The 60,250-nt window shown below is 36.4% G+C and overlaps 4 protein-coding genes across 5 annotated transcripts; all 4 read right to left on the reverse strand.

Moving 5' to 3' along the window:
* Positions 1-5,386: 5,386 nt before the first annotated feature.
* On the reverse strand, positions 5,387-18,474 carry znfx1 (zinc finger, NFX1-type containing 1). 2 transcript variants are annotated; one of them, XM_079377812.1, is made up of 15 exons: positions 18,381-18,474; positions 17,243-17,335; positions 15,661-17,132; positions 14,954-15,240; positions 14,494-14,732; positions 14,168-14,290; positions 13,670-13,818; positions 12,802-12,945; positions 11,500-11,611; positions 10,589-10,836; positions 9,923-10,062; positions 9,440-9,740; positions 9,197-9,307; positions 8,710-8,805; positions 5,387-8,571 (listed from the first exon to the last, which is right to left on the reverse strand). In XM_079377812.1, exons 2-15 carry the CDS (start codon positions 17,307-17,309, stop codon positions 6,121-6,123), a joined length of 5,940 nt encoding a protein of 1,979 aa, XP_079233938.1. In that variant the 5' UTR covers positions 17,310-17,335; positions 18,381-18,474; the 3' UTR covers positions 5,387-6,120. The 2 variants fall into 2 exon arrangements, with proteins under 2 accessions (XP_079233938.1, XP_079233939.1); XM_079377813.1 differs by having other exon boundaries at positions 17,243-17,319; positions 18,381-18,470.
* A 1,240-nt stretch (positions 18,475-19,714) lies between these two features.
* ddx27 (DEAD (Asp-Glu-Ala-Asp) box polypeptide 27) lies at positions 19,715-32,264 on the reverse strand. Its single transcript, XM_079376791.1, has 21 exons — positions 31,953-32,264; positions 31,177-31,326; positions 31,032-31,091; positions 30,381-30,555; positions 30,256-30,302; positions 30,086-30,169; positions 29,277-29,382; positions 29,002-29,175; positions 28,041-28,191; positions 27,863-27,962; positions 26,758-26,899; positions 25,160-25,313; positions 25,001-25,082; positions 24,742-24,919; positions 23,247-23,353; positions 23,047-23,143; positions 22,772-22,863; positions 22,442-22,562; positions 21,452-21,542; positions 21,306-21,377; positions 19,715-20,299 (listed from the first exon to the last, which is right to left on the reverse strand). The coding sequence occupies exons 1-21, from the start codon at positions 32,040-32,042 to the stop codon at positions 20,284-20,286; spliced, it is 2,289 nt and encodes a 762-aa protein (XP_079232917.1). The 5' UTR covers positions 32,043-32,264; the 3' UTR covers positions 19,715-20,283.
* Positions 32,265-32,888: 624 nt separating this feature from the next.
* On the reverse strand, positions 32,889-39,182 carry snrpb (small nuclear ribonucleoprotein polypeptides B and B1). The gene is made up of 7 exons (XM_079378334.1): positions 39,055-39,182; positions 38,212-38,363; positions 37,244-37,355; positions 37,015-37,167; positions 34,779-34,911; positions 34,454-34,579; positions 32,889-33,514 (listed from the first exon to the last, which is right to left on the reverse strand). The coding sequence occupies exons 1-7, from the start codon at positions 39,055-39,057 to the stop codon at positions 33,477-33,479; spliced, it is 717 nt and encodes a 238-aa protein (XP_079234460.1). The 5' UTR covers positions 39,058-39,182; the 3' UTR covers positions 32,889-33,476.
* Positions 39,183-39,443: 261 nt separating this feature from the next.
* Positions 39,444-58,598, reverse strand: itcha (itchy E3 ubiquitin protein ligase a). The gene is made up of 24 exons (XM_079376654.1): positions 58,448-58,598; positions 54,625-54,685; positions 54,349-54,490; positions 53,633-53,757; positions 52,855-52,986; positions 52,670-52,718; positions 51,384-51,556; positions 48,971-49,160; positions 48,629-48,724; positions 47,737-47,911; positions 47,545-47,614; positions 47,340-47,424; positions 46,659-46,787; positions 46,373-46,445; positions 45,568-45,639; positions 45,400-45,488; positions 45,166-45,325; positions 44,939-45,072; positions 44,663-44,803; positions 43,727-43,847; positions 43,450-43,554; positions 43,227-43,323; positions 41,674-41,746; positions 39,444-41,090 (listed from the first exon to the last, which is right to left on the reverse strand). The coding sequence occupies exons 2-24, from the start codon at positions 54,647-54,649 to the stop codon at positions 40,991-40,993; spliced, it is 2,556 nt and encodes an 851-aa protein (XP_079232780.1). The 5' UTR covers positions 54,650-54,685; positions 58,448-58,598; the 3' UTR covers positions 39,444-40,990.
* Between the last annotated feature and the right edge of the window lie 1,652 nt (positions 58,599-60,250).

Genomic DNA, 60,250 nt, shown 5'->3' on the forward strand with positions numbered 1-60,250 from the left:
AACAAACTAGAACAGCCTAGGAAACCTATAAATTAGCCTAATATATAAATATTAAGAAAGTCATTAATGCATATGTAATGCAAAATAATGTATGCATGTATGTGTGTGCATGCGCATCATATTAAATATAAATACCTATGCATCCTATATTATATAGATTGTATCACATATATATGTATGTGTGTGTGTGTGTGGCGCGCGTTTTTGTGTAATGACACTAGGTATTACAAGGTGAAGGTGACTTTTCAGGACATTGACCCATGTCCCCACTTTTCAAAATGCTTATAAATCATACAGAGTGAGTTTTTTTGGGGAAAGTAGAAATGCACAGTCTCCTGTGAGGGCTAAGTTTAGGTGTAGGGCAATAGCACATACAGTTTGTACAGTATAAAAACCATTACGCCTATGGGATGTCCCCACTTTTCACAAAAACAAACGTGTGTGTGTAAAATAAAAAATACTTCATTTTTGAATATCAGTTTGGATATTTGGAGAAATACTTGTTTATTTACTCAAATTGCCATACTGTTACATGAGCCGTTACGCACTCCAGTAAATTGACGCTGTCTGAAATTATAAAGAAGAGAATTGCTTCTCATTAGCTCCAGTTTCTTGGCTATGTTTCATTAAATGTGAAGTGCCCGCACACATAATTGCCTATTTCAAAAAAGCACATATGGTGTCATATTGAAAATGCTGAATTGAATCCAGAGTTATGAAGCATTTCTCAGCCCAGCGCAGCAAAACGACTTAATGTCACTCACTAACTCAACCGCAGGTGCTCGAACAGTGAGCCGCCATTAGGTGAAATTGAGTTTCTTACATTTATTCAAATCAGTTTAGAATCACACCTGAGTAAATATGCTTACCTGAGCAAAAAGATGCTGGATTTTATTTACATGTCAAGAGAGAGGCATGCATCGTATGATGAACAAAACTGAATTTACTTTCAAAATGGCCTGTTAAATCACATTTGGGCCCTTGTTTCTGAATGACCAGAGAGGAACAATGCAAAGCCCATGCACTGAGTAAAGCGTGCATCTCTAGAGACTTAAAAAAGACAATTATCTGTACAATACACCACTTTTCATCATTATTATGTGAAAAGATTCATGCACCTGTGTGAGTCTCAGTCTCAGATTATCTGTGTGTAATTCACAATGTTCAGGTCTGATGGATTCCATGTACCTGAGGGTTTCCCTTGTTGCAAATGAAGCTCAACTGGTCGTGTCAAACCTGTCAAGCTTCTAACATCTTAGGAAGAGAGTCATTCTGGTTAAAGAAATGCAAAGTAATGATTAAACAGAGCATGATTTACAGTTGAACAGAAACAAAGACTTCCGCAAATACAGCCAGTTTGTCAAACATACTATCAATCACAATCATCTCTGTCAAGCTTTTGAAAGACAAAAAGCAGAGATTTTACACTTAATTAGTTGCATTTTCTAAGACGAGTATCCTCATTAGTTTTCTAAGTGACTAGACTAATGATTTCTCACCTGCTGGATAATTAAAACGTAAAAAATATATACCATATATACAAACAAGATGGTCCAGGACAAGTAATAATGCACTAAAACCCATACAGAACACCTTACAATTGAATAGCAATGGCCACTATACCTACAAGACTCATGTTTTGCATCTTAAGAAGATACTTTATTTTCTCCCAAAAAATAAAAAATAAACAAAATGAAAGATCTACGTTTAAACTTGCAATTACTGGTCCTTGTCCCTGCATCCCTTGTCCTTTGAGGGACCAAAAAAATATTAGTCTTATTAAACTTGATTCTCATACTTTCTCATCTTACAGCTTTGCCAGATTTTAATTGCAACTTTCAAATTCGCTCCTCTCACAAAAAACATGTTGATGCATGTTTTCCTTTCACATAGCAAACAAGGCTTATTAAAAGCATGCTTTGCTGAGTCTGTAATTGGCAGTGGTTTTACAAAATACACTGGCAGAACCGGTGCCAAGAAGGAGGGGAGGCACCAGAGAACTGGTCTAGATAAAAGACACAAACGTGAGCCAAAGTGAAATCGGTTCAACAGGGAGTGAGGAATTAAGAAGTGTATCGTCTCAGTGGAACAAAATAGTGTTTAACTTTTGACAGGTATATTTTTACACCCAGAATGCATTGCACCAAGCTCATGCGGAAAAACAAACTCAAGATGGTGGAGAAAATTCATTAAATGCTGAGTATAGTATTGAAAATTATTGCATGCTACAGATTTTACATAACATCTATTCTGGTCAACTAGCAGTAAATAAAGGATTCAAAGTATTCATCTGCCATCAAAACGAAACCGCAGTGAAATTATACAAATGCCAAACCACATTTTTCATCAACAATCTCAGACATTATCCGGAAATGAACGGAAATTCTTGTTGCAACAAGCGGGTTTCGTAACGGATGCATAACTGGAGTAGATTAGGTAAATTATTGGTGTCGTTTCTCATTAGGTTTGGAATGACAGAACCTATTAAGCAGGTTAATCTTTTAGCCACAGTTGTTTCTCCCTATACTGTTCCCATTGGTAATTACATGATTAAAAGTTTAGACATTTTTCCATGTTTCATAAGACACTCCAAGACTCGACTTACGATCACACCTCGTTACATGACAAACCTCCTTTTGAACATGAATCTGTGACTGTTCAAAGGACGTATAATCCAACATTAATTAAAGCAGCCGTACTGCAGGACACAAAAGTAGCTGAGCCGGTCGAGCACACATACAGAACGAGCCGAGAATGAATAAGGCTTTTTTTATGGCGAAGCTGTAACCTTGCCGGATCTGCATTTACACATCCACATGCACATTATTTCATGAAAGCATATAGCTGGTCACCACAGGGCCCAATGAAATTTTAATCAGTTCGTTCCAACCAGGCGGGTTTGATAAATGTAACGCGGAAAACAGCCACAGATATCATAATGGCGTGCACATCTACTGATGCTAACAGTGAGAACAATTTGCAGTCATTGAACAGATAAACCACTACTTCACAGAGAATCACAGATTGCAAATGAGAGCTATTTTTATCCAATAGTTTCTCCTACAAAGCAGTGAGGTTAACTGGAGAACAAATCGAGACTTCAGGCCTTGAAATTTCAAGCATTTCTGATGTTTCTCCTGAGAAAAGACGCCAGGAACATCAGGTGTCTCTTCTAGAATTTCAAAGTCAATGTCTGCATTAAAAAAAAATAATAAATTAACAAGCATTTCTTTTCAAATTCTCCAATTGATCTAATCAAAATAGAACTGGTATATACCATGGTATACGTCATAAATATACCTTGGTACTGAATGATTACCCGCAGGGTTTCCCAGCTTTTTTGTTTTACTCAAATAATATAATAAACAATACATAATTAACTAAACTTATTTTGGAATATTACATTCAAATGTCTGTAGCTCAAGCAAGTAAACCTAGTAATTCCAGTGTCAAGTGTTTGATGCAGAGAATGCATAAATGTAAAAAGATTTGTATTTGATTTTTTGGTCCCACTTTATATTAGGTGGCCTTAACTACTATGTACTTACATTTAAATTAATCATTTGATACAATGCACTTATTGTGTACATACATGTTCTTACATTGGACTTACATTTTTAAAAATACCTATATGTAGTTACATCTGTAATTAATTTCTGTAATTACATTTATAATTACACTGTTGACCCATCCCTAACACCTTAACCCACCCTTAAACCCACCCATACCACCAACCCTGTCCCTAACCTTACCCATATCCCACCTCAATGGCAGCAAAAGTGTGTTGCAATACAATATGACCACAATAAGTACATTGTACTTATTTTATGTAAGTACATAGAAGTTAAGGCCACCTAATATAAAGTGTGACCGATTTTTTTTTTATGTTTTGCATAATTAGTTTAAAATGGTTAATAACTACATTTCATTTGGTTTAAATATATATATATATTATATATATATTTTTTTTATTATTATTTTGTATTCACATTATTACAAGAATCTAACAAACCCATGTCTGGCAAACCCTGTTATACCATGGCATTACTGTCCACAAAAACAAAACATCATAGTACCATGATATTTTTTGTTCTCAGCACCTGGAATCATATTCAATATGTCCCAAATTCAACCAGAACCCTACTTTTCTTCCATCTACAGTGCTGTAATTTGTTTTTCGCCATTTGCATACTGAGGTACTTGAACCCTAATTACATTAGTGCTCAGGGTGGACGGCAGGAGTTAGCGTGTGCTCATCTGTATCTCTGTGAACTCCACCGTCCAATCTGTGTGACACTTAAACGATTCTCTCCATTAAACACAATGACTCATTGTGACGAACAATCATGCATAGATGCTCGATCCCTCCCCCAATCATGCGTCAGACTCTGGTCCTGTCCCAATCTGTCCTTGAATTCAAACAGAAAATAAAAGTCACATCCATAATGAGCAGATGAGTGTGAAGCCATTGAAAAATCGACTCCTGGAAACCGTAACCTCTCGCCAATTATGCATAAAGCTGACAAAATGCTGTGTTGATCTGTGGCAACAGTAAATGCTGTACAGCTAAATGAATAAATATTAATTAGCAAAACAACTTTTGTCATCATCGCTCAGTGATTTATCGAACATTGCAGTCTTTTAGCGTATTGCTTACACAAAAGCAATAAAGCACTGAAAGATTGATTCTTTTACCACAGTTAAGGGATAGGCACTCATGAAGCATTAAACTAACGCAAAAAATATGACAAGAAATTGTTGCGTTTTGCTTCACTTGCTTTTTTCGGGCCTATAAAATCACCGGCTGTAAATACTGTCCCTCAGAAATGCACTTTAACTTCTGCTTGCTTTTCCTTCGCATCCTGACACAACAGTTTTTGTCGTTGTTGTCGCTTCTCCACTCCACCCTTAGTTCCTGTGCAGAAAGTGCCGACTTTGCATTCGGGTTTATGTTATGACAGGACGACATTCATCACATAATGAACTGATGTAAGGTGCTGGGAAGCCTAAATGGAAGCCGTCCCAGCCGCTCACAGACTAGCCTCTGGACTCTGTAATTTACGCTGAGCGCTCAGGTGATGCTTTATTATTAGGCAGATATCAGCAGAGAATAAACCTGCTGAAGTTGACAGAGACCAGTGCGTTTCTTGATGCAGGTCAGAGTCTGACCGTACATGAGAGAAAGCACAGCTTGGGTTATGGAAAGCACACATATATACTGACTTCCTTGCTGAGAGTTGTTGACGTTACACTGCTGCCACCTAGTGAAATCAAGCCAAAGACGAACGTTAGTATATACTTGAAACCAAAAGCATTCGCTATATAGGCCTCAAGTTGCTTTTATGAAATAGTTACCATCTAATAAAACATTAACGACACACATTTTCATTAAAACATGATTTTATTAAGCATATTTTGAATTAAGTGCTATTTTTCTATGAGCATAAACATTTTATAACATGTGGGCTACTGTTAATCATTGGTGTTTTCATATGTGTATGTTAGCACATCTGGATCAAGGACATTTAAGTACATCAGCCATATTGACCAATCAGGATCCAGCATTCAGGACCACAACTATATATCTATTTTATAAGACTGATCTCGATAATATATCCTATACGTTATAAAAACCACCACAAAGTGCTTATTTTATCACTGTTATAATAATTCCAGAATGTTTTTAAAAGCTAATGAACTGAAATGTGTGGAGCATAATATTTGTAACTAGGCTCCACTCAGAAAGCATGAAATGTGAGTAAGATGCAGTTACTGGTCATTTAGCAGGCAGTAGCAACGATTTTGAAAATTTGCAAGGAAGCTAAAATTCCAGAATTTATGAGGATCAGAATCCAAGTGAGAGGAGCATTTCATCTAGAGATTGACTAGTTATGCAATTTCCTCATCATGGGCACAAAAAAAGACAATGCAAAGTACAGCTTATTTCTCCCATCAAGTGGCAAGTGTGGAGAAAAAGTTCATTTGGAAAGCTCTTGCTAACTGTTAAATTACAACTTGCTCTGCTAAAGGTGCAACTACTGCCTGTCCTGATTAAAAACAGCATTTCATGATTTGTGTTTAGCAGATTAAAACCCTTTCAGCAGACAGAAGCTAAGAATTTCATTCTTCCATGTTTTGCAGGTCAAAGTTTGCCAAGTTGGCAGCATCTGACCAGACGGCATGCTCTGCGCCATCCATCTCAGTCGCCACAGCATTTCCCTGAATGAGAGTGTGATGAGTGCCTCCAATAGCAGCGTCGCATTCAGGACATTTGCTTTCTTGCATCGCACCCCCACATTCACCGATTGCATATACGTGCCCATTGGGACATTTGTACCAATGGCCTTTATTCAAACCGATGGCTTTGAGTATCATCACTCTCTCCTCATCAGTGATGCCCAGGCCACTGCGAGGCAGTTTGGTGTCCAGGTCGGTAAACATCTGCTTGACTGTACGTTCTAGACCCTCGGAGAAAGGCAAAGTGTCCTCCAGGATCTCTCTTAACTGCTGGATCTCGGTGCTATAAATACGACTTCTCATCAGTGACATGCCACAACGCACGTTGAGCTCAGCCAAATAGGAGAGTCTCTTCAATTCACGTTCGAGATCTGCAATCTGCTGGTCTGAAAACCTCTGAGCCGGATCTACGAGGAATCTCAAGACTTCATCAACTTTGCTAGAGAACGGCGAAACTTTGTCCAGAAGGAGAGACATATGCTCTTCTTGCATTGCTTTCAGTTTCCCAACTCTCTCGAGGTAGGTCATCAAGTTCTCGAGATGCCAAAGTTGTAGGAGTGAGAAGCTTGTTTTGAGCTTCTCTTTGAGGAGGGCAAACTTGTCAGGAAGGTGCTTCTTCAAGTTCTCCTTCTTACGCAGTTGCAAGCTAAGGACTTCTTGCTTTTGCTTGATCACATCCGGCACACCATTGATCTTCTCCTTGACCATCTCAATGGCTGCCAGGCTGCGGTTGATGTGAGTGCCATACCGAAGGTTTCTACGGATGGGAGTACGACACCTTGGACAATCCTTGAGTCGGATTGCCCTTTGATCCAATTCAGCGTCATGGTCTTCGTCAAGATTCATATATTGATCCATTCCTGTAGTCTCGAACAGGTGCTTGCAATCTTCAAGCTGAATGAAACAAGCACTGGGGTTGTCTTCATTGCCAAAGAAGATCTCCGTCACCTCTTCCTTATGGCAAATGCGACACTTACTGGGACAAGGGTCTCCACATAGACCTATGCAGCGGTGTCCACAGGGCAAGGAGTTGTTACAGGGAACAGAACAAGGTGGACGGTCGCATGGTTCGTGGCATAGCTTGGTACAGCTGTGGTGAGGGCACTGCCATTCGCAGGGTTCGTTGCAAGGTGCGCAAGGCTGACCGCAAGTCTTCATGCAGGAGCTGTGGATGCAACGGTTCTCGCAGCGAACCGAACATGGTGGGCAATCTCTTACACAAGGCTCCAGACACTGATGAGAACACACAAGGGTTTCCTGGCATTTGTGGGTGCATGGCTTGTGCAGGCGACCTTGACAGCACCTATAGCAAGTTCCCGGGCAAGGATGGTCACATTTCAAGGTGGTGCCACATTTAGATCTACAGTTTGGCTCTCTTTTGTGGTCCCTAGAAATGTAGCATGGTGCTTCCTGTGTATGTCCACATTTCAACTGCATTTCAACTTTTACCATGCATTGAGAGGTGCAGGGCTCTCCACAAGTTGCCTTGCAGGGATGGCCGCATGGGAGGGTCTTTTGGCAAGGCTCTTGACAGACAAATGTTTCAGGGTCTTGGTGGCAAGGCACCTTCTGGATGTGCTGACATGATGGAATTGTCTTGTCTAGGAGTACCCGGCATTTACCGCATTCTTGGTAACAGCGACGTGTACATTTGTGACCCAGCTCACACAGCACCTTCGGGCAGTCCTTCATGCACTTGTATTTCTTGTGCTCAGCATCGTATGGGTGGCACATACGGGTGCAGACATGGCCACAATCCAAGCGAAACTGGCAGGGCTGATCACAACCACCCTCAGGGGCACCTTTGAAGTCATTACTGCAGGATGCCAGGATTTGTTTATCCGGATGGTTCTGACAACTCAGCGTCAAAGCACGACCAACTTGATCTTGGTCTCTCAGAGTGTGAAGGATGTTGCTCCACAGCTTAACGGAGCTGAGCATGTCCATATTTCCGATACAATAGAGACCCATCTTAGCACGGGAAAGAGCAACGCAGACACGGTTTGATATGTTCAGGAAGCCCACTCTCCTCTGTAGATTGCTGCGCACCAGAGACAATATGATAATGTCGTTCTCCTCCCCTTGATATTTGTCAACAACATGGACTTTGACGCCAGAGAACTCCGTAGACGGCATGAGCTTACGCAGACAGTGAAGCTGTCCAGTGTAGGTCGTCAGAATGGTGATCTGGGAAGGCTTGTATTCCTGGTGCATCAAGTAGCGGCAAAGCGCAACAACAAACTGAGCCTCATGAGGGTTCTGGTGGCTCCGTCCATCCTTAATCTCTTCCTCAAGTTGACAATGATCCACGAAAAAGAGATTTGTCAAAAGCCCCTGTTGACCGCAAGATACAGGTGTCAAGTAGATGATGGTACCCGAATTATTTTTAAGCAAACTGTGATAAGAATATGCCAGGACTGATGTAATATTATAATAAAAGGTTTTGTAATTGTATTTGCTTAAATGACTTACCTTAACATTGTCATACTCAAGCACAGAAGGGTGGTTTTCCAGAGTTTCATAGATATGAGGAGTCAACAGTCGAGCGATGCTTGGCCTCATGCGATGCTACAAATGCATTGCAAAAGATATAAACAGAACAGGATTGTTGTTAACATTGTTTTAGCACACTGACATTAGTAAATATGTAATCAAATGGGTTAACCTTTATTTTACAGTATGTGCATTTACCTGTACTTACAGTGTTAGAAAGTATTGATAATATAAGGTAACTCCATGGGTTAGGGGTTACACTTTATTTTACAGTATGTGTACTTACAGTGTACTCTCAGAACTTACTGGGTATTGTAAGGTACCTACATGTGTTAAGGTTAGGTTCAGGGTTAGTACCTAGTTATTACCCAGTTATTGTATCAAGTACATAGCATGTACATGTGGAACAGGACTGTAAAATAAAGTGCTACCCTTAAATGGCTGATGTAATATTACAGAAACTAACCTGGTAGTTAAGTCGCACAAATGGAAAGTTCACTCGGACAAGCCTCTCAAACATCGACACTTCCAGATTGAAATTCTTGGCAAGGTCATACACTGTTGCACTAGGCCTCAACTGTGCAGGTTGAAATGCATAAAGACATGCGTTAACACATGGAAGCATCATGGTTGCTTACGCAGTATACTAGTTATTTATTTAATAAATATTGCATATTATTATATTTATAATACTTGAAGTGCTTTCTACCTGTTGGTGATCTCCGATCAGAATGAGGTGCTGGCAGGCTTTGCTGAGGGTGGTGATGGTGTGCGCCTCCAACACCTCTGCCGCCTCCTCCACGATCACCAGTCTGGGCTGCAGCTCCTGCAGAGCCTGTCTGTATTTAGCCGCTCCTGTGGTGGTCATACCCACGACCCGAGCCTGTTGCAGCACACACAGATCCTCACGACGGCGGATTTCATTTAGCTGCTCCGCTGCGTCCTGATACACCTGCTCAGAGGCGAGGGCCTTAGTGCGAAGATCAGTCCGGTAGCGCAAAAGCCAAAGACTGAAGAAGAAAAAGATGTTTATAGCATGAATCTAATCTAGCTGGTTTATATTTTACAATTTGAATCTTGTTAGTACACTGGAGTGGCATAAAGAAGTTTGTAGGTAAATGCTGCCATCTAGTGCTGGGAATATGTATGTGTGTGTGTGTGTGTGTGTGTGTGTGTGTGTGTGTGGTCTTACCGATACAGTCTCCATCTGTCTTTCAGACTGAGGCTCCACACATCCCTGATTTGTCTTTCTTCTAGCTCACTCATGGCTGAAGTCTTCCTCAGCTCTTTTTTAGCCATTTGTTTAATTTTTTTCTTCTGGTGGCCTTGAATCTAAGCACAAATCAAGCAGAACAGTAGCAATGAGCTCATCACAACAACACACACATGGTGCACAGCAATACCTTACAATCAACATGAAACGACATTCACAAGCCATTTTTCTTTTCGCAGTGTAACATATTTCCAAGTAAAACAGGTTATTTAAATCCTTGCATAACCCTGGCTTGTACGATGCTTTTTTTGCATTTTGAGTTTGACAACCTTAGGAAACCATTAATTTTCATTGCATGCAAAAAAGCAGGATGAAGTTTATGCTGAACAACATTTTTTATGTTCCACATTAGAAAGAAAAGTGCTCAGAACAAGTGATATTCCTTTAAGAACTTAAAGTTCATACTTTACATTTTAAATATAAATACAATGTTATATATATATATTTTTTTTTAAAATGCAAATATAAACAAAGGTCTGAGATTTACATCAAAAGAATAATTATAACATTCATTTTTAAATCAATTAAAAAAACTGTTTTCAATCCAATAATATACATGATTAAATAATGCATGACTTCTCATACCTGCCATTCGTTTTCTTCAGCCTGATTCTGAGCCTGACTCTGGGCTGGTTCAGTATCATTCAGGTTTATAGCCAGCATCAAATCAGCCATTTCAGCGATGTTTCTCTCTTCGCTTTGCAGCTTTTTCCAGTCTTTATCCCCGTGCTCCGCATCCAACACCATCCTCTCGGCCTGGATCAGATCCGCCTCTTCATCGATATCTATCAGTTCCTCATCCTCCAGCTGTGCCCCGTCTTCATCTGCCGCTTCTGAGAAAGAAAGCGAGAAAGGATTGCAATGCTGAATTTGCCCTTTATTCTTCTGGTTCATTGTCCAGACCAGATTTGTAATGCAAGCCTTTATATGTCCTAATTTCAAACACTGAAAAACCACCTTCTCAGCTTGCACAAAACTTAAGAAAATCTCTCTAGTTTGCTTAAAATCAACATATCGTAACACAGATGTGAAGCACATCCAACTTTTGTTTTGTTGTTTTGTGCTTTATCAACATGCAGTAATAAAAGAGTTTATTTTAATGATGTGCTTGGTCATGAAAACGGATTACAAATTGAGGCACAGATAGACTAGGCCTCAACCAGCAGGGGGCCTCAATGAGCTGCAGAAAAAAAATAGATAACTGGCACTGTATTTATGCCGATAACTAAGTAATGCAGAATACTTCGTCTTATGAATAGTTTGGCAGTTGTTGCATTAATTACTAAATGATGATAAATACTGCATCTCAGTGGTGAGAGAAAATCATTGTGCATTAAAGAATGAAGGAAACCCCATAAAACAGCCATTCCTTTCTTTAATGAGCATGCGCTGAAAGAACTGAACTTTAATGATGTTGTGGATTTTTTTTCAATCCACAGTTTATTTTACCACATACAGAACATAAAAATGAATGTTGTAATCTACTAGTCTCTCACCCGCTCCACCTGTTAGTTGTGGCCCCTGCAAAAAACCACAGAATCCGATGCCGAGCCACTCCACTATTATTGAAGGCTTCTTTTTCCCCACAATCTCAAATCCCTCAAACACCTAACACAGAAGGAAAGAATATTTAGCAAATTGTTGAGTAAAATAATATGTACATATTTCATGTCTGAAAAACATTTTTTATAGAACAGTTAGTGGATCTTTAGACAAAATATAAAAAAAATACTTGCGTATCATATTTGATACAGGCTTTTATTGTTCATATATGTGTCCCTGGAGCACAGAAGCAGTCATGAGTAGCACAGATATATTTGTAGCAATAGCCAACAATACATTGTATGGGTCAAAATGATCCTTTTTGTTATGCCAAAAATCATCAAGATATTCAATAAAGTTCATGTTCCATGAAGATATTTTGTAGATTTCTTACTGTAAATATATCAAAACTTAATTTCTGATTAGTAATATGCATTGCTAAGAACTTCATTTGAACAACTTTAAAGGTGATTTTCTCAATATTTTGATTTTTTTGCACCCTCAGATTCCAGATTTTCAAATAGTTGTATCTCAGACAAATATTGTCCTATCCTAACAAACCATACATCAATGGAAAGATTATTTATTCTGTAGATTATTCTTTATTTATTCATATAAATCTCAATTTCAAAAAACTTATGACTGGTTTTGTGGTCCGGGGTCACGTGTAGTATGATATAGTGTGACTATTGTTTTATTCAGAGGCACAAACTGAGCAAAAATAAGAAACTTGGTGCAGTTGGTGGAGTTTTTAAAAACACGTGAAGCACCAGCTGAAGCTGGATGTTTGTACAATTACACTAAAAGAGCTTTTATTTTGGCTAAAAAAAGTATAAACTACCAATCAGACAACAGAAGGCATGGAGTTGATTGTGAGCTGCAGGTTTTACAGCTAAGATTTGATCGTGTTGATAATTTAAAGGCCTTAGAAATTTGCATATCAGATACGATACAGCAGATTTATAGGTCTGAAATTCATATCTGCCAAATGCAGTCTCATTGGGAATTGCAACATACTACACTGTTTAAAGAATGATGGTTTGATTATAACTGATGGAAGTGAATCAAATCAAACGGCATACTAGCTTGTGTTGTTGTTTAGCTCAGCTGTTCAGGGTAAAATATCATACTGTAAAATATAGCTTCATCATAATCTGTATACACTACTTATGGATGGCGTGTCTGACAGCTGTGGCAAAGCATTTCAAAGCCTGTGTATGTGTGTGTGTGTGTGTGGGTGTGTGTACAGCACTTACTGGCTGTAGACACAGGCTGTCCCAGTGCTGAGAAGAGATGTATCTCTCCAGGAAGTCTTCTTTAAGGACGCCACGCAAGCTGCACTCCAGCTGAACGGACTGTCTCTTTAAGAGATCCTGCGCTACCTCCATCTGTGTGTAGATCTGTGGACATACAGCACAACCCATTAGAACATAACTGGCACATAATTGTTCTCAGACAACCTTTGGATTTGTCTTTGGCAATTATTACAAGAATGATTTACTAATAAAAACATGTGATAAAGTGTTATGCACATGGCTGATAGCACGATCACATGTTGCATCTAATTATTATATTAAACATTAATTAGATAATGTTTTTTTTTAGGAACAGTTTATGCAAAAATAAAGAGGATTTTCATAATTTATTCATGTGTCAATTTAAACTTGTTTTTTTAAAAACGAGTGTTTACGGCAGGGTTAAATTATCATTAATAACAACAACAATAATAATAATAATAATATAAAATTAAAAAATTAAATCACTTGAAATAAATCAACTGTTAAATGATTTAATAAAAAAGGCACTTATTTTATTTCAGTTAGATGCTAAGGCAACATTTCTAATTTTTTGTTTAGTTAAACTTAAAGTCGAATTGAAATGCCAAAAATGTATTAAAACTTCTAATAAAATTTAAATGAAAACAAAAATAATTAGTATAAAATATTAATAAAAACTATAACAGTATATCATAATACTAAAGTAACACTGGTTACAAAATTATTGTTTTTCTATTGATAGTCCTGAGAAATAATAGATTAGTATAAACTAAACCAATCTAAACTAAACTAAACTAAAATAAGTGTCATAATGTAATCTGAGTTATGTCCATAATAGAGGGCTCACATCATGATGGGCTCTCCTCAGGTGCTGTGGCAAAGTTTTGCGGAAGTTTGATGCCCTGGTCAGCTCCCTCAGACCGAAGGGCTTTAGAGTTTCACTGCTACTTCTTCCTCCAACTCTTACAATGCCCTCTTTTAAAAATCCATGGATGCCTGGGACAAAAGTTATGAAGTATCTCATTATTTCATACATGAATGAAGCTGTAGAGTTATCCTTTACTGGACTAGAATGAACTCTCTGAAGAAGCCATGAAGTTTATAGTCCCTTAAATGCTTAAAAGAATATTTCTTCTGAGACACATGACATGTGAGATTACTGGTGTCTTTTTATCACAAGCAAGAAATCAGAAGTAGGAGGCATCTCTATTTGCCTTCCATTCAGATCTTATCAGAGATCTCATTTGTGACCTACCCATGTTTCTCCCTGCTTTTATACACAAGTACAAAAAAAAAAAAGCAAGGTTTTATAAATACCACACAGATATAGGCATTAGCACCGTACCTTCCAGAAACTGGTCAAGAGCATGATTGGTATAGCAGACCACCAGCATAGGGCAACCATTTGACCAGGCATTGTGGTTCTCCAGCAAAGCATGAGCGATCTTCAGGCCTACATGTGTCTTCCCTGCAAAGAGGAAAACAAACAGGATCTTCAAATATACAGTTAAGAAAAAGAACAATCTTGCAGAACAAATCCGTATGTCTTTGCACTCCAGAAACAGGCTGCATCTATTATGTTGTTATAGTTAACTTTTTAGTGCATATTTGCAACTTGGTCTCAAGAGTACTACATTGGGTCACAGCAACCTCTAGTCACAGATTAGTCACCTGTTCCTGGTGGTCCCTGTATGATAGTCAGTTCATTGGTTAAGGCCAGTTTAAGTGCTTGAAGTTGGCTTTCATCGAGACCCATTTTTTCCTCATCAGGCCAGGCATGTGGGGTCAAGGGGTTAAAGGGTAGAATCTTCTCCTGTCCTTCTGCCATGATGCTAGACAGATCATATGACCTTCCCTCCACCCGAAGGTAAGCTGGAGGATCTACATCTGTGTTGCACTCCACTATGTACCTAAAACAACAAAAATGTGGTGTTTATCAAGTTAAGCACGACTATTATTATTGTTCAGACCTGGAACTGATGATATAAAGCCTTGGCATTGAGTACTTTTGACTTAAAACCACCCAAGCAACCACAAAACAACCATTCAGAATACTTTACTTTATTCAGATAGCAATGCTCTAGAAACCCGTCAAGTAAGAAAGACTCACATTTACTTCAATTATGCATACCTTTTAAAAGGAACATCATTCTCGTCTAGCTCCTTAAGACCTTCTAGGACGTATCGGTAAGCCTCAAAGTAAGCCGTAGTCTCAACCATCAGGAAGGAGTCTGAGGGCTGAACGCTGGCCAATCTGCCCCTGCTGTCAGAAGAAAAACAGAGATGCACCTGTCCCTGCTTCAGTAGCTTTGGATCCCGATCGGAAACGGTGGCGAACAGAAAGGTTTCAAAGTTGTCCATGGAGAGACAGACAAGGGATCCGTAAAGCAGACGTTTGGAATTTTCCCACCGGACAAACTGTAAGAGAAGATACAATGGAATAAAGTGTTAGAAGGAGGTAGGGAGGGATGCTCGATATTATCAGAATGTTACTGGAATCGGCCGATAATGACTTAAAATGCAAATATCGGCATCAGCCCAATATGAAAAAAATATGCCGATATGCCGTGCTGATAAGTCGAATAACTCACATGTAAATGAAATACTTTTGTATTTGTACATGTTTTTCATTAATGTGTAATACATAATTAAAAACAATTTGTTTATAATCTCTGCACAGGAGAGATTTGGTGTTGTTTCTAAACAAAAGGAAATATATCGGTATCACCATCGGCAAAATTGGCAAAAATCCAATATTGTGCATCCCTAGTAGGAGGACATGTTTAGGAACCATAGAGTACATTGAGTGCTCTTGGACAACTTGAAATAAGTGATTACCTGAAGAGGCCTTTGGTCAAACTGCACTTTGTAGGCCATTCCTGTTGGTGTGCAAAGTGGCAAAATCAATCGGGTGTCATAGTAGACTCTGATGTCATCAAATTGCCTCTTTTTCATTGTTTTTCCATTGATAGTCTCACTGTGCTGGATCCTCAGGAGCTCCCTGACTCCATCTCTCAGCGGCCTCACGAAATCTTCACGCAGAAGTCGGAAGTGTGTGTCTAGATAGATGCGAGCGTTAGGGAAGCTTTGAGTCATTATGTTGGGTCTCAGGAACGGCTTCTGGTCTAAGTGGAACTCCTCAATGGTTGGATAGATGCTCATCGTCCTGAAGTCTTCTTCCCCAGGTGGGGCATCCTCGTCGGCTGCCAGGAAGGAGTAGTTATCTGACCGCAAGGTGCCTTCCCTTGATTTCTCTTGGAGGTGATCCACCAAACCTTGCACCCTCTCCAAGTCTTCATCAGTATTGTCGAGAATATCCACACCAGAGGCACGCAACTGGTTGACCGTCGGCTTCAAAAGAGCCACCAACATGGAAACCGACTGGATAGAGCTGTGCGGAAACATGTTGAGTACTTCAGAGAGAAGGCTGATGATGTTGCTCAAATGTTGGGGATACTGATCCCTTCTACCTTGCGCGTAATCCGACATCATTCCAGTCACATGATATGGCAGACCGTTACGGAAAAACGTAGAGTCCTTGACGATGCCAGCCAAGTGCAGCACGATCTTGCGGTCAATTCGAGACTCGAAGGCCTTGCAGAGAACTTGACAGACCAGCTGCACCAGGTCGCTTCTCATCATATTGTCTTCAAGCAGATTCTTGAGCCCAGAGCTAAATGAAAGGGTGATGGCCACCTCGGATGCCTCTTTCTCCAGCAGGCCTTCAAGCGTTTTATAGCCCAGTCTACGTACATCAGGGGTGCCGTCTCTCCCTCTTCCTCTTCCTCTCCCATTCCCTCCTCTACCTCGCTGAGCTTCTACTCTTCCTCTTTGAGGTTCTTCACCTTGTTGACCAACTCTTCCATCAGTCATACTTCCACTGGCTTGTTGGTGACCCGTGTTTTCAGGACGGCAAGGAGTTGGAAGAAAAGAATTTGCATTATGTTGATGCATGAACCCACGAACATGTCTCCCAAACCCTCGAAAGTGTACAGGTGCATTAATCGCGCCTCCTCTTATCACAGGGCGGTGGGAGTTGTTCCCGCTTGGCCTTCCCTGATGATGGTGCTGGTTATCTCCTCTCCTCTGTCCTCGTCCCCTTCCATCTCCTCCTCCACCTCCTCTTGCACCTTGAGTGTTTTCATCTGGCCATCTTTCCCTTTGGCTGTTTGTACTCCCACTGGCTTGTTGGTGACCTCGACCCCTTCCTTCTCCTCCTCTTCCTCCTCCCTCCCCTCGGCCACCTCTGCTGCCTCCTCTGCTTCGACTGGGAGACCTGCTTGCTTGTCTTTGACCAGGCACAGATCCATCTGTTGAAAAAATAGATATTGTGGTGTAATAAGAATGTTAAGAAAAGTAATACGAATGCATACTGAGTGACCAAGTTAAACAAATCAATGTAAAGAAGTAAAACCAATACCTCTTCTTTGAGGGGCACTGAAGCCTCCTCTTCCTCTGTGCTGTCCTCCTCCTCTTGGATTGACCATTTTAATTTATCTGCAGGGCGATTATACTGATAAACAGAAATAATAGAAAGTAATTTCTCTCTGTAGGTATCTGCTATACCTTCACCCCATTCTAGGCGGACATCTATCTGGACTTTCATACATTTTAGTTTTTCTCAGTCACTTTGGTTCATTTCTTGAATCATCCTTAACATTTGCAAAACAGTAGCTTAAGCCTCCAATTTCTGAAGCATCGCATGCATGCAAACAAACCTTCATACAAAGCCTGTAAGTTGCTCAAAATCATTACTTTAGCTCAGAAAAGTATAGAGTATGTCAACGAACCTAAATTCATACGATTAGTCTGCTTAGTCAAATGCAGCTGATATCTGAACCGGACACATATTGAATTATTGATATGCCACTGTGAAATTTCTGTTTCATTTCTCGTTAAATTGGAGTGTAGTAATCACCACAGACTACAGAACGTACATATACACACACACACACACACACACACACACACACACACACACCTGTTGGCCTACACCTAAACTTAGCCCTCACAGGAGAATTTGTGCATTTTTAGATTTTCAAAAAAACACCATTTAGTATGTTTTTTAAGCCTTTTGAGTTACGGGGACATAGGCAGTGTCCTCATAAACCACCTTCATATTATAATACCTCTGTCATACCCATGTCATTATACAAATTTGTGTCCTCATAAACCACATAAACATGCACACATATACACACACACACACACACGCACGCACGCACGCACGAACACACACACACACACACACACACACACACACACACACGATTAAACATGTCTTTATAAATACATATATATTTTTTCCACATCAAATGCTTTATATTGTTACAATATATTGTAAAATATGAATATTATTCTCGTTCTCTCTTTTAAAAAATTATTACAAATTAAATGACTGCGTGCTAATACCGGAAATGAGCAAGCAAAAAAAAAACACACAGCTGCTTGTCTTTGAGAGACGAATAAAACCAGCAGCGGCAAATGACACCAGATAGAAAACATAAATAATAGTGTAAACAAAGCGATTCTTATTTAATATGATCTTCAGCACTCACCTGGTTATGATGTCTTCAGCAATAGTGCGTCTCTCGGCTCCTCGGTGGCTTTAAATAGGCTGCCGGCTTAGTTTCGTTTCTCGCGGCTGTGGGCGGATCCTCAGCCGGTTTCTCGGAGTCAGAACCGAAAGTGATGAACAAAACCAGCCGAGCGATGCATCTCAATAACAGCTGGGCTTTTGAGCAAATTTCACGAGAACACTGTCATAAGCTACAGCATTGGTCACATCTGTAAACAGCTCCTTGGGAACACAATTCATTCAAATTTAAATTAATTAATATTATTATTATTATAGTAGGATTTTCTCAGTAATATAGAAGTGATTCTATAGTTTGAATATCATAAAAGTAAACAATCTAAATTTAAATATAGTATACTACAGTATTTTTACAGTTTATCAGTTAATACTACCGTATGCTGTAGCATGCATTCATTAAAGTGCTGTAAATATTATATATATATATTTTTTTTTTTTCAGTATAATACATTTTACTATAGTGTGGTTCAACAACACTATTGTATTTTTTTATTATCTTTAAGGAAGGTGTTATTAAAATCACATGCTTGAGACCATTTCACAACAAAATGAATCCTACTTGAAGAAATCTTGTGGTTTGAATGCAAAGCATTGCGGTAAGATGCAAAACAAATGCAAGCCTGGGCAACAATGTGGGAGAGGTGGTAAAACCTGTAAAGTGCAAAAGAAGTGTGCAAACATGACCTGCTGCGCTAAAAGATTGACTGTAATAAAGAAAATCTTGAATAAAAGGAAGCATAGCAAGACTTTGAGAAAACATGTCCTGGTTTTAAATGGAGGAAGCCGTTCTCAACACTCATGTCTGTTTGATGAACAAACTTTGTTTACTTCCTATTAAGAAATAAAGCTTCAAATGAAACACTAATAACTTCACAGTAAACCCAGTGTAATTTCATCACAATTCTACAGACACTGCCAACTGCCCCTAAAACAGGGTAAAATACCAGCAGTTTGCCAAAGTGGTAGGATGTGACTTTGAGGAAATGATTTTTACAGAAAGTTGTGCATGAACCTAAAAGGTCATTCTCAGAGAGAACCTCACAAAACAGGCGTATTACCTCGTTTTGCATCTTCTGAGCAAAAGAGTATTTATTATTAGTAGTGGTATTATTTATAAAATAATATTCACCCATATTCGGTTATCATATACTCTATAAACATTTGAGTAATTCCTACTATAAAAAGCAATAAATAAGCTCCATATGATATTTACACAAGTGTGAAGTTCAGCAGAATTCACTAATCATGTACTTTTAAGAGTTACATTGATTTTTAACAGTAAATAATTGAATAAGCAAATGGCAAGTAATACTTTATTTTACTGTGTGCAAGAAACCCTAACCAGTACATGCAGTTCATTAATATTAGTCTTTAAATGTATAATTACAGTGCAACAAAGACGCCTTAAAATAAAGTGCAGCCAAATATATAAACAAACTAATTTTATTGTTTTATTATATTATGCATCTTAACTGTGCAGAACACTGTTGGAGCTTCATGATCTTTAAGGTCGTGTGATAAAGGAGTTTCCTGATTCATTGTTTCATGTGGGCTGTAAAGCAGGTGTCTGATATCATGGGCTCTCTAACACCTCAGACGGCTGGCTGATCTCTAACAGATGCTTCACATCAGCTCGCTCTGCAGGAATCATTTGGCTTAAATCGAGGGAAATCACCTTTATTTCTGATGCTCATTAGTGCTCTGCCATGACTAACGCAGGGACTAACAGAAGTACAGGTCGTACAAGTTGAAGAGGTTTATTTGAAGGGTTTATGTTGGGGAAAGTTTGGAAGGAGGATGACGATAAAATGATAAAGAGGTTGATGTTATGCAGAAGTTTTGCTTCGTATACATCAGGCACGGCTTCACTTTCTTTTGTACCTGAGAAGACACATAAAAGACTTGCGATGAGCGACAGCAGGCAAAAAATACACTCATTTTACATTTAGTCATTTAGCAGACGCTTTTATCCAAAGTGACTTACAAATCAGGACAACGGAAGCAATCAAAATCAACAAAAGAGCAATGATATGCAAGAGCTATAACAAGTCTGTCAGCCTTTTTTTTAAAGAAAACAAGCAGTTAGTAAGTGAATAGAGTGCTAAAAAGGGGCATTTTTTAAAAGAATAGAATTAGAATAGAATGTGCTAGAGTTAGAGGGTCAAATAAAGGAGGAAGAGATGTGTTATAAGATTTTCTTATATAAAAACCATCAAGACATTAAGTTAAAATGTACCTAAAATATACTTTTTTTATTCTTCCTTGAAATAATTGCAAACAAGTTTAAAATAGCTTCAGAGAATATACATTTCACATGTATACAGACAAATATACAAACTGGTTTTATAAAATATTTGTATATTTTCATAAAGTACCCTTTTCCTTATCACACTCTGCTTATGTAGACTTGGAAAAAAAATGTTATTCTCTATGCAGTCATTTACCCAGACTATATTAAATATATTATTGCATGATTAATTACATAATGAAATGTAGCAATAGATAAACAGAAGTACAACAAAATTCAAACATAAAATACACCCTTGTTAATCTTTTTTAATTGCAATAACTTGCACGATGCATTCAATTGTATGATTCATTAATTTGTTGCTTTATGTTGTGCATTACATTTAATTTCCAGGCGTGTATTTTATTTCATATTTCATCATTTACTTCTATATATCCAAGTAATTTAAATCCCTCCATAATTCCCAAACGACGCATTATATATATAAAAAAAATGAATTAAAGTTGACAAAATCAGTCTGTTATCACTGACAATGCTTAAAGTCTGACAATACTACAAAAGCATGTTTTGTTGCATGCATCTTTAATGACTGAGTCTAATGGGAATGTGTTTTAGGGAGTTGATTGTAATAAATCTTACCTGGCATTTGACTTGAAGCGTCCTCCTTTCTTGTTTGAAATGCCGAGTCTCTTCCTGTCCTCGAAGGACGGCCTAGACAGAGAAATCACTGTTAGACTCGGAGACAAACACACAAAGCCTTGAACTCTGTGTGTAGCGGCACACACCTGGCTCTGTACTGCTTCAGAGATTTCTTGCTGGTGTTCGTGAGCTCCTTATCAAACATAGACTTCTTTTTGCCGCCCTTGTCTTTGGAAACTGGAAGAAAGTTTAAACAGTCAGAATTTGAAAATTCAATCAATTCAAACTAGGGATGCATTGAATGTTCAGCAACCGAACCATGCATTTAAAAGTGTCAGAAATATTACAAGCTCGAAGCACCGACAGCATCTCATGTCTCCAATGAGAAGAGGAAGAGGAAGAGGAAGGGGTGGTTGTTGCTGGTTACTGTATGATGATTTAAATCACAAAAAGTCCTCAAACGACTAGTAAATAAATCTTTTCTAATACATGCATGAACAGCGCTGCATGAGCTCGCGGCGCCAGGGTTCAAGGTCCAGGGTGCGAAGAAAATCTGCGCTGAAACTGTGTTACTCATCAGCTGCTCGGTAACATTTTTAAAACAAAATAAGAAAAGTAACAATAATAATGATATTTACAAGAGCTCTATTAATACATTTATTTTAACATTCACACAGTGTTCAAATTGAGATCTATAATATTTTAAAAGAGTTCTCTTCTGCGCATTTATTTGTACAGTAAAAAATACATGCCTGATTCCAGAAAGGGGTCTCAAAAATATTATTTTACTAGCTTATTCATTTTAAGATAAATTGTGCTTTGTTGGTAGGTACAGTGTCTGCTAGAATGTTCAGTAAATATTTTTAAATTGTTTTGTAATTGATTTTTTCTTTGAAAAGCTAGACAAAAAACTAAAAATATTTAATAATTTAAATTATGCAATGGTGAAAAAAAAAAAAATTGGCAAAATATATGGGGAAAAAATGCGAAAGACCGTGTTCGGAATTTGGCATTCGGCCCAGCGTTTCATTTTGTTTGGCTTCGACTGAGAATTTTCATTTCGATGCATCCCTAGTTCAAACGCATGTTTACAAATGCTCAGCCCATGCCGGAGGTTCAAGTGTTTATTTGCTGACCTTTCTTCACGGGTTCTTCTTCAGGAATGGCTCTGGCTTTCTTCTGCTTGCGATCACGTTTGGCGACTCGTTCGGCGTACATCTGAGACTTCAGCACCTCGAACTGAGCTCTCTCCTCCGCCTGGGACACACACACATACACACACACGCACACCACGTTAAACATTCAAATACAAACAAGGACATCTGATGGAGCATACGGTGCTGAACCTCTATGATGATTCATGGATTCACTACGAGAGCAAATTTAATTTCAGATGGCACAGTGATGTAGAACGGCAGGTCATAAAAGCATAAAGCAAAAAAGACAGTTTGATGAAATCATCTCACCGATAACTCTTTCTTCTTGCCCTGTTTTAGGAACTGTGCACGTTTTTTCTTTCCTCTCAGAGCCAAATCAAAATCCTGCAGCGCCTTTGACACTTTGACGAACAAATGGAAAATAAAAGTGCGTGATGAGATGATAAATGCAGACACACAAGCAATTATTGAAATATTAAGAAAATTGAAAGCACGTCTGAGGTAGAAATGTGGTTATGACAAGTGGATTACATTTTTTCATTGCTGTGTTGACGCTTTCATGAAAGACCACAAATTCAACTCACTGCGCTCTTTCTTTCTCTCCTCATGCGTTTGGAACCATGTCCTGGGCGCCTGTTTCTCGTCTGCGCCCTGTGTTAACCTCTTCTGAGCTGAACTGATCTGGACAACAGAAAGAGGAAAGACACACACATACGGTTTACCACAGGAGCCAAAGTGGGTTTAATCATACAATGATGCAAGTGAATATTTGAAACAAACAGACCTGCGCCTCTGAATGAACCATTTCCTTTTCCTCCTTCTCCAAGCGCAACACCGCATACACGTCCTTCTCCAGCTTCTCAATCAGATCCCGAAACTTCAGGATGACCTCTGAGAGACGCCCAGAAACACACACGTTAATAACAGAGTCATCCTTGATACACAACAGCATCAAAGCAATACATTTACATGAGAGCGTTCCAGTAGTTCAGTGATAATGGATAAGGATTTTTAGCTATTTTTTTAAATCATTTTGATTTACAGGAATTCTGCAGGTTTTATGGAGATACATGTAAGATTGTAAGACCTTTGTAAGACCAAGTAAAGACAACTTAAGGAACACAATAAGTCGCATTAGCAAACCTTCCAACCAATTACTTTTTAAATCACTTCAAAAAATTGCTTAAGGCTTAAATAGCTTTGCTCCCAACTTTTTAAAAACTCTACCTTATGATAACAGCAAAAAAGTAATGCTCTACTTCAGCATTTAGGTCTTGTTTTACAAGTATACAAATATTTAAAGATTGTTTTATGAGAAATTGAGATATGAGAGCTTATGATTTAAAAGAAACAAAATAAATATCTGCTAATGGAGTCAGAAAAATCTACTTTATTCAAAAGGAAAACAAGTTTTCATTCCCCACTGACAGATATTTGTTCTTGTTTTAAACTTAATTTTCTCAAATTTCTCAAGACTTCATTTTGCTTCTCAAGTAAATGTATCTTGATTTAAGAAGGTTTAGATATTTGTATGAGAAAACAAGATGAAAAACATGCAACATGTAAAGCCATGACTTTATGAATTTAAGATTTCTGCTCTGATTAATTGGTGGAAGATCTAATTAAAAATCTTTTTAAAACTTGCAGAAACCCTGGATTTAAACCGATGTGCAAAGAATCATTTAGACAGATTTATGAATCATTTAGACAGATTTATGAATCATTTAGACAGATTTATGAATCCTTTTGACAGATTCACTCAAAACTAACTAACTCAAAAGAGTGATTTATTATAAATTGGAACATAATTGTGTCCCTGGAGCACAAAAGCAGTCATCAGTAGCACATGTATATTAGCAATAGCCAACAAATACATTGTATGGATCAAAATTATACATTTTTCTTTTATGCCAAAAATCATTAGGATATTAAGATCATGTTCCATGAAGATATTTAGTAAATTTCCTAACGTAAATATCAAAACTTCTATTTTTGATTAGTAATATGCATTGCTAAGAACTTCATTTGAACAACTTTAAAAGGAGATTTTCTCAATATTTTGCACCCTCAGATTCCAGATTTACAAATAGTTGCATCTCAGCCAAATAATCCAAACAGTCCGATCCTCACAAACCATACATCAATGGAAAGCTTATTTATTCAGCTTTCAGATGATGTATAAATCTCAATTTCGAAAAATTGACCCTTATGACTGGTTTTGTGGTCCAGGGCCACATTTGTGAGCACGCTTAACTGCACACAAGATGAAGCATCTTTACCTTGAGGAACGACTCGAGCTTTGACGGGTGTTTTGGCTTTTTTAACGATCTCTTTCAGCATCTTCCTCTCAGTCTCACCCACGAGAGACACGGACCGGCCCACTTTCCCCGCACGAGCCGTTCGGCCCACTCTGTGCACGTAATGCTTGGCGGTGTTGGGCATGGTGAAGTTTATCACCTGCAGACACACACGCATTCAGACACGGTTCTCTGTGGTTTCTCTAACACAGATATTAGTTGCAAATTCATGAGAACTCACAGTTTTGACTCCCTCTATATCCAGACCTCTGGCAGCCACATCTGTAGCCACTAAAATATCAATCTGCTCGTCCTTGAAACGCCTGAAACACAAGGATGCCTTTCATGCAGCCATTTATTAAAGTCAAATATTTGTGTTTTATTACTGCATGAAACTCACTTCAGACTCTCTAATCTCTGCGTCTGCGATAGGTTTCCGTGAAGCTCGCCGACCTTTAACCCCATCAAGCCCAGCAGGATGTGCATGCGGTGAGCCTGCTTCTTCGTCTGAGTGAAGAGCATCACGTGATCCTGAAACGTTCTGGTCAGGAGAGCTGCGGACAACAACTGGATTTAATACACACGTTTCAGAATCAAACCCTCTATGGGTGTATTCACACCTGTCTATCCTATTAGTTTTCTTTAATTTAGAAAAGCACTGTTTTCTTGATATTGTGAGTGCACACAAATAAAAACAGACCCTTTACAGCTCCAAACGATGCATTATTCTTACCTTTATGAGTATTTAATTAGCTTCCACTGATGTCCTGAAGCTTGCTCCAGCTTCCACTCTCCGCACAAACGATTGGATATGAGCCTTTTATCTAGGTTAAATGTTTAAACTAACATTTTGATACGCTGTAAGTATTTTACATCTATAGATTTTATTTTCGGCAAGTCGTAATTACATCGTATGACATTGTCTCATTTGATGCTCATAAGTTTCTTCATATTGGGTAAGTATCTCATAACAGCAAATTAGTAAAAGAATAAAAATTGCACCATGAAAGATCTCCATGATTAGTCTGTTTTTGTACTTCCTGTATTCCCTGCTTGAGAATTTCTGTCCAATGAATGGATGACCTTGGCACACGTGTGGTTTTGTTTACACTTTCTGATTCACTTAGAAAAAGGGCAGTGTGAAAGCGAACCGCACCAAACAAAACAAAAAAAAATAATAATAATTATATTTGGTCCGGACCAAAGCAAGTGAACTATCAGACGTTCCTGGTGTGAATACACCCTATGACTCTGTTCCAAACCCTAGTGAGCTGCCTAACTAGACAGCATTTTTAGACAACATAAGTTAACTTTGATGACTCTTCAGAACAATAGGCAGCAAAATTGTTTGTTTTTGTTCATGCATTGCACGCGATCCCCGAATGCACTGCGATCAGTATTGTTATCGTTCATCAAGACTAAATGTATTAAAAAAATAAAAATTTAGTAACTGTAAAAGCTAAATTAAATAAATTTTAGATAAGTACTAAAATAACAAAATAAAATTGAAAATAAAATTAAATTTGAAGAGAAAAAAATAAAAATAACATCAAAATAAATAGATTAAAGTAAAAAATAAATAAGTTTCAAAGTTAAAATTAAAACCTAAAATAAATAAATATATATATATATATATATATATATAAAACATTACTATATACTAAAATAAAACTGACTGCAATTACCTAAAATAATTTCCTTCAAAAATGGTAGACAGTTTCAAAGGAAAGATACATTATAAATATCGTAATATTTTTTACTTCCATGTTTGATTTTAAATAGTTCAATAATATGAAAAATTGCACATTTGTGTGCGATTATGCATATTTTGTCCTAAGAGGAACACACTAACACTAAACTCTACTGGAATCATTGTGAGTGTTAGTTGAGTCTTGTGTAGTTCACTAAGGAGTTGCTATCAATGAAAAGCACTAGAAATCAGTCACAATACCCTAAGTAGACAGCAGACCAACAAGGGCACTCATTAAGGCACCTTACCTGCAACAATAGCCTCTCTGTCTCCTTCTTTATTGGGTCTGATCCTCACAAACTCTTGCCTGAGATACGGCGCCACGTCTGTATTACTGTTCACAAAGATCCTCACCGGCTGCTTCAGCGACACAGACGCCAGATCCTTCACCTGAAGGGAGATATTAAAAGATGTGTTGTACTAATACTTAGAGCCAAAAATAACATTATATATGGCATACAACCCATATGATGGCTAATATAATATATAAGCTACATTGTGCAAATTGTAAAAATAGACCCTGATTTCAATAATCAATAAATACTGACCGAATCAAAGTTATGGAAATAACTAAAAACTGCCTGATATTGATATGATCACTGGAGCAAGTGTTTGGAAGGGAATGATTTTTTAATGGGAAAACAAGATGATCAATTATTTTTGTCAGATAAACAAAACATAATTATATAATTTTATTTATTTTATGTATTTATGTATTATTAATGTACATATTCATTTTGTATATGCATTTTATCTATTTTGATATAATTATTGATTTGATATATATATATATATATATATATATATAATATTTTCACTGATAGCTATTTGAGGGAAAATATATTTACGGAAGATATTTATGGGAAAACAAGATCATCTCAATTGTTTTTGTCAGTAAAGAAATTAAATTATAAACTGTGGTATTATGCCATTTAGTTTTATTTTATGCATTTATTTATTCTTTTGTGCATTTAATTATTTAAATTTCTATATTAATAATTTTTATCTATCTATCTCTTTTTACTTGCACAATAATCCGGGTTACACTTTATTTTATAGTGTCCTTGTTACGGTGTAATTATACATTTAAGTACTGCGTAATATTAATTAACTACATGTACTTACTATATGGTTAGGATTAGGGTTTGGTTTAGGGTTACTTGCGTGTAATTATGCATAATTTCTTGTAACTATAATAGTAAGTACATGTAACGTGTAACAAGGACACATTAAAATAAAGTGTTACCATAATCTGATTTCTCAACACTGGACACATAAAGTCTCCATAAACAGACTGAACTGAAGTGGATTTAAGTCGAGTAACGCTGTAGAGCTGAAGATCGGCCGCATCACCTCCTCGCTCATGGTGGCTGAGAACAGCATGGTCTGTCTCTGATAGGAGCACATCCTGATGATCTCCTTCATCTGCTCCTCGAAGTACTCATCCAGCATCCTAAACCAAAGACACATCTAAATAACCAGCCAAACACTGAAGAAGTCTGAGCTGTAGCTCTAGAAGTCTGGCTCTCACCGGTCGGCCTCGTCCAGGATGAGGATCTCGATCTGACTGAGCTCAAACGACGGTGTGTTGTGCAGATGGTCAATCAAACGTCCCGGTGTGGCGATCAAGACGTCTGGCCCCACTCTCAGAGCCGCCTCCTGAGACTTCAGGTCCAGCCCACCTGACAGACACGCAACAAACGTCTCAATACTTCCCGCCTTCATTTATAACAGTCTATCCGCTGCTTCATTATCTGAAAGCTGAATAAATAATCTTTCCATTGATGTATGGTTTGTTATGATAGGACAATATTGGGCTGAGATACAACTATTTGAAAATCTGGAATCTGAGGGAGCAAAAAAATCTAAATATTGAGAAAATCATCTTTAAAGTTGTTCAAATTAAGTTCTTAGCAATGCATATTACTAATCAAAAATTTATATATTTACGGTAAGAAATTTACTAAATATCTTCATGGAACATGATCTTTACTTAATATCCTAATGATTTTTGTCATAAAAGAAAAATGTATAATTTTGAGCCATACAGTGTATTTTTGGCTGTTGCTACAAATATACCCCAGCGACTTAAGACTGCTTTTGTGCTCCAGGGTCATAAATATGTATAAAAAAATATTAAATGAAAAACGTAATTAGAAAGTTCACTTGACAACTAAATTGGGATGGAAATTAAAAAAGCTAAATAGAATATGTTTAAAAACATAAAATAAAATAATATAAAAAAAAAATAATAAAAATGCCAAGAGCACATAACAGAATTACTAAAAGTAAAACAGAAAAATTATAATAAGTTTAGGATGAAGTACTAAAATTACTAAAAAAAAACTAATAATTTTGAAAAATATAAATAAAAATGAGAAAAGCACAATTTTATATCAAATAGTTGTATAACATTTTTATATTAAATATAAAAAATAAATATGAATACGTACGATAGTGAATAAATACTACTGTAATAACAGGGCTCTTACCCACGGCCAGGCAGGTGCTGATGCTGGTGAACTGGGCCAGCTGGCGGGCGACGCTGTGCACCTGGATGCCCAGCTCTCTGGTCGGCACCAGAACCAGCACACGTGTCACCTGCGTCTCTCTCGGCTTGTAGATCAGACGCTCCAGGACCGGCAACATAAAGGCTGCAGTCTTTCCTGAGACACACACAGAGAGGCATCGAGACGTGTCACACTCATCCTCAGAAAAAGCCATATTCATTCTTTCTGGTCAAATCAAACACAGATAGAAGTCTCACCCGTGCCAGTGGCGGCACATGCACAGATGTCTTTTCCCAGCAGCCCCACAGGGACGCAGGCTTTCTGAATGGGAGTGGGCTGCTTAAAGCCCATAGTAGTGATGGCCTGAACAAACCCAAGGAAAACAGTTCAGAAACGCTGTGCATCCTCGTCTGAAGACCCACGTTACATCATATGGTACAATGTTTAATGCACACAGTTTTATTTGGATGCAAATGATGTTTCTCAGCTGATAACAGACCGTTAAAACATTAAAAATGTCATTTGTTCATCAATATTTTAATGTTTGTTCATCAAGGCTGCATTCATTTGTTACAGTAAAAACAGTAAAGTTGTGACATTATTACAATTTAAAATAGCTGTTTTCTATGTGAATATATTGTAAAATGTAATTGATTGCTGTGTATTTTCAGCATCATTACTCCAGTCTTCAGCGTCACATGATCTGATTATAATATGCTGATTTGCTGTTCAAGAAACATTTCTGATTATCATCAATGTTGAAAACAGTTGTGCTTTAATGAACAGAACATTCAAAAGAACAGCATTTATTTTAAACTAGCATCTTTTGTAACATTATAAATGTCTTTACCGTCACTTTTGATCAATTGATTGAATCCTTGCTTAGTAAAAGTATTAATTTATTTAAAAAATAAATACTCAACCCAAACTTTTGGGTAAAAAAAAAAATGTACTGAAGTGATGGTTATTTTCAGTAAATAAAAAAGTAATTTAAGAGCAAAAAAACAAACAATACAAAGAACATAAAAGGCTGAAAAACATCGAATGCCTGTGACGTCAGACTCACCTTCAGTAAAGGTCTGGACAGATTCATATCCTGGAAGGTGAGGTTCTCATCATACTGAGAGGCGTCTTCAAAAAACGCTTCCGGCTGGAAGAAAGAGCAAACCTCCACAACTTCACAAACACACAAATAATAGTTCACACCATAAACAACAGCAGCAGCTCAATACTCACAGTTTCTGTTTTCCTCTTGCCTTTCTTCTGTTTTTCTCTCACAGTGTCTGGAAGAAATATATCAGATCTGTTCATAGAGAACAATAATAAAGAATGCTTTGATTGACTGTCGACTCGACACACACCTGCTTTTTTGAGCACCTCTTCATCACCTGATGAGAACTCATCTTCATCCACCTCTTCATCATAATCATCATCATCTCCACCTGATTCTTCATCATCCTCTTCTTCATCATCATCGTCGTTTTCCCCTTTAGAGGCTGAAGCTTCTGTTTTCTTGCTTCCTTTTTGAGTTTTTTCCTGCAAACACATAAAAACATGTCAGAAACATTTTAAATCAATTTTTATTTGCCACATACACACAAAATAAACTGCACATAAAATAAAAATGAACATATGAATAACATTAAATAAATATCTGTATTTTTGGAGTATTTTTAATGTTTTGAATGAAGTCCAAGCCTGCAATTATTTGACCAAAAATGCAGTAAAAATTGTGAAACATTTTTACAATTCAAAATCACGGTTTTCTATGTGAATATATCATAAAATGCTATTTATTTCTGTGATGCACAGCTGAATTTTCAGCATCATTACTCCAGTCTTCAGTCACATGATCTTCAGAAATCATTCAAAAAATAATTTTCAAACTACGAAAGAAATTTCTTTCAAAAACACTTAAAATTTATGTTTGCAGAGGCTGCATTTATTTGATCAAAAATACAGTAAACAGTAATATTGTGAAATATTATTACAGTGTTTTCACATGCTCTTACCTCAATTTTGCGCTTTTTCCGCACTTTCTCGATCTTTTCGTCCAAAGTAGTGGGCGCTTTCTAGAAAAGCGTAAAGAGTGAAGATGATTATTCTACAGGAGTACCGTGATCAACAGCCCTGAGCTGGCGTGAGAATCCCACTCACCCTCTTCTTGAGCTGCGCCATCACGTCTGCCATGACCCACTCCTCACTGTACAGGCCGTCCCGCTCGCCGAACTCAAAATCTGCGCTGAAGTCTCCAGCGCTGCGGCCCTTCAGAGCACGCTTCTGCTTACTCAACACGATGGGCTGCTCCTGACCACACACACCACCATCAGCTCACTTTACCATCCTTACCATGGTATCAGACAGGAATACTATGCTACTTCAAAATACACCATCCTCATGCACCAAGCTACCACCAAGAAAACCATGGTAAATGTTCAGCAATCAGCATACTATGGTAATACCACTCAACATGTCCAAGACACCATGGTAGTACCATGTCAAATATTAATAAATATATATATGGTGCATGAATGATAAGTAACCATACTCGTATATCATGGTATTGTGGTTTGTGCTTAAAAAAAACATGGCCCAAAAACACAGTATTGCCATCAAGAATGTACTAAAAAAATGTGGTAATAGCATGGTATTTGTCCAAAAAACTACAAAAAACACTCAAAACAGGACTGACATGGAATACAAAACATGAAATTACTGCAAAAAACACTGTAATGTATTACTATGATATGTCAGAAAGTACCATCATATTATTGTGATGCACATAAAAAACAAATCATGGTATTACCACAGTATGGCGCTCAGAACACAGTATTACTATGGTATTATCAACAGATAACACACAGCATCACTATGATGATGCACACCAAAAACCATGGTGACACTGAGAGTTTCTGAAGTGTATCTGAACTCACGGCTTCATCTTCAGACGCGGAGTCCGGATCCTCAGGAACTTCATCATCATCATCATCGATGGTTCTGATCAGATCCAGATCTGAAAACATCTTTAAATAAACTCCACACACTCCTTATTAAAACAGGCGATACTACATATACATGTATATAGTGTATGTCTTTACAAATAAATCTAACTGCACAAGGAAGACGTGATCTTGTAGCTTAATATATTAAAAAACATATAATTGTGTTTGACACAGGAACAGCGTTCAACACGTGCGGCGCTGAAGCGGCGGATCTGCGTCATTCTCTCACGGCTCTTGAGCAGCAGCTGCGGCGGCCTCAGGAGAGCGCACTGACACCTAGCGGCGCGGAGGACGACACTGCTGCGGCGAATCATTTTAACACAAAATTATAGAAATAAAATTATATGAAGTCAGTTAAGACTACAGATGACTGCAAATGTACAGTAAACGGTCTCTGAACATTTTTTTTTTAAGTTGGTCATAGCTGTCCTTTCAGAAAAAACATTTAGATTTTTTAATGTTTAAAAAAAAAAAAAGTTACGTTTGAAATACTACCACTGTTATTAATATTAATAGTGAAATCAAACTAATAACTTAATATAAATTAAACCATCTCAAAAAACTACCACTATTAATAATAAACTAATAATTTAAATAGAAATAAAAAAATTACATTTGAAACCCCAGCACTATTAGTAACAACTTTGTTTAAAAAAAACAAAAAAGGTTAAAATTAAAATAAAACAAATCTGAGCATTTGCATCAAATGTTCACAAAAGCATCTCTGTGCCATTTGTCAGTGTAAACGCACATATGAACATTAACACATTAATCGGCTGAATTTTAAAGTGAATGCAATAAAGGGTACGAATGAATTTCTAATAAAAGCTTCTACAATGTGGCGTACTGAAAATGTGCAATAAATATCCAGCTTGAATGTGGTTTTATTTCTCTACTTTATGAATATCAAGACCCCCGATGACAAGGTGACCCGTATGCATCATCCAAATGTGTTATTGCATCACTATACATTTACTTTGATAAACTGATAAAAACAATTACAAATATAATAAGAAATTAACTCGATTAAACTAAGTTTAAAACAGTAATAAAAATAAACAATTAACCAAGTTATAAAATACTACATTTAAAACTACAATAGTTACAAGCATAATGCATAAATTAGACTTCCCACAGAACTGTTGCAAAATATAAAGATTAAGGGCATTTTAGAAACACTGAAATATTCATAAATGTTTTAGATCTATTTAGTTGCATCAGAATCATTTGTTCTCATTTAATTTTTATATTTAATTGGTAAATATTGTTTAATTGGTATCAACTTAAAGCAAAACACAGGAGTCATATTAAAACATAACTGTCAATTTGACACTTTATTTTAAAAAAAAAAAGGAAAGAAATGACAAAACAAAAAAAACTATACAAGAACTTGCAGCCAAACTTTGCCAAACAAGGAAAAGATGTGTTTCAGACGTCTCAGTCCAGAGCGGAGGTTTAAGGTCTGGGAGGACGCATGCCTGGAGGAGGAGGACCTGGTGAAACAAAGGACAAATTAAAAATCAGACAAGAACAAAGAAAAGCAGCTTATTTGCACGTGCATTTAAACCAGATCCATTTAAAGCAGTAGTCGCCAACCCGTCGATCCCGATTGACTGGCAGATCTGTATCACTGTTCCAGTAGATCCCCAAAAAAAACAGTAAGATAAATACTAAATTATATTTCTCCATTTTTGTACTCATTTGTGTTATTTTCGAGATCTACTGGGGCAGTGATGAAGAAAAATACATCACACCAGACTCCAGAGTCTGTAAACAGGATGTTAGCAGAGGCCAGAGATGCTGAAGACGGACGCAAAGAGGAGAAGATACTGTAGCGGGAAGAGCAGCTCACTCACGACGGTCGAAATATAGGAAGAAAATATAAATATTGAATCGGGGGTGTGGGTTAAATTAATTTAGGCCATCACTAAAGGGAACTGACCGTCTTGAAGTTTAGATGGCAATGCCATTTGTTTTCTTTTATATCATGACAGGATACGGATCGTAAAGTTGTACTCTTTTAACTTCCCTTCAGACTTTTATTTTGTGCTGAAACTGGTATTAAGGTGGAGGAGATGATCAGTTCACGTGCATCTGATAAACTGAGGTGCTACAGCGATCCGTCACTATATTAAACCGCACCAAAACGGCATTTAGCCTATTGTTTGAATACTGCAATATAATGGACAGAATTTGACATTGAGACGCTTTCATATTAAAAGTACCAAAGCACAATGCTTAATGTGATTCATAGGATGGGAGGTGCCCTTCAATGTTCAGTCCATCAACTGAAAACAGGCTGAACTAATCGATTCTTGGGATTTAAGAATCGATATAGTTTCATAAAAATGAGAATCGATTAAAATCGAGAGATTTTTCACCCAGCCCTACTATATAAACATAAGAACTACAAAACAAACAAAATAACGTACCTCTCAGTCCAGGAGGTGGCGGCCTCATGCCAGGAGGCGGCATTCCCATCGGAGCGCCGCGGCCGGGCGGCATCCCCATCGGCGGTCCCATGGGCGGCCGCATGCCAGGAGGAGGACCCATCATACCTGCGGCAGAGGGAGACGTGAGCACGAGGGTGAACCTTAACAATCACGCCGCACGAGGGCAGCCATGTGATTCTGAGCTCAGTGTAATCCTGCTACCACTCGAGCGGACTCGTCATCAGCTTCAGAAACATTGATGTCATCACAGCTGCCGAATCAGCACAGCCATCAGAAACACACAGCAATAGATGGAGACACTCACCTGGAGGAGGCGCTCCTCTGCCCATCGGAGGAGGAGGTCCGCCCCGGCCCGGAGGATACTGCGTGGGAGCTCCGGCTATACTGGCACCCACAGCGACAGCCGCGACCGTGCCTCGCCCCTGAGGGGTCATGACCTGAGACAGAGAGAGACATTATACAAGAGAATGACGGTTCGGTTTACATTCAAATGGCACAAAACAAAGTGACAAAATAAATAAACTGAGCGGTAATAATTAAAACCGTAGTAATGGCTATTCATTTTTACTGCCGTGTCAGCATTTAAGGCTATCTTCCTGGCAAAAACAGAATTACAGTCATACATAAAGTACAAACCAAGAAAACAAATACAGCAGTTAAAATTATACAAGTTTTTTTTTTTTTTTTATGTGACCCTGGACCACAGAACCAGTCATAAGGGTCAATTTTTGAAAGCTGAAATCTGAATAAATAATCTTTCCATTGATGTATGGTTTGTTATGATCGGATGATATTTGTCTGAGATACAACTATTTGAAAATCTGGAATCCGAGGGTGCAAAAAAATCTAAATATTGAGAAAATCTCCTTAAGTTGTTCAAATGAATGCATTGAAATGAAGTTCTTAGCAATGCATTGAAATGAAGTTTTAATATATTAAATGGTAGGAAGTTTACAAAATATCTTCATGGAACATGATCTTTAATATCCTAATGATTTTTTGCATAAAAGAAAAATTGATAATTTTGAGCCATACAATGTATTTTAGGTTATTGTTACAAATATACCCCAGCGACTTAAGACTGCTTTTGTGCTCCAGGGGGCGTACTACAGAAAGTTTCTTATCTTAGGTCTTAAGATGTGTGTTAAATTAGGATTTTTCGCAAATTCGTATTACAGAAGCACATCTTAACTTGATTTGGGATTCTTATCCTCTTATCTCTAGTTAGGAAATCTTAAATGGCCTAATCAAGCTCGACAATCCACTCTCAGGTCTGTTACCAAGCACCCAACACTGCCGAGCTGCTGATGAGGGAAACTAAAGCTACTTCACTTTCAAAATCGCCTTTTGCAAAAAAACGTAAGGCATTATTCACTTGCACTACAGCCAGTAATGCTCCGTGACTCTTTTGTTGGTCTCTGTAATGCTGGTTGCAGTTCCTGTGCTAACTCTAATGTGTTGTGCACCAGGCTGTAATTACTTAAGTACGTTGTCATCAAAATATAACATCTTCAGGGTCCTCCAAGAGTCTTTCTACCATTAAACATCTTCGTTCTTCATTTTCAACTATTAATAAATGTAAAAACATTGTCGGACAGCACAGATGTAAGCGTTTTTTTCCCGTTAGCTTTCAAATAATTTTGAAGTTAGGACAGCTGTGGGGTTGCCCTGAAGTTAAGACAGTTTTTAGGGTTTGTTTCAAGTTAGGAGGTTTCTGTAATACCCCTTTCCTATCTGTAGTTAAGATAAGATAACACTCTTAGGAAATGCTGTTCTGTAATAGCTTTTGTCCTAAATGAAATTACCATGGTTACCAAACAGATAAGATAAGATATTAAAGTTAGGATCTTTCTGTAATACGCCCCCTGGGTCACAAATGATAAAAATTCTAAAATAGTTTCTGGTAAAATCTTAAAGTCCCCGAGTGAATGTACTTTATAAAAATTAAAATATTAAATATAAAACAATTAAATGATAAATTGTGAACAATACAAGTTAAAAACATCTTAAATAAGTTAATCAAACTATTAACTACAAGTCTAAAATGTAAAAAATAACAAATTATTAAAATATAATGAACTAAATTGATAAAACAAACTTAAATACTAAAACATTGCATCACAATTAGGTGTTCACGAAAGTCTGCGTGGCATGTTAATGTATAAAGTGTGGGGGAAAAAATATGTTTTTTATTCATGTACTCAAAGATATAAATTAATAAATATTCATACTTGTTCATTTCATATTGGGAAAATAAATAAGTTACCCAAAAATCTGGTTATGACTCCCAATAACACCCAATTAAAAAAATAATAAGGTCAAGTATTGATTGCTCACATTCAAACAGTTGTGGCATCGTTTTATTGCACTGCCAGATGTCCCCGATTTTTTTTTTTTTATTAACATATTAGTGCATTTAACAAGAATTACTTTAATTGTCAAGTTCAAAAACTCTGAAACAATGGCCCACAATTGAAAGCAGAAAACTAAATAGTCTTGTAAAATAAAAAAAATGTAAATTCTACATGTAAATCGTGTACCTGCTGTGATGGGCCCCCGACTCCCCTCACGGGCCCGGCGAGTCCAGCGGGGGCCTGTGCCATTGGAGCTCCGGCGGGAACACCTCGACCCGCAGCCCTGCCGACCCCCGGACCCCCAGCAACTCCTGCCAGCGGCACTCGGGCGATGCCCGTCTGAACGCACAAACACAGCACGTCACTCTCTGCATCCACAACATCACACCACTCATCAGACTCACAGCAGACTCACGTCTTTAGGAGGAGGTCCTTCCACCGTCATAGAAACCAGATTCTCTCCTCGCAGCAGAACCAGGCCCAGAACCCTCTTCTCCTCTCGCTCCGGCTGCTTGGAGTTCTTGGGTCTGTGAAGGACACAGACAGGCAGACATTGATCCACGAGTAAGGAATAATTAAAGAATTCTTAATGAGGAGTTACACCTCAAGTGTGCATTATTTTCTAAGAATTAAACGGGCTGAAGTCAACTATTCCTCATACCACGGTCACCACACCTCAAGACATCGATCAGATGATATTTCAAGGCATTTGTCTGGATTTTGCACTCCTATTGCGAGTAGGATTAATTTCTTCTGCATGTCATCCAATGCTTCCGTAGCTGATTCCAAAACATCATTTTAGACCTATAACAGAGGTTTGAGCCGCTGATAGCAGACGAACACAGTTAATAACCAAGTTATGAGAGAAAGATCACCTCTGTGCATCTTTCACAAGTGTTCGGCAGCAATGGCTCTGATAATAGTGCAGCTTTAAGTTCATTTTCTTCACAAACAGAGCATTTGTTGTTACCCTGCTTGTGAGAAGTCATGTAGCTGCTAAAGTCAACAGAGAAGCGCTAACAACATTAGCATGTATGTTTATGTGTGCAAACTGTTGTGTGTGTCTGTGAGGGAGAGAAAACAGAAAAAAAAAAAAAAGGAATTGTGGAAAAAACATGGAAAAGATCTGCGCTTTTTATCCTATTTTTACTATATTTGTTTGGCCAGTGTTGTTGAGGGTTTCGGTTCTTTTGCTGTTTTAAAATAAATTTTTTGCTGTTTGAAATAACTCAAATTATTTGGTGAAGAGTTATGGATGAAATGCGGTGCCTTTCCCTGAAAATAACTGCACACCTCAGAACGTCCCTCAGCCAATCAGATTCAAGCATTCACCGGCCCCGTGGTATAAATGTTAATAATGCACCGTGTTTAAGGTTCACATACTTGATCTTTCTGAACTCGTCACAGTCACACAGGATCAGGTTCATGTGTTTGTCGAATGCTTTGAACGTGCCGATGAAGATTCGTCCATCCTGCAGGATACAGCGCATCCGGAAGTCGATGTGCTGCAACATCTTACTGCTCTTACCGACCGTCTAGAACACAAGCAAGAGCAAAGAGTTAAAACAACACTAAAGACCATCATATGAACACCGGCCAGCAGATGCTGCTACTGAACAGGACTTTTATTTTACAATTTACTCCATTCAAGATACACAAGTTACTCTTACTGTCCAATGTGTTTTAGATGCTTGTTTCAAAAATAGATTAAAAAAAAAGTTAAAGCATGCAAATGTATTAGAAAACACTATTAACCAAGACGGAAGTAATCAGCGAGCAAAATAAAAGTCTTCCGGATTGCGCTGCAGTTAAACAGTTTGTTCTTCCTCACTGGAGCAGAGGGCAAATAACCGAAACAATACACTTATACTGATAAACAAAAACAATTTATACGTTTGCAGAATTATGTACAATAAAATGGTTTAAAGCGAACGCTGTGCTACAACATTAGCTCAACATTAGCATTCATTCCAACGTTACTTACTGGATTTTAGAGAAAGATTTCTGCATTTTCAGTAACAAACTATCATTTATAATGCGTTTTAAATCTCTCATTTGATTTGTTTTCGGCTGATTTCGGCTTAGAACATCGCTAGCTGTTCTGCTCTACGGAGCAACAACGTAATGATAACGTAGACGGATTTAACTCTAAACCTTCCCTAAACAGCAGAAATATGAAGATAGTTGTGCAATCGTCCACTAATAAACCAGATGATGAAGTCTTACCATGGTTGCTGTTCGGATGGCTCCGATTAATACCGGATTCTGCCAAACAAGTTTTAAAAATTGACCCGCGACCCGCCGCTGAGTCCTTTATGGAGGCGAAGCGGAAGAGTGCGACTCGACAGGAGTCCGACCGGAAACACGGAACACGATTTATTTAACGATTTATTATCAGTTTTTTTTTACTATTATTTATAATTATACTACTTTATTATTTCTATTACAAGACTTTTTTTCTGAATAACCTGCTGAATAAATCTAATTCAACTGCTTTTTATTTAATCTTTTCATCAAAGCGTGTTCATCTGCATGCATCGTTTTTATATTTAGAAAAATACTTGGTCATTTTAAATATACAGACTAAATATGAAGAAAAGAAGCAACGCATTTTTTAATGAATTTTGTTTATTCCTTCAGCTGAGAATAAAATGGTATTTTTATATTAATCATCCAACTGTACACATTCACTTAAGAAAAATAAATATAATTCAAATCATTAAACCCAGCCTAACTGATGTTGATGTTATCTCAGGATAATTGTTACATGATTTACAGCGTTAAGAAAATAAAGAGGTAAGACGCTCATCTGGCCTTGACAAAACCCTGTAAGACATGACAACACGTAACATCACATGTGAGGCGTTTAGCTGGACACTTCCCGTCGCTGACCTCTATTGGTCAGTTCACTTTAAAATCCAAACAATGAAAATATGACCTAAAATAAAGTGCCCTGTAGCAAGCCATCCTAAAGAAACCAGCAGACACCCATTCCAACCCGATGGATTCAATTCATCACGATATGAACTCAAATCTGAATACTAAAAACCCTTTGTTAAAGAATCAAACTCATGCTGGAAAGAAACGCATATGACTCATATCACATTTATGTTTTGCATCTTAAGAAATAAACAGAATATCCATTATTTCAGTGCTAAATCTTCAGCATAACAACAAATGATGTCAACCAAATGCTGCAACATCTCAAAAACACACAGAAATGAATATCGTCCCAAAATAAAGCACATTTTCTTTAGTTTTGCACTAATTCCTCCCACAAATATTGTGATTTTTCACATTAAAGGTATAAAATGATCAAGATTTCTAGATTTGATCATACTAAAACAGCTAACTTATAGCATCAGTCAAGTGGTTTGTGATGAGAAAGTGAATATTTTAATTATATGGAGATGACATTAGATGGCATTTTTGGGATATTGCTTTGTTTATCCAACCATATGTGCATATATAAATACACTAGGTCACAGCTCACCCGAAATCAGCAGAAATTATATTTTGCATGAAGAACATAAAGCCCATTCTTTTTTTTCAGTAATGAGAATGAGATTTTCTTGCATTACAAGTCAATCTCAAGGGGAAAATGTGCTAGATTTTCATGAAAATAATGTAAAAACTCTTCATTTTCTTCATGCAAAACAATATTTCTAATCCTCTTGATTTTGAGGTGAAATATGACCTGTTGCATGTTTTCACTCTGCCAGTGTTTTCACTAATAAAGTGCAACCCTTTTCAACTGGTAAACCCATGTTTGTATGAAGGTACAGGTCTGCAGTGGCAATAAAACCCATATGAAATTGTGTCTTGCACTCGTCTTTACATGTGCACACAACAGAAGAGACACATTCAGACACATACCATGCAAACTCAATTTAACTTCAAGTTCTAGAGGACATGTCTGTTGCATGTGTATTACTACAGTGGAGATGGGCGGCAGACATGAAGAGGTTAATATGAGGGTCACACAGTGTGCATAGAGTGAGCCGCTGCATTGCTGTGCATCCATCATCGACTAAGGCAGGATGGTAAGAAAACCTAAGCTAATGGAGCTAGAGCATCTATCCCTCGTTCCCAGTTTGAAGTATGTTTGATATGACGGTGAAAGCTGATGGAAGGCATTGAAAGACGCTGTGGTGAGCATGCATCACTCCTGACCGAAGCCTTCTGTTTCTTCGATGGCAAACAGCAGCTTCTCCTTTAACTGCTCGTAGCTTTTATAGGGCGGCAGATCCAGACGGTTAAAGCTGGTGGGGTGAAAAATCAAATAGACAACGTAAAAGCTATGTTTCTATGTATTACACAGCCCTGCATCTTGATTTGCAAAAAAGGCCTAATATTGCCTAATGTGACAATGCTGAGTTCAAAAGTATCAAGTATCTTACTTCAAGAGTAGGGTCTAAAACAGTTCAGGAACTATCTGTGACGTAAGTGCACGCAGATTACAACCATGTGATCAATTCTCAGCCCATTTTCACATGTATGAATGATTCTGAAGACATTATTTTATGCCTAATAAGAGCCTTTGTCTTCAGAATCATTCATACAGATATGATTCATACAGAAGAGAATACAAGGAGAATACAAGACTTCTTCATTGCACAAATGGCTGCCTAAAGCAAAAAATGCTACAGCATGCATCCTATCGTGTGAGAAAGCTGTGACCTGTTGGAGCTAAACAGGCACTTTTAATTTTGGAATCGGCACCCAACATTAGTAAGAAATATAGGATTTCGCTCAGATGCTGCAGGGCAGTGTTATTAATTATTTCTTATTACTGTCAGTGTGAACAGGCCTTTAGTGAGTGCTGTACTTGATTTCTGATCTTACCATGTGTGGCTCCTCGGCAGCCAGTTTTCTTTTCCTACTTTCTCAATACAGAACTTTTGTGGCCCGTTGCTCCCTACAAAAATCACAACATACCTTCTAATAAAAAAACATATTCTTTAAAGTGCAAGAGAAAGGACTGGCATCGCATTTAAACCATTTACTTGCTTCCATACATGCAGTAGTAAGAGGAAGATACCATTTCATTTTGATGCATTTTGAAAACCTAATTTTACATATCTACTTGAAGTTCCCCAAATATATAAAAAAAAAAATGACAAACACTTTAACATGTTCAATGTTTGATTATGTTAATTATTGGTCACATGACATACAGGTAAACAAAATATTTTATCATTTTCTAGTAAGTTTTTTTTTATGTTGATTTAACATTTTTATGATTGAATAAATTCTTCACTTTCCATCAAACATGTTAAATATCAGAGACGGAATTATAGTTTATAATAATATTTTAAATTACTTTTTATATTTTCCATTTTTATTTTTACAGGTTTTTTTTCAGCTGCTTACACACATTTTCAAAACTTTGCCTCTTTTTTTTTAAACTTTACACACAATCCAAGAATTGCACAAAAAATGCAAAATGCCTCACAGCTCTTGCAAAATGAAGCACTGCATTCAAAATATCACAAACACATCTCAAAAGCAAACACTTGCAAACATCTTTGCCGTATTATTAATTCCTGTTCAATTTTGGTGTGTTACAGAATTGTGTGTTTGTTGTGTTTTGCAAAAAATGTTTAATGAAATTGAAATCTGAGTCAAATGCTGAGAATTAGCCTATGGTTTTGCAGATTTGGTGTGTGCTTCTGCTGTTTGAGTTTGAGTGATTTTGTCGGTAAGCAGCTGAAAAAAACTGTAGTTCAGGGTTTAGTAATTTAGTTGGTTGTTTTGCCTTTTTTATTATTATTTTTGTTTGTTTTACATGTCTACATATTTCCATTATTTTTTATTTAAATTTTGGTTATTTCAGTAAATATTTTAGTTCCTTGCCAATTAGATGGAAAAAAAGAGTTAATAACCTGGATCAGAACAGAAAGATACCTTTTTAATATACGTGACCCTGGAGCACAAAACCAGTTTTAAGTCGCTGAGGTATATTTGTAGCAATAGCCAAAAATACATGTATGGGTCAAAATTATAGATTTTTCTTTTATGGCAAAAATCATTAGGATATTAAGTAAAGATCATGTTCCATGAAGATATTTTGTAAATTTCTTACCGTAAATATATCAAAACGTAATTTTTGATTAGTAATATGCATTGCTAAGAACTTCATTTGAACAACTTTAAAGGTGATTTTCTGAATATTTAGATTTTTTGCACCCTCAGATTCCAGATTTTCAAATAGTTGTATCTCAGACAAATATTGTCTGATCCTAACAAACCATACATCAATGGAAAGATTATTTATTCAGATTTCAGGTGATGCATACATCTCAATTTTGAAAAATTGACCCTTATGACTGGTTTTGTGGTCCAAGGTCACATATATTACCAATGATTTAGTGACACTGTCAAACTTTGACTCTTACCCATAAGGTCAGCGAATCCCCCGACAGGAAGTCGGCACGTGCCGGTCACAAACTGCAGCAGACGCATTCGCTTCTCATTGTCGATCTCCTTCGCAAACTAAACACACACAGACAAAAGATGCTGCATCATCAGTACCAACATGACAGGATCGCCACATCTACGAACTTCTGGGTTTAATTTAACCAGTGGTCTGATGCTGAAGTGTGAGATTCACAGTCTAACCTGCCAAAACCAGACGATCTGTTTGCTGCTGCGAGCGTAGTGTCTGTAGATGGTGTTCCTCTGCCAGTCGCCCAGATCGATCTCCTGCATCCCACACAGCATCACCTACACCACAATTACACGTTCAGAGCAGATAAAACACATTGTCTCTATGGCCTCATTTACACCTGATATTAACAGCAGACACAAAATATAGTTGAAAATGTGACATTTGGAGGTCAGAGATGCATTTGTACAAAAAAAAAAGCCTTTGAATGTTATGAAGTGTAGTTTGTACCTCCAGCTCTTTGGCATCAAAGTATTGCAGGTACTGCTGCGGCAAAACCTCGTTAAAGCCCTCGAGAAACGCCTGAGTCTGTTCCTCAACCCCTCTGGACATCCTCCACTCAGCAACCAACCTGCAACACATCACTCGCTGATATTACGGCTAATAGTGCTGTAACTATACGCTGTTAGTCAAGATTCAAAATGCATGCAATCCGAAAATAGGTTTATTATAATTAATTTATTGTACAATTCCTAATTATAAAAAAAAAAAAAAAAAAAATCAATCTTTATAATTCTCATTAGATATTTTTACAGTTCTAGTGGCTTATTTGTAAATCCAAAAAATATTGTATATAATATTTATTATTAACATTATTATTTATTCATTTTAACATATTAATAACAATTATACATTATATTTATTATAAATTAACATTTAACATATTTTAAATTATTGATATAATTATATAATGTCATTGTATGTAATAAATGTAATTTTATATCTATATATGAAGAGTTTATTTGCAAAAACATAACTTTTTAAACAATTTCAAAAATCATGTTTTTTATTATGTTATCATGTTTTTGTTGTGTTTTATTGTGTTAGAAAGCTAGCATATTTTAGTTATTTGAGATTAACTGGAATGCACAATGATAAAACAAATTAAATTAACTCATATATCTATTTATCTCTCTCGTGCTCTCTCTCTCTCTCTATATATATATATAAAAATAAAGCAGCTAACTTTCTTTGTAAATATTTTAAATTATTATAATAATTTAAAACATATTTCTAATTATTTGTATATATAATATATGTTTAACTAATTTATAATTTAAAATATCCATAATACATATATTTAATATATAATAATTCTAAATATGATTTTAAATTTAAAATTGTGTCTATAATTGATCTGTGCTGTATAATCGAGGTTTTTTTTACCTGATATACTCCTCTTTATTTTCCTCTGTCACCTGAATGTTTCCTCCATCAGGTTTGAGTTCATGTGTAGTGACTTCTCCCAAAATCTCCTTATCCACCGAGAAAAACATCTCCAAGCCACATTCCTCTATATTATTATCCCTACAGAAAAACATTTCAGTTAGGACCAATAATGATTCTTAAGTTCCTAGTAATTGATTTCCCTAATTATCACAGTTGTAATCCCCAAGCCCCCACTGTTGTGTCTTATTATCTCTGCAACTCATTCTCACTCACTTGATCCAGATGAGCGAGTTGTAAAACTCCGGGTCGATGGACTCCAGGTCTTTCAGAGCCAGAGGTTTGTTCAGGATGCGTTTATAAAAAGGCAAAGAGAAGCCCGTGTCTATGAACTTCCCATGAAACAGAGCCTGTGTGAGAGAGAACACAAATAATACTCCGAACAGTTCAATGCATTTCAAACTAAGAGTCTTTAGTGGCTCCATTGTCCAGGTCAGTTGTACCATAGCAATGAACCGGCCAATGAACTTGAAGTATTTGAGGTGGTCAGGGTTGATGGAGGAGGCGGGGTTAATCTGCAGGCAGTAGTTGTCTTTGCCGGCGTACTCGAACAGACAGTACATGGGGTTCAAGACCTCGTGAGACAGCAGGAAGAACCATTCCCTATGACAGAAACACAACATTATTGTATACTGTATCAACTCAAGTCATCACTTCCTGTAAATAACGCCATATACCTGGCCACGCCTCCATAGTCAAGTCCCTCCTCCCCTGGGAAAATAATCCACAGTCTCCGTCTCAGATCTTGCGGATGGCAACCCATAATCTGAACAAATCAATTCACAAGCATTTAACTTCTGTCTGCATGCCACATGATTACACAAGTAAACCAGAATTAAGAGTACCTGCTGAAACGAGTCCTCGAACAGCGTTTTGCGGCTGACGTGGATCTTAATGTGCTGAGGCATTGCTAGTTGCTTTGGTATTAAAAACATATTTTATTATTAAATAAATCACACATGCAAATACTTTTATTGTTTGCTTTGGTACTATTTTCATAAGCCTTTTATTTTACTCATCTTTAAATAGATCAAATAAATGCATTTGTTTTTTCTTCAAATGTGACCCTGGACCGCAAAAGCAGTCTTAAGTCGCTGGGGTATGTTTGTAGCAATAGCCAAAAATACATTGTATGGCTCAAAATTATTGATTTTCCTTTTATGCCAAAAATCATTAGGATATTAAGTAAAGATCACGTTCCATGAAGACATTTAGTAAATTTCCTTCCGTAAAAAAAATCACTTTTATCACACCTTTTTTGCATAATTAATTTAGTATATTGTAAATGATTAATTCTACTAAAATCAATTATTGTATATTAATTAATCAAACCATTATTCTTAATTATGATTATTAATTATATATAATATATGAAGTTTAATGCATTTTCACTGGCAATACCGCAAAAAAGGTTGAATTAACAGCCATTAAAATAACTAGATTTATTTTTCTGAAAAAAACTTCAAACAATGAAGATTTAAACACTGACTCTGTAAAATGAATCATTTATAAGCCTAATGAAAGAACAATAGACAGCTTGATCAGTTTTGTGGAGTTCTGAAGATGAATGAAAACAGTGTCAAAGCAACTAAACAAAACTGTACGTTACGGAGCATTTTTGATTAATGCCACTTGTATGTGAGGTCCTACCTGACACCAGAAGCGGAAATAGTGCACTTTGGCTTTAAAATCTCGTACGTATGTGATCTGAGGGCCGTTCTCACTGCAGGTCCAATAAGACAGAAACAGAGAATGAAACTACACCAAAACCTGACTGTAAAACATTAATACACAATATTATTTAAAACAACCTGCAGCTGCAGATAACTTATGTGAAATATTTTTATTTCCGTTTACGTATGGCATTTTGAATGTATGCATCTGAGAATGTCACAAAAGACTTTCTCTTTATCAACAAGCTATTAAAAGGACTGACAGCGAGGATTTTCCTGTACGGGGATCGATGTACGTCGTTGTTCGCCTGTTGTGATCGACAAAATAGGGAATCCCATCCACTGTAAACCTCATCTCCCAACCCTCCGGCAAAGGCTTCTCATTCAACAACCTGACACACACGAAAAAAATTAATTTAAACAATTAAAACCAAAAAACAAACATATTACTGCGTGTCAGTTCATTCTGTTAAGTTTAACATGATTGAAAAATAACATCATACAGTAAGGAGACAGTTAGGGTTATTATAGTGAACTAAAAGTATCAAAAAATATTTTGTTATTAAAAATTAAGCTGAAATAAAATATAAATATTAGATGAAAAACTGAACAAAAATGAGAAATTATGGTTTGGCAATTAACTAAAAAATAGTAAATGGAAATAAATGAAAACAAAAAAAATAAAATTACAAAAGTGCATAAAATTACAAAAATTAAACTAAAAAAAAAAAAAATAGAAAACTAAAATAGAAATGTAAAAAACTCACAACAAAAAATATAATAGTAAAAAAAAAATAATAATAAAAAAAAATATATATATATGACCAATAATACTATATAAATATAACATTATAAATATATAAAATGTAAAAGCTGCGTATAAAAAGTGTATAAATCATTAATAAAATAAGACTGGCAGTGGTTAGTTTGTGATTGCGTCGCACCCTTGTGTTCGAGGGTCTTCCCATTGTGTGGATCTCGTAGCATGGTGAACAAAATACATCCTCCTATTACTGTCCGTCCGTTTCTCTGTGGGCCAAACCAGCAGACACACACAGCTTCAAGAAAAGACAGCGTGAGCTGCTCTATTATGAGGGTAAAATGTGATTTCCTCTTTCTGCCGCATTAAATGAAAGAGTGGTGACTCACCCCATCCAGGCGGCAGAGGACCCAGAGGGTCAAACTCTTTATTAGCTGTGGGCGCGAGCTGTTCCTGCAGCTGAAGAGATGAGCAGATAGAAAGAGCAAGGACAGCTCAGGTTCCTGACGTGCTTTCATTTAACATCCCTTGAAAAGAGTGTGACCGGCTGACTGTACTTTTTCTTTTATGAATGTACTCACTCCGTAGATGAATCTCTGGTTGAAGCGCTGCATGGCTCCCTGCAGCTGACTGCGCTGGTTCTGCCACTCCTCGTAGTTCCGGACCGACTCTAGTGTGGGTCTCTGCCATGAGGTGGTTCTCTTTATATGATCCACATAATACACACGGCCCATCGGGTCCAAGCGGCGCTCCCAGCTACCACAAAAAACACACAAGACTCTCTAAACAACTGCTCATCCAGGACACTTTCTGACCTTGGGTTTTATTCAGCTATACTTTTTACATTTATAATACATTTTTAAATAATCATAATAATAATAATAACACTTATTGTTATTATTATCACTACATAAAAATTAGCAATGATTTTTGATCATGACTGATGATGAAAAAACAATGATAATAATTGTTATTATTATTAAATTATTATTTCAGTACAATTAACAGGTAACAGGTCAGAGAATAAAAAAACTCAATAATAATATATACTTATTGTAACAATTAATATTAATAATAATAATAATAATAATAATAATAATATGTCATTGTTATTCTTATTAATATTATATTATTAATAATAAGAATGATAACTACAACGACAACAATTATTATTATTATAAACAAAAAAACATTGTTATTGTAACTATTAATATTATTATTATTTAAATATAATATCTTTCATACATAAAATTCAGCTAAAAGGTCTTAAGTCAGAAAATAAAAATCTTTAGAAAGCATAAAAACAATAAAAAGCATGACATTTAAAAAAAACATCAATAAAAATACAATGACTAAACAGGCTTAAGCTATACTAATCGAAAGTCATCTTAAATAATTTAAAACATATATAAGCAGCAAATTGATGAATCTGTAAAACTAAAACGTGACCTCTAAAGAAGACAGCATGGTTACCCTGGTGGTAGTGGTTCTGGTCTTTCCCATGTGGTTCGTTTCTCGATGTGATCCACGTAGTACGCACGGCCGTTCTGATCCACTCTCTGCTCCCAGCTACACATGAGAAAACATATCAGACTAAATCCACACAGGCTTGTTATTAAACAGTGTCTTCATTTTCACTCAGTCATCTTGACATTTAGCAGCATTAAGAGCAGCATCTGCTCTTATTAAAGGCTTCACATGGAATCATATGGGAGCTTAAATTATATCTTGTAAATTAGAAAATAACAGATCTACATGTTTTTGATTTTATGGGGACTTGCTTGTAACTTCCTTCACTGTAATTGTATCACGTACCCAGGAGGAAGAGGGCTGTTAGTGATCAGTGAAGCTCTGGGTGGCGTTGGACTGGCCCTCGGGGCCTGGTTTGACCCTGAACCCGAGCTTGACCCCTGACTCTCTGTTTCTCCGTTCACACACACCCGTGGAGATGTTTCCGGGCTGGGAGCACTGCTGCCGTGAGTGGGAGTCGAGCCAGCAGAGGAGGCTAAAAAACAATGCATGCAACTTTGCCTTAAAGGCTGCATTTACACTGACACAAAAAAAATCTAAAGATCTGACACAGATCCGAATTTGTTGCACATGTGTAAACACAAAAATCCGCACGAGATCCGATTTTCTCGCATTAAATCTGGGCCACTTCTAAATCTGGATTTTAATCATTCACATCTGATATCTGGACATCCGACCTAAGTCTAAACACACATATCTGCTTCCCCGCAGAACTGCCAATGCGAAGGCGGCACGTTTGCCCATAAAGATAACGTTTAAATGCCAGCTTGCTGCATGCGCTCGTATTGAGGTGGAAACGTTGTAAGAAATTGCACATTCAAGCTGGTTTTCTACCCCTGCGCCTTGAATTTTAGATATACAACCGCTAAAAACTACATTATATTTCTCAGCAATGAGGTGATAACTTAGCAGTTTTTGTAACTAAACCAACAAGCTTGCTCGTAAACTTCACACTCGTTATCGCTCTCTCTAGTTAATATATTTGAATTAATTTCAATAAATATCAAAAATTTCTAACAAATTAAAATTACTGTATTTTCCGGTCTTTATCCATTCAGTGAGATTTTGTGCTGTAAAACATGCATGACAGCCATTGTACACGCTGGAAAATAATAATAGCCACTCGACGTGAATTATATAAATGATTTTAATAGCATGGCCATTCAAAATATGTGCACAGTAAAGCGATCACTGCAGACAATCATTATGGGCGGGAATTCATGTAAATGCCGATATTAGATACCAGTCGCGTCTACAGTGAATGTAAACTAGGGCCGTCAAAATGGCTGAAAAACTACATTTGAATTTTGCACTTAAATATTATCAATATTTGAATTATATTCAAATTTAAAAGGCATAATTTCAGTTCAGCGTTTGGCTTCTCTCCTGAGCCCACAAGAGGGCGCATCGAGCAAAATATTACTAAAGCAATAAAATAACATGACTATCTGTGAAAAAGTGCATAATATTTAGTTATAATATAAGTTGCTTAAACAATTATAAACAAAACAGCATCATGTATGCATAGTTTAATACAAAGGGTTGAAAGCCTATCACACAGAGTACTTTTTTCATTTAAAAACATGTGATGCAGTGGGATGGAAAAACCCCCACCATAAAGTCCAGAGACATGCTTTTTAAAAGCTGAGCTTGGTTTAATTTGACATGCTTTCTAAACATGCTGCTCTCTTGTGTGAGACGCGAGTGCAACGATGATACATGTCCCGATAGAAAATGCACAAAATATGCATTCTGTGTGAACGGCTTGGTTTCAGTTTTGACGTAAACAACATCTTCACTGCATTGATCTTCTCTTTTTCCTCAATATTTTGAATGAATAACGCAGCATTGCCGCATCTAGTGGGTTCAACTGGACACGCTAACAATAACATTAAAAAGCAACGACACTTACATCGTCATCGCATTTCGTGCGCCACTGATAAGGCTGTCTGATGCACACCTAACATTCGAATGCAACGTTTTTGTATTCAAATGTGACCCTGGACCACAAAACCAGTGATAAGGGTCAATTTTTTGAAATTGAGATTTATGCATCATCTGAAAGCTGAATAAATAAGCTTTTCCATTGGTTTGTTAGGATAGGACAATATTTGGCTGAGATGCAACTATTAGAAAATCTGGAATCTCAGGGTGCCAAAAAATCTAAATATTGAGAAAATCTCCTTTAAAGTTGTTCAAATTAAGTTCTTAGCAATGCATATTACTAATCAAAAATTAAGTTTTGATATATTGTTGCTCTTTTGTTGGTTTTGATTGCTTCTTATGTCCTCATTTGTAAGTCGCTTTGGATAAAAGCGTCTGCTAAATGACTAAATAAATAAATACATAATAAATAATATATTTACGGTAGGAAATTTACAAAATATCTTCATGGAACATGATCTTTACTTAATATCCTAACGATTTTTGGCATAAAATAATTTTGACCCATACAATGTATTGTTGGCTATTGCTACAAATATACCTGTGTTACTGATGACTGGTTTTGTGCTGCAGGGTCACAAATGTGGATTTTAATTTTTTCAAATTCTACGAATACTTGAAACTTGAATATAAACAGGCGGGCCAAAAAATTGATTTGGTCAAAAGATTGGATTTGTGCAGCCAAAGAAGCCTTAAATCCAAACACAAATGCTATGAAAATGCAGGATGTGAGTCCTCTGGTAATGTTCCCTACCTGTGGAGGAAGTAGGTTTATGCGGTGAGGTGGGTGGCAGCCGCTGGGGTCGAGGTGGCCGGGGTGGTCTCAGAGCCCCTGCGGATGGAGAGGCAGACCCCGTACTTCCCACTGCGTGACCGTTGGGCAGCAGCGCTTCATCAGTGATATCACTGGATGGGGAAGAATCTCGACTAGACCAACGACAAACAGATACAAACGTCAAAATTCAATTAGTGCAAAGACTGAAGTTTACTCAGCATGAGTCAGGAACTTAAAACAGGTGATTTTCAACTTAGACAATAGCTAAAAAAATATTTAATGTCTAGAAAATTTCTGTTTCCTGTGCATGACACATAAGCTTTATATTCCATAATTCAACTGCTAACGTTCAAAAATATGGCTATAATTTTTATGCATCTGATTAAAATTAAGTAAATTTAGTAAGTAATGTGATTGTGAAAGTAAATTTAAATAAGAATGGATTATAGCTAAATAAATAATTTTACAAAAACATTCCTGCTACTTGTGCATGCCAAATAATTTTTATATAATAGCCATAATCTAGCTATTAATATTCCGTAATCTGGCCATCATTATTTATGCCTTTTTTGAAACTGCATTAAACTGAAATAAAAAAAATAATTAAAGCTAAAAACAAATATTTAAAAAAATACATAATTTGTTTTATTAATAATGTTTTATGTGCATGACATAGAAATTTTATATTCCACAATTAATCTGCCAACATTCAATAATCTGGCCATAATTTGTTATACATCTTATTAAAACAGAATTCAATTGAAATAAAATAAATTACAGCTGAATAGAAATTTATCTGCTAACAACTAATATTCAATAACAGCAGCTAACTGAAATAATTAAGTTGAAGTACTAAAATTACTGAAATTAAAACTTAAATAAAAATAAATTAAATCTAAATAGAAATAATGTTTTTAAAATTAAATCTACAAGATTCCTGTTTTATATTTCCACAATTGGTAACACAATTTCCACAACTGATAACATTCAATAATCTGGCCATAACTTTTATGTATATTATTTTAAATCAAAATAATAAGAATATATAAGAGCAGATAAAATAAAAAAGCTTTTTTTTAGCTTTTATGCATCAAACTATGCATTATGATCTATAAAGCATCAAGTGCACCGAGTAGTCAAGATATTTCCCTGGAGAACTAATTTCATCAAGAAAACAAACAAAAGCAAAGAAGAAAGATTCAAGCTCTTTCTACACATATTATGGTAATATTCCTTCAGAAGTGAAATTGCAATTTTAATTTGACCTTCCTGTTATGTCCCCGTTCAGTTTGGATTCTCCATTTACAACAGCATCTGTGATTGAAGAGAAACCATACACAATGTGATGTGTGGGAAATATATATTTCATTTAAACAGCACGGATCTCAATCTCTCAACTGTTGTTGCAAGCAAGCCGAATGTGTTTGGAGGGGATAAAGAAGGTCTCAACTGTGCTTTTGTTCCTCAGAAGCAAAAGTCTCGGGATCCACCTGCAGTCCATCCAGACACACTGAGAGATCTCCAACCACCTGCGCATGCTCTCTGTCTGAACTCAACTGCAGCGTCTGCACCACCTCACAGACTGAGACACACAAACACAATCTTTACAATAACACCACTTACAGAACTGAAAAATGAATATTAATGCAGCTTCCTGATTGATCAATGAATTTCAATGACATTTCCAGGGTATATTGAATAAATAATTTTGTTTCAAAACATTTCATGAATGACTCATTCTGACTGAGTTATGAATAGATTTAAAAGATTTAATAAAAAGAACTGACTCGCAAGAATGATTTGCTCACATATCAGTTTGCAAGCATGTTTTACTACAAGAATAGCAATATAAAGCTGATTAAATAAATGTAAGCTTTTAAAGCATACTCATAGAAGCTGACCTGGAAAGCTAAATTGGCTTCACAAGGTAAACAAGCTCACGGTGACACTTCAGGTCACAAGAAAAGGAAACGTTAACCTGGTTGTGGGCTACTCAATGCCTTCAGATTGCATTCACTCAGTCTGCAGTTCTGTAATTCACATTAGCTGTGAGTAGTTACATGATTTCCATGTGACCAAAGTATCTGAAAAGAGTCTTTGTTTGGTGCTATGAGTCTGTTCACCTGCGTTTCTCCATTACAAAGAGGCAATAAAACACTGTAACACACACTAAAGAGACCTGACTCTGAATAATGAGATTCACACAAGTGGAGAATATGGAAACTCACTCTTCATATCGTTGGCTTTTAAGGTCTCGCTGACCTCCAGAGCGGCCATGCCCAGAAAAATGTCCGATTTAAGTGTCTGGTGACTCCAAACCCGGAAAATTAACTTGCTGAAAGGGGTGACGATCCTATAAGGAATATGATCAACAGAGCAGCATTGTTACTGCTACTTGAAAATAAAACTATTAAAATGACAATTTTACATAATTAAAATTAAGCTGAAATAAAATATAAATATTTTTTTAAATAAATAGAATTAGAAATATTGCCTTAAATTTAAGTTGAAATATTCAATTATTAAAACTAAAATAAATATAAATAAAAAAAGAAATATTATAAAACAATACAAATTACAAAAACACACTTTTTTAAATAAAACAAACAATTAAAAAATACAAATATTGCTTTAAATTTAAGTTGAATACTAAAATTACTAAAACTAAAATAAAGCTTAAAAGAAATATAAAAAATAATATAAATGACAAAACACAAAATCATCAAAACTTAATAAAACTAAAAATATAAATGAAAAGGGAACATATAAAAATAAATATTAATAAATGCTATGAAAGAATTTAAATAACGGCAAAAAATCATTAAACTTTAATATTGTATTTATCAGAATAATATAATTTTTAGTCTAGAGAGAGAATATAAATATAACAACTATTGATCCTGGATCTGTTCTGTAACTCAGCAGTGATGCATTTCATTCTTACACAGTGAGAGACTGTTTCCATTTGGGACTGTGTGTGTTGGTGCATTTCTCCGTCTTCTTGGACTGGCCGTCCACACACACCTCAACATAAGGACTGGGCCCAAACCAATTCTTCTTATTGTCCCGAAGCTTAGCGGACAGAACTGACAAAAGATGACAAATATAATCACAGATCTATTAAAAGTATAATAAAATGTTAGGGCTACATTGCAAAGAAAAACACAGTCAGCAAATGTCTTGCAATAACATAAAATAGAGATCACTTTGTAAAGCTCACCTGTTATTTGAAGTTGAGCCTTCATTGTGTGGCCATTAAAAACACTTGTTTTGGCTCAAATCTGGAATACACAAATTAATATACAGATCAATATTAATTCGGTTAAGGTTCATCATCACAGAAACTCATGAACTGAGAAAGAAGTAAATAGTGGAGAAAGCCAACTCACTTCATCAACATGTAACAGCATTTGCACCTATTTTACTTCTGTAATGTGGAACAGTTATGAGCGAAACAGGATATGATGTCATGTTGACTAAGCCAACAAAGCCCACTGTTTTACATGGACTTTACTGGCTGATCTGTCACCAAACGTACTGTATCGACACATCTGATTCCTGATCAGTGCTGTATGTCGTTTAGTGCCGGTGTGTGATGCATGTCCTCGTTCTGTCTGCGGTAACAGCTAATCTCACAACAGAAGTCTCCAGTAATCCTTGGTAGATTACAGATGATGTAATTCTAAGAGACTTCCACATCTCTCAGTACTACAGAAATCAGTCTGTCCACTGAGAGGAAGTGCTGATAAACAACACAGACATTTACAAAGAGCCCATTCTACTGATGAAGCAAAGAGAACAAACTGAACTTCAAATCAATTATTGATTTGGGACAAACTGTAAATGTCATGAAATGCTAACTTGTAAATCATTTTACTTGTTCAAGCAAGTCATTTCATCAGGAATCAAAAATAACTTTTTTGTACAAGGGTACATGATTTGTACTTGCTCTACTGATATTTTCCACCACCAAAAAATAAATAAATATATATATATATATATATATATATATATATATACACACACACACACACACACACATACATATATATATATATATATATATATATATATATATATAAAATAACAAAATAGCTAAGACAATAATTTATTAAATCCATCCTCCACTTATAATTTAATTCCATGCAAGCCTATTATATTTAACTAAAACCATAAATAAACCCATTTTTGTTACTTGAAGTAAAGCAAACCTTTTTTTTATTTCAGCTAGTTGTCAAAGCATATTTTTGGGATTTAGTTTAACGTGATGTACTAAAATAACTAAAACTTAAAAAAATTACAGGCTAAACTATAAAGACATATATAAAATAACAACTTAAAAATGACAAAAACACACAACAAAATTACTGAAGATTTGAACTTAAATTACTAAAACTGATTCAGAATATTAATAAAAATCACAATTTTAACAAAACTTCACTTACACTGGCAGAATTCACAAAAATCAAGTTCAATATATTTCGTAACTAAATGTGAAATTTTTCCAGGCATAAAGACACAATTAACCATCTACTGTAAATAAATAAATACAATGTACTGATAACACAATACCAGCCCAAACTGACCGCTCTGATAACTGGCCTGATATTCTCCCACATTAGCCTGTCCATCCTTTATGTTTCATGTGGACTAAAAACCACTTTAAAAGATATAGGCTACTTTCTATCGCAATAACATTTCATCCTAATATCTTAAACAGGATCAAATGTTTTAAGAAGAGTCAACGTTATAGTTTCACCCAAAACAAAAACCTTGTCATTATTTCCTCACCCACACATCACTACACCTGTATGACTTTCTCTCTGCTGTGCAAGACAAAATAAATATGTTCTTTCTGTTCTTTCCCATACAATGATAGTTAAAGGTTACTGGAGCTGTCAAACTCCAAGAAGAACATAAAAGTATTACAAAATTCATCCATACTGTGTAACTTGTAGACTATATCGAATTCTCATTCAGAATGACTTGAAGACGAGTCAATTTTTGAGAGAAATATTCTGTTAAAAGTCTAAACTCTGTCAAGATGCCTGATTAACATTCATCCATCAGTTCCCCAGCGACACCAGCAGCGGAGCTGAAGGTTTATCAATAAACCAATAGACTATTACTCATTGAGACAGGCTTGATATTGCTCTAATCCATCTTTAGTATTTTCTGGTTTAATTCTGCCTGCTAGTGTATCACGGTAAAAGCTTGCATCAGCACACTATCAGAGGTTAGTTAACCACATGGAAAATAATGATGATTTTTAAGCACTTTATAAATTGACCAGTGATGATTTGACTAGTTCACAAATTAGCACAGGACCTGTTGAACGACTGTGGTTTCACTTTTAATAAGGCAAGACACTACAGGCAAAATCATTGCACTGGTACATTTTGAGATGTTGGCCTATTTTGTTTGCATAGCATGTCTCATGTTTCAGAATAGTAGAAAGAAAACCTCCAAACTAGACATTTCAGTGCATCTGTAGATTCCCAAAACTTACAAACACCAAACTTCACAGTTGTATTCCTATCTGTAGTTTGATGTGTTTTGCAGAGGGGTTTGTTCATATATCATTCACCTGATTTATAGAATTAGCTTTTTCCTAAAAACATGGTAAAAATGTGTTTTATGGCTGCTGACTGTAAATACCCCTCTGTAAATACTTTTAACTCTAATGTGTCAACATAAGTGAACCTGGCTTTATCCAACGTTCAGGTTTCTGTTCTGGAAATTGTATGCAAATGAGTGAACATTTAATTAGATAATGCCTCATTTGCATTTGTAAACATGAGATTTCAGAAAACTTGCAAATGAAGACTGTCTTAATGCAGTTATTGTTTTACCCTGTTCAGCTGTGGTGTCTTGCCTTAATATTTTGTAAAAATACATTACAATAATGCACTGTGATTTTACCATAGTAATAACATGACACTTTGACACATACTACAGAAATCACAATCCCATGATATATTCCAAGCACCTTGTAAATTTCGTGGCAGATAATTTTTCATACATGGTGTCAGATACTTATGTGTTGGGCAGTAACTAGTTACTGTAATATTATTACTTTTTGCAGTAACTAACTAATTACTAATAAGATTTCAGTAATAATATTACAGTTACCATCCATAAAACAGCTTAGTTAGTTAGTTTTGATGCCTCAGCCCCGCTGATTTAAAATCCAACAATCAAATAATCCCTAGATTTATTTTCAGGACTCGCACATGCATGTGATGTCCCCAGTGCAGCAGGCAAGCTTGGAATATGGAAATATTGCATTATATTGATTTTGTCAAGAAAAATTATGATTTGAACACTGATGTGTAAGTTTACTCTGGCATTACGTCCCATCCACATCCCTCTGATCAGCATGTGCTGCATTATATAACAATAAAATTAAACAGTGTCTTACAAATGTATGTGATAAAATGCATAATGAAATATAATCATATATGGGTAACGGAGAAATTCCAATTAGCTTCAACATGACAACACTTCTCCTTGAATGTCACTGTCAATCACTATTGAGTGTTTATAATAACTTCTGACTGAGATCCAATGTGGATTTTGGTCAAATGATGAGGAATAAATATGTTATTAGTAACATTCTAGAAGAATTCTATGTGGAAGATACAGTTACAACTTCTGTGGTGCATGAAGAAACAGTAATGTAACTAATTGCCGTTGCCGGAAAGTAATAAGTAACAATATTACTTTTGAAAGGAGTAACTAGTAATGAGTAATATATTACATTATTTGAGTAAACACTGGTTATTATGATACAGAAGTGGCGTCACGTAGCGTTTCTGACGGTGTCGCAGCTACAAAAGTCAGAAGTTTATGACTCAATTAAACACATATATGTCTTGGAAACTAATACTGATAGTTTCAGACTATAATTTACGTACATTAATTAACGAGCTGTCAAAACATCACCCGCTAGTCAGTCACCGGTCAAACGAGCTAGCGCGTAATCAAAACACGGCTGTTTTCCTTCGATGTTGTCCTCTATACGCGTGTCACTTATATCTTACCGTCTTATGATCGCGGGAAATGTATCTAGATCACGGTTTTAACGGGATCCGAGGTCAACTTCCCGTCGTTTGAATAAACTTTGCTCCATCTCAACCGGGAGACCGAGGGTCCGCCACCAGCACCGGCGCCATGTCAGAGTGACGTCACTGCGCAACCCCGTCACGTGGCGCGTCCATTCGTATAATGTTTTTATTTTATTTTATTATTTTTATTATTATTATTCTTGCTTAAGAGGAGAAACTGCAGGCAAAAACACAGTTTTTTCATGAGCCTGTCAAATTTGAGATTTTTAGTTGAGATAACTAATAGTTATCACCTTACTAACCCAGCTGATTGATTATATTGATAATTGCAAACATTTTTTGTATTACAAGTTTTCTAAAATGTTAGGTTTAGATATGCAAATGAGTCATTATTTAATTAAATATGCGCTGATTTGCATAAATTTATAGTATAAAAATTTAAACACTGGATGAAGTCAGTTTCAAAATTCTTGTTTATTTTATTTGTGTGTTTGTTTTTTGACATATTAGACTAGAAAGTTTTTACAGAGGGATTTTTGGTTATCTCATTTTTGTCACTCCATAATTCAGAAAATGCTTAGAACGGACAGAAAACACTATATTTTCACAGTTTGGGGGGGATTCAAATGTTGTATATGATCAAGCAAATTATATATAAACAAATCCCTCTGTAAAAACCTTCAGGATACAGACAGGAATAAAAATGTAAAGTTGTAAAGTGGTGTGTTTTTTTCTCCTACACTGAGTATTTATGGCTCAGTGTAGGAGAAAAAAAACTCATTTTGAGAAAACGGCCTTTAAAAATATGTGTTGTAATTGAAATCTATTGACACGAATAGATAAAGTGCTATACAAAAACACTTAACAGTGTGTCACTTATATCTTACCATCTTATGATCACTTAACAGTGTGTTTTTTTTTGGATGATTTCTTTCCACCAGTCTGAAAAAACACTTTATGAAAAAGCAAAAAGCCCAAAATCTCAAACTTGACAGGTGCATGAAAAAAACTGTTTTTGCCTGCAGTGTCTCCCCTTAAGGGCTGTTCTTCTACGAGATGGCGCTGTTTGTCAGGCCAGGTGCGTCTGGTATTCTTTATCATGGTAATCATGGCACAGTGATGGTCCTTATAATACCACGGTAACGTTACTTTGAAATGTAAGCCAGTACTATAATACAAAAACATGGTATATTTGTTATTACTACGTTACCTTAAGTTTTTGTGCATTACACTATGGGCTGCCATATGGTTTTGCATATGTGAGTCCCATGGTATTTGTCACATTTTCTGAAAAACACTGGTATACCATGCAAATACACTGAATATGTGTTTTATTATAAAGGTGGCTCTTAATGAATTGTGGCCCTCAGATGACCTGTGGACATTTAAAGTACTGTTTGATTATAACTAATTTTTATTTCATGTTTAATTTTTAATGTTTATTTATGTATTCATTGTCATATCATGTCATATCATTTCATAAATTGCTGCAAATAACATGAATGGAGTTGTCCAAAAATGAGTCAAGGGAGTGATGTCCATTGAGGTACTGCTGGACCAATCAGCATCCGAGGAGGTGGAGAAACTTCCTCAGTGGCTCTTAGAAGTCTGAATCATTTCCGCGAATCGGTTCGTTTGGAGATTCATTTCAGTGAAGCGTTGCAATCAAAATGCTGCATCGATTAATTTTGTCCACCAATCAAAATTATTACCATAAGGCTAGACATTAACCCCCCGGTTTCACAGACAAGGCTTAAACCTAATCCTAGACTAAAATGT

The sequence above is a fragment of the Barbus barbus genome (assembly GCF_936440315.1).
Source record: "Barbus barbus genome assembly, chromosome: 25".
NCBI classification, from domain to species: Eukaryota; Metazoa; Chordata; class Actinopteri; order Cypriniformes; family Cyprinidae; genus Barbus; species Barbus barbus.

What these genes read in the sequence shown, in the direction of transcription:
- znfx1 (XM_079377812.1), bottom strand. Translation starts at nt 17,309, where the DNA reads ATGGTCAATCCAAGAGGAGGAGGACAGCACAGAGGAAGAGGAGGCTTC. An exon ending in AATGATGTTCCTTTTAAAAG is followed by an intron (nt 14,733 to 14,953) that starts GTATGCATAATT and finishes TTGTTGTTTTAG; the next exon opens with GTACATAGTGGAGTGCAACA. An exon ending in TGATCGGAGATCACCAACAG is followed by an intron (nt 9,308 to 9,439) that starts GTAGAAAGCACT and finishes CAACCTGCACAG; the next exon opens with TTGAGGCCTAGTGCAACAGT.
- ddx27 (XM_079376791.1), bottom strand. Translation starts at nt 32,042, where the DNA reads ATGTTTTCAGATCTGGATCTGATCAGAACCATCGATGATGATGATGAT. An exon ending in TGTCCAGACCTTTACTGAAG is followed by an intron (nt 29,383 to 30,085) that starts GTGAGTCTGACG and finishes GGGTTTGTTCAG; the next exon opens with GCCATCACTACTATGGGCTT. An exon ending in ATATAGAGGGAGTCAAAACT is followed by an intron (nt 24,920 to 25,000) that starts GTGAGTTCTCAT and finishes GTGTGTCTGCAG; the next exon opens with GTGATAAACTTCACCATGCC.
- itcha (XM_079376654.1), bottom strand. Translation starts at nt 54,649, where the DNA reads ATGAAGGCTCAACTTCAAATAACAG. An exon ending in ATTTCCGCTTCTGGTGTCAG is followed by an intron (nt 45,640 to 46,372) that starts GTAGGACCTCAC and finishes TTAATACCAAAG; the next exon opens with CAACTAGCAATGCCTCAGCA. An exon ending in TCGAGGACTCGTTTCAGCAG is followed by an intron (nt 45,489 to 45,567) that starts GTACTCTTAATT and finishes TGATTTGTTCAG; the next exon opens with ATTATGGGTTGCCATCCGCA.
- snrpb (XM_079378334.1), bottom strand. An exon ending in AAGGACCTCCTCCTAAAGAC is followed by an intron (nt 37,168 to 37,243) that starts GTGAGTCTGCTG and finishes TTGTGCGTTCAG; the next exon opens with ACGGGCATCGCCCGAGTGCC. An exon ending in CAGAGGAGCGCCTCCTCCAG is followed by an intron (nt 34,580 to 34,778) that starts GTGAGTGTCTCC and finishes CCTCTGCCGCAG; the next exon opens with GTATGATGGGTCCTCCTCCT.